This window comes from Dryobates pubescens, chromosome 2 (assembly GCF_014839835.1).
Source record: "Dryobates pubescens isolate bDryPub1 chromosome 2, bDryPub1.pri, whole genome shotgun sequence".
NCBI classification, from domain to species: domain Eukaryota; kingdom Metazoa; phylum Chordata; class Aves; order Piciformes; family Picidae; genus Dryobates; species Dryobates pubescens.
Window position 1 is genome coordinate 57,926,643 of NC_071613.1, and position 68,218 is coordinate 57,994,860.

A 68,218-nucleotide genomic window follows, 5' to 3' on the forward strand; every position below is an offset into this window, starting at 1 on the left:
ACACACAAGAAATGAAGGCTCAGCCTCGCATGAGCAAGAAGGGAATCGTGGTGCCTCCAGCTAACAGCGGAGCTCACAACATCTGATCTGGACAGTTCCAAATGGTTAGGTTAGTTGGCACCTAAATGCAGTTAGAAAACAACAGATCAGGATTTGTGAGGAGCCACATTCTCACTCCCTGCCCTCAGGAAGCAAAACCAAGAGTCTAGAAAGTAGAAATTTCCAGAGAGCTGTGTGCATACAGGCAATCTGGACACTTCGCTTTGGACATGCTCGTCTGGGTGTGTAACTCCCAGGGTTTGCCTCCAGCTTTTCCAGCCTCCCACACGTACCATTTGTCCTGACTGATTCAGTCTGCTGGATTTAGTCTAGTCTTGGCTGCTCCTCTGGGACAAAATGCTCTCTGGCAGCCTGCTCTGTCCATATCTCCCAGTCTGCCTTCAGAGCCTCAGCAGAAGCAGCACTACCTACTACATAAGTTACCTGGGATCCCTCTCAGACCAGCTGGTATTTTGTTGGGACTCTTTACCCGAGAGAGAGGAGCTGACTGCTCACTTGGAAGCATCCTTTAGCTCCACTGTCCTTACAATTTGTCTCAGTTAATAACCCACACTGGGTACCACAGTTTCAGGGAGCTGCCACAGCTGTCCCAAAAGCCATCAGCAGAAGCTGATGGCAATGAAGAAAATTTCAGGTCAGCAGTCTCAGTAGCTGATTCAGTAGCTGGTTCTGTTCTGATGCAACCTCTGCTACATAACCAGAAGTTAAGTACACACCAGGTAAAAGTACAAACCCAGTCATTACTGTCCAGTACACAAGAACCATTGAGGGGATTAATGAGCTCAGTTGAATGGCTGGGAAGTTCACTGCTCCAGAGATGACATCCAACAAGCATCTGCCAGCTGAGAAGGCTTTTCCTCTATTTGTCCTTGGGGCAGGCTGATCCTCAGTGCTGCAGTTGCCATCCTCCATCTACTTACATCCTCCTTAGGATGGTGAGCTGCCAGCTACACCCCTCTCACCAACCTTGCCTCTGCAGTTTTACCTTCCTTGTTCTGCAGGGCTCTCTTCTGTGCAGGCTTTCACAGCTGCTGCTCTCCATTTAGCAGGGTTCTCAGAAGCCTGCGCTGGGGTTACACAAGCATGCTGTTGGGGTTACACAAGCATACTGTGTGCAAGCTCACAGGCTGTTGAACTGCTGGGAGGAGGGTTGCAGGTGTGATCAGCTACTCGGGAAAAACTATTGGCATTACCCTATGAAGAGTCATCCCCTTTATTATCAGCTCAGGGTTCTCCAAGGGAGCAGAGAGCAACAACACACTTAATAGCATAAAAGAACCTCTTTGCATTTCATTCGGCTCTGCCACAGCAGCCAGAGCAGCAGAGGGTTCATTGTTTAGGAGCACTGACCACACAAAAGCAGATAAAAGGATACAACAGACCTCTTCATCTGCACTGAGAAGTTAAGCAACAATAAGCCTACTTGTGCCTGCAGATGGCTCAGTGCCTGTAATGTTTGGCTTGGGGTTTAGTGCAGAAATATCAAAAGCTGTTAGTGGATGCTGAATGACCTCCTGCCTGCAGGCAGGGAGTTGCCTTGATACTGAGCACACACTGCAGAGTGACTGGTCATATTTTGAGCCTCATTAGGCAGCCACAAGTGGCAGGCAAAGAGACACTACCTAACTGTCTCTGCACTGAAAGCAATTGCAGGATAAACTACTGTCAGCCCTCCTGGGTAAGAACCTGCACCAGCACAGGAAAGGCTGCTGCGTGCAACCGGCCTGTGCAATCTATGCCAGATGTAACACTGCAGGAGAAGCACAGGAAGAAAGACAAAGGCCTCATGGCTGTAACAGCCTTACAGGTGGCACTGTATCTCTTGTGAGATGAACAAATTTCCCTCTCACACCTGACTGCACAACCCCTGCTTCATCAAGCCAAACAGTTAGGTCAGGGTTTGCCGTCTTATCTCCGGTGGCAGACCCTTCCAAGGTCCAGCACTGCAAAACTCCAAGCCTAGACATGCAAGCCAACTAATAATGAACACGTTTTTCCCAGTTATTCTCCCTGACTCCTGAAAAGAAATGTATTAGGCTCAGGCCAGCAGGTCAGAAGCCACTACACAGGACCACTCAGCATAAGCACAGAGCTGCACTTGAACCCTCCCCATTCACAGAGGGCTGCTAGAAGCAGCTTGCAGAAAGGAGTTCAGCAATTTCAACACCCCCAGCTGCTGTGAAAGAAGAAGAAATGACCAGCACATAATACATAGGAATGGAATGGAATGGACCAGACCAGGTTGGAAGAGACCTTCGAGATCATCATGTCCAACCTATCACCCAACACCATCTAATCAACTAAAGCATGGCACCAAGGCACCCCATCAAGTCTCCTCCTGAACACCTCCAATGATGGTGACTCCACCACCTCCCTGGGCAGCACATCCCAATGGCCAATCTCTCTTGCTGGGAAGAATTTCTTCCTAACATCCAGTCTGAACCTCCCCTGGCACAGCTTGAGACTGTGTCCTTTTGTTCTGGTGCTGGTTGCCTGGGAGAAGAACCCAACCCCCACCTGGCTACAACCCCCCTTCAGGTAGTTGTAGACAGCAATAAGGTCTCCCCTGAGCCTCCTCTTCTCCAGGCTAAGCAACCCCAGCTCCCTCAGCCTCTCCTCGTAGGGCTTATGTTCCAAGCCCCTCACCAACTTTGTTGCTCTTCTCTGGACTCGTTCCAGCAAGTCAACATCCTTCCTAAACTGAGGGGCCCAGAACTGGACACAGGACTCGAGGTGCGGCCTAACCAGTGCAGTGTACAGGGGCAGAATGACCTCCCTGCTCCTGCTGGCCACACTGTTCCTGATGCAGGCCAGGATGCCATTGACCTTCTTGGCCACCTAGGCACACTGCAGGCTCATATTCAGCCTACCATTGACCAGTACCCCCAGGTCCCTTTCTGCCTGGCTGCCCTCCAGCCACTCTGACCCCAGCCTGTAGCACTGCCTGGGGTTGCTGTGGCCAATGTGCAGAACCCGGCACTTGGATGTGTTCAATCTCATGCCCTTGGACTCTGCCCATCTGCCCAGCCTGTCGAGGTCCCTCTGCAGAGCCTCTCTACCCTCCAGCAGATCAACTCCTGCGCCCAGCTTGGTGTCGTCAGCAAATTTACTGATGATGGACTCGATGTCCTCATCCAGATCATCAATAAAGATGTTAAAGAGCATGGGGCCCAGCACTGATCCCTGGGGGACACCACTGGTGCCTGGCTGCCAGCTGGATGTGGCACCATTCACCACCACTCTCTGGGCTCGGCCCTCCAGCCAGTTCCTAACCCATCGCAGTGTGCTCCCATCCAAGCCATGGGCTGACAGCTTGGCCAGGAGTTTGCTGTGGGGAACGGTGTCAAAGGCCTTGCTGAGGTCCAGGTAGACTACATCCACAGCCTCCCCACATCCACTAGGCAGTCACCTGGGCATAGAAGATCAGGTTGGCCAGGCAGGACCTGCCCTTCCTAAACCCATGCTGGCTGGGCCTGATCCCTTGGCCATCCTCTAAGTGTTGTGTGATTGCACTCAGGATGACCTGTTCCATAATCTTTCCTGGCACTGAGGTCAGGCTGACAGGCCTGGAATTCCCTGGCTCATCCAACCAGCCCTTCTTGTGGATGGGCATCACCTTGGCAGCTTCCAGTCTTCTGGGACCTCTCCAGTGAGCCAGGACTGCTGAAAAATGATGGAGAGCAGCTTGGCCAGCTCATCTGCCAGCCCCCTGTTCTTTTCTTAATGTCCCAGCCTCTTTCCACTCCTCACAGTAAGGTTTGTCTTGCCAGACACAATGCATTAGGCAGCAGCATCAGTAGGTTTCACCTCGATTGTGGTGCTGCTAGACATTAACTGTGGTGTCTCTGGAAAACTCCTGCAAATGCTGCAAGCTTGTGGAAATTGCAATGCACAGGCAAAAATTCCTGGCAACTTGAAAGCTTTCTGAAGCAGCTTTGAAGGAGTCTGCTTATGTCAGATCCCACCTGCCTCAGCTTAGGACCTCTACTGCTCTGACCTGACTGGAAGCATCACTGCTGGCAAAACAGGGAGCAGGATCTGTGTCACCAGTGGGCTTGACTCCTCACCTGGGCTTGGAGCTGCAGGCCTCTCAATAGTGAACGCAGCACTGAAGGTTTCTGCCTGCTCCACTGAGCTATTTGCAGTCTGGCTACAATGTGCCTTATGAGAGCTGAGAAGAAGCAGGCAGCTGCACAACTGCACAGAATCCCAGCCTATCTTTCATGGCTTGATTAACCCTACAAAGCATCTCTCCCTCCATCCAGCACCAGTGACTGAGAAGTCCCAGCAGTACTTGCTTCCACCCATCACCAGGGCAGGGAAGGCTCTTAGGGCTCTAATTTTGGTGAAGTTTTAGAAGAATGTCTCCTGGTTTTTAAACCCTCACTTTTCCCATCCCTCCTCCCTCCTGATCCCACTCTCAAAACAAACATTAATCTGTCAAATCTTTCTTTCTCCACTTCTGAGTCTCACAAAGATGGCTGAGGCTTTTGTGGGCTTTTGCAACTCAGTCTTACAGCCACAAAAACCTGACAGAACTCTGCCAGCAAGAAAAATGAGGGCGAGACAGATTTGTCCAAGACTCAGTGGATACAAATGAGTGTGACAGGGCATGTCTGTGCTCTTGCTGCTGTGAGTGAGAGCAAACCCCTGCAGAACACCTGCTCCTCATCTCCCAGCCACAGCAGCGTCATGGTCTTGTCTCCCTGTCAGCAGACAGATGGTGTCTGCTGTGCGCTCCAGCAGCATCAGACCTGATGATATTGGTGAGTCCTGATGATGCAGTTTCAGACTCCTGTAACCTCAAGGCCATTGTAGACTAATTGCTATCACACTTGCAGAGCTCTCACAGGTAACATTCTCTGACAGGAGATCTACCCCCTGAGCTGTTCAGTAGAGTAAAACCTGAGGTCATCACAGAGCAACCTGCACAGAAACTGTGAGCAGGTCCCTCATAAACGACTGCTGCTCTCCTTGGATGAGCCTCCAAGGTTCTCAAGCTTGGATCTCAAGCTACCCTACTGAGACACACAGGCCTTTCAGAGCAAGAGGCAGAGCTAAACAGCATTGTGTGGAATATGTGGGAAACCACCACAAACCCATGGCTGTGCCCCCAAGCTCCTGCTCCAACAAGTAATTTCTCCCAGCCAGACCTCATTTCCCCCACATTTGTTTGCATTTGTTTGGTCTCCAGAGGTCACAGGTTTTTTACACCAAACCCCAGCAAATGAAAGCCCAAAAGAACAAAATAAACTGCCTTCTTCTGGGGAAGGCTTCTCAGGCCCTCTGATGAACTCCAATGCTGAGCAAACCCAGCACCTTCACAGCAGGCTTTGTCAGTTCTCCAAAGTAACTGCTGGAACCTACTCACCCTTGCTTGCTTCATCCACAGAAAGCTGCTTCTCCAGACATTCAAAGCATAGCTTCATGCAGAGTTCCTCACTGCTTCTGGTCTGGATTACAACCAAAAATAAGAAGCTTCTGTTGGTTTCCTCAGTTCTGAACTACCCCTCCACCAGCAGCTACAAACCCAGCTGGGGACTGTAGAAGGTTGATGCTTGCTCCAGGGGCTACACCTGTACCACGTTTAGCAGCGGGGCTTGCACTACTGCTATTCTTTGATCTGGTGACTGTGGCACTGAGGACAGGAAAGCAGTGGAAGGAATTGTGCCTCCTCTCCACCTCAGCTGCCTAATCACCCGTTTACAGGCTGGTAATGGTCAGTTGATGGTGAGACCTGATGATCTTAGAGGTCTTTCCCAACCTTAATGATTCTAGGATCTGGGAAACACAACCTCTTTCATGAGGAAAGCTCAAGACATTCCTGGTTTCCCCGGGATATGAAAATGTCTTGTGAATAACTGTTTGGGCATTGTGGAAGATGATAAAAGAAACAAAGAACCTGTGCTCATTCTCAAAACCATTTTGTGCTCAGCCTCAGCTTTCATTATTTGCCAGGCTGCTAAATTGTTCTGATAACAACACATATTCTGGTGCTCTGTGAAGAACTTTATCTGCTGGGCTCCCAAAGGCCACTGGGATAAGTGCTGTGGTCTAGCCTGAGCAGGCTCAGAACAATACAAACCAGAGCAACAGAGTGTGACAGCTGCTGACAAACAGGCACAGAGCACGATGCCTGAACCAGTGAGTCAAGTACCTGCTCACCTTGGGAAGGACATCACTGAAGAGGTTCTCACCTTGGTTAACTTGCCCAGAAAAGTGATCTGGGCCTCTTTACAGAAGAAAAAGTCACAATGTCCCCTACCCTTGAGAAAGCTCAGGTGGGCACAGGATAATCTCTCTGGCTTGCTAAAAACAGCAGAGTTCAGCTGACAGCCAGTACCTGTGCATCTTCTGTATTGGTTTGTTCTTGCCACTCCTCTCATGAAAGCTGCAGAAAAACACCTGTACCTTTTTGTGTAAGAGATTACCACTTAGAAGTGCAATGCACGTGAAAGGGAAGTGGATTTGGAAGCATTCACTGAGCATTATTTTTCCAGTCCCAAAGGAATGCAATGGCAAATCCTAATCTCACAGGTCCCAGCTGTCACTGTGGCAGCTCCCTGGCTTCTTTCTTTTATCACCCCACCCCCCCACCCCCCCCCCACCCCCCCCTACAATATTCAGTTAGAATTATGGGGTTATTTTTTCTTGCTGTGCTCTGCACTGGTGAGACCACACCTGGAGTACCGGGCTCAGTATTGGGCCCCTCACTATAAGACATGGAGGTGCTGAAGTGTGTCGAGAGAAGGACAACAAATCTGCTGAAGGGTCTAGAGGACAAGTCTTATAAGCAGTGGCTGAGGGAGCTGGGGGCTGGGGTTGTTCAGTATGCAGAAGAGGAGGCTGAGGGGAGACCTCCCTGCTCTCTACCTGCAAGGAGGCTGAAGCCAGGTGGGTGTCAGTCTCTTCTCTCAAGCAATAGGACAATCAAAAACCACCTCAGGTTGCACCAGGGGAGGTTTAGGTTGGACATTAAGAAAATCTATTTCACTGAAAGGCTATTTCACTGACAGGCTGCCCAGGGAATTGGTGGTGTCACCATCCCTGGTGGCATTTGAAAGATACGGTGCCAAAGGGCTGTGGCTTCGCAGTGGACTTGGTAGTGTTAGCAGCTGGACTTGGTGACCTACTCCAGCCTAAATGGTTCTATAATTCCATGAATGACACAAGTGTGCTTGTTTTGTGTCCTGGATGGAACACCAAGCACATGGTGCAGATGTGCTGATAGAGTTTGTCATACTGTGTGGGAACAGCACTTCCTTGCAAGGAATGAGCTGATGAAATAGCATGGCCAGCTAGGGTACGGAAAGCCTCTGAGAAATGCTGAGGATGGGGAAAAAACAAGCTGAGAGCATTAAAGCAGGGACACTCTGCCCTCAAATGCTGTGATTGCTCTCTGCAACGATTCACTATTGCAATAACTCTTGCTATTGTGGCTTCTAAAGCCAACTTCATTTACTAGCTCTTCTTGCCCAGTTACAGAGAACTCATTTCCCTTTAAAGGAGAATTTCCATCATGTCTTTTCTCATTAGTGTATCTTCCAAAATGTTTCCCACATTCCTGTTTTGACATGCCCAGGTGTACTTTCCAAACTTTGGAAGTTCAGCTGTGTTAGCAAATTGCAACAGATTCAGGGGGGTTAAAATTAAAAAGTGTGGGTAATCTGAGCAATCAGCTTCCCACCAAGTGGAAAGCACCATCTCAAATCAGAACTGGTCTGTGCAGAACTGAACTCCTGCAATGTGATACAGGAACACAAATACTGTGGGGGATACAGTAGATCAAATGGAGAACTTGTTTGACCTGACACAGTTACTCATGGCTCCAGTTCAAGACAGTTTCACTGATGAATCACAGAATGGTTTGGGTTGGAAGAGGCTTTGAAGATCATCCAGTACCAACCCCTGCCATAGGCAGGGACACCCCCACTAGACCAGGCTGCTCAAGGTCCATCCACCTTGGCTTTGAACACTTCAAGGATTGGAGCCTCCACAACTTCTCTGGGCAGGATGTTCTTCCTCAGATAATAAAACATTATTAATAATGGAAACAGATGTAATCAGAAAACAATCCAGAAAAGTGAGATGTGAACTTCGGTGTAGCCTTTGCAAAAGCAGGAAGATCAGGCACCAGTTTCTCTCCTGGGCCCTGTTGTATCAATGCCTTTAATGCTTGCTCAGGTATCTTGCCCAGCATTAGAGTCTGACGTGCTTAGTGATTTCCAGATCTGCCTGTTTATTAATCCATTCATGCTCACAAATAGGATCACAGAATCATCTGGGTTGGAAAAGACCTTTAAGATCACAAGGTCCAACCATTCTCTAACGCTACCAAGTCTGACCATCAGCGCCACATTTCTGCATCTTTTCAACACCTCCAGGGCTGGTGATCCAGCCTCCACCTAAGGAAGCCTGCACCAGTGCTTGACAACCCTCTTGGTGAAGAACTTTCTTCTAACATCCAACCTAAACCTCCCCTGGGGCAACTTGAGGCCATTTCCTCTCATTCTAAAACAGGTTTAAAATGTGTTGGTTACCACTACTGCATACCTCTGTTCTAGTTCATGACCTGCTTTCATCAGTCCTCTTCCAGTGTCACCAGCATGTCTGCTGAGAGTTGGGCTTGGTCAGAAGGTTGTATCAGAGCTGGATGCGTCTTTGTGCTTGCTCACAGGCCTGTGCTCATTGGTAAACTGCATTATACTTCACTCGCCAGGCTTTCAAAATTCCTTGAATATGTGCAAAGTCTGGGTGCTCAGAAGGAGTCAGTAAGGGCTGGTGACTTATCTCTCCTTCCCTCAAATGGTTTTCAAGATCAAAACATCAGTTAAAGGGTACAGAAGAAAAACAGCTCAACAGAGCTTTCTAAACCCAAGCTTTAAATCTAAACGTACTCCTTTGAGGATCTCAACCAGAGTTTGTCAGTGCCACAGCACAGCTCCATCACCTGGGTCAGAGCAGGAGCAGTAAATGGCAGGAGCAGACCGTTCCTCTCTATTCAGACCAGCACACACTAGATGCACTGAGAGTGCCCACACTAACCAAGGTGATAGAACACTGCAGTGGAGAGCCATCTCTGCTTTAGCCAAGCTTACAGAGCTGAGCACAGCAGACAAAACAGGGAGCAAGGAAGAGAGGAAAACAAGACCACAAAAGGTTGGATAGCAGAGACAGAAAGTGTTGCTGCTAGTGCTTCTCTAGAGAGCTTTGGGGTTTAAAGTGCTATCAAAGCCCTTGTGTGCAGCAAGAGAACACAGTGAACCATTCCAGCAGCAGTGTGTGGATTCTGGAGAACTGAGCACCCAGCACTACTGCTGCAGGAGCTGTCAGCTTGCACTGTGGCTGCTAACACTCCTGCATGGGCCAAAGGGAAACAAATAGGTACTGGCATAAAAAAGCCCCAGGGAGGCTGGAACAGGCCTGTTTGTTGTGTGTGTGCAGCTGGGATATTACAGAAACCAATCACAGAAAACCAGCTCCTGCATGGGCTGCCCAGAGGGCAGCTGTGTGCCAGCTGCAGCCAGAGCAGGGAGAGCAGCAGCGCGGGGAGGAGATTCTGCCCCTCTGCTCTGCTGAGACCCCATCTGCAACACTTCTGGGGTACCCAGCACAAGAAGGACCTGGAGGTGCTGGAGAGGGTCCAGATGAGGCCACCAGGATGATCAGAGGCTGCAGAACCTCTCCTGTAGGGACAGGCTGGGAGAGTTGGGGCTGTTTGGCATGAAGAAGCCTCCAGGGAAACCTCAGAGCAGCCTTCCAGTACCTGAAGGGGCTGCAGGAGAGCTGAGGAGGGACTTTTGACAAGGGCTGGGAGTGCCAGGACAAGGGGCAATGGCTTTGAGCTGGAAGACTGGAGATGAGGAAGAAATTCTTGACAGTGAGGGTGGTGAGACACTGGCACAGGTTGCCCAGGGAGGCTGTGGATGTTCTCTCCCTGGAGGTGTTCAAGGCCAGGTTGGATGAGGCCTTGGGCAACCTGGGCTGGTGGGAGGTGTCCCTGCCCATGGCAGGGGGTTCAAACTGGAAGATCTTTAAGGTCCCTTCCAACCCAAACCATGCTAGGACTCTATGAACTTGCAATGATTTTCTGAAAACTTCACATAGTTCAAACTGAATTAATGGACAAATGAAAAAATTATTCTTGCTGCTTGCAACTCAATTTCTTAATGTCTCAGTGTCAGCTGTGCTAAGGACTAATCACATAAACATTAACTTAATATTAAAGACCACAAAAATAGCAAAATATTGATAACCAAAGCTAATGTGCTTATTAGAGATCAGAAAGTATAAATCATAAGTACTCGTGTGAAAAAGTAGCCAAGTTTCTTCAGCCTCGTGAAAAAGCCTATGGAAAGGAAAAGCAAACCAAGGCTCTGTCTCTTTGGGATGAGTAAAGAACCAAAGTTAGTCTACATGTGCCCTGAAATGAATCTCCTGCCTTAGTTTTCACCACAAATGAAGATTCTGAGTATTAGGGCAAATGAAGCTAATAAAAAGAGCAGCAGAAACCAGAAGTGGAAGTTATCACACACATGGCCAGCCCAAAGTCCAAGAGCTGGTGCATTCAGAGACACACAGATGTGGAAGCCACAGCAGGCAATCTTCAGTCCAGAACGCTGGAATAGCCAGCCCAGGAAATGGCAAGCCAGGGGGAAGAGATCTGGAACGAAGCTGTAGAACCAGAACAGTCTAGATGCAGAACAGCAAATGCAGTCCTCATCCCTGGGGATATGGAAAGAAAGAGAAACCCAGGATCAGCCAACATGAACTTGAGAAACATGCAAAGTGCTGAAAGCAATCTGAAGGAGGAATAAAAAGGCTTGGAAACATAAAGAGAAAATGGGATAAATTTGGGGGTGGTTGTAGTTTGTTGGGTTTTTTGCTTTCAGAAAGGCAGATTATTCTAGGATGATGAATATTTCATTATCTGCCTTTGATTAGGTTACTAATTTTCTAGACAAATGAAATAGAATCATCTATCAGGTCTTCAATCAAAATGTGATTAGGTGTCATGTGGGAAAAATTAGATAGGCTGGAGAAGGTGATTAGGAAAAAGCTGTGAAGAGGGTAAGGTATGGTTTAACAGGTTGTGTTCAGGGTCTGGAAGGAAATAACTCACAGAGTTCATGAAAGATTGATCTTGGGACTGCTACCATTCAATACATTAGCTAGCAATTCCAGCACAAAATTTAGGACCCTGCTATTGAATTATGCTGCTGCCACAGAGCTGGAGGGAGGGCAGCAGTGTGCAGCATCTGGGCAAACCATGCAAAGCATCATTATGACCTGCTCCTGAAAAGGAAGTACAGTAACAGCAGATAGCAGCGTGCTGGGTTTGAGCAGCCAGGTTGTGCTAGGGGTGGAGAGATTCTGTGAGAATCTGCTAGAAGCTTCCTCCGTGTCTGGTACAGCCAAAGCCAGACAGCTCCAAGATGGACCTGCCACTGGCTGAGGCTGAGCCCACCAGTGAGAGTTGTAGTGCCTCTGGGATAACATATTTAAGAAGGGGGTAAAACCCAAACCATCAACTGCTGCAGGAAAGAGGAGTGAGAATATGTGAGAGAAATAACTCTTCAGACACAAAGCTCAGTAAAGAAAGAGAGGGAGGAGGTGCTCCAGGTGCCAGAGCAGGGGAAGAGGATGCGAGGAGTCCTCCCATCGAGAAGGAAGGAGCAGCAAAGACCATGTATGAAGAACTGACCACAACTCCCATTGCTCATCCCCCTGTGCCACTGAGGGGGTGGAGGCAGAGAAAATCAGGACAAAGCTGAGCCCAGGAAGCAGGGAGGGGTGAGGGGAAGGGTTTTTTGAAGATTTGATTTTATTTGTTGTTATCCTACTTTTATTTCATTGGTAAGAAATTAAACTAGTTTCACCAAGCCGAGTCTGTTTTGCCCCTGGCAGTAATTGCTGAGTCACCTCTCCCTTGAAACTTTCACTCTATCCTTCTCTACCCTTGTCCAGCTGAGGAGGAGAGGCTTTGATGGGCACCTGGCATCCAGCCAGGGTCAAGCCACCCTGATCAAGCAATTTTTAGCCTGGAAAAGAGGAGGCTCAGGGGTGACCTCATTGCTCTCTACAACTACCTGAAAGGTGGTTGTAGCCAGGAAGGGGTTGGTCTCTTCTCTCTAGCAGCCAGCACCAGAACAAGAGGACACAGTCTCAAGCTGTGCCAGGGGAAGTTTAGGCTCGAGGTGAGGAGAAAGTTCTTCACAGAGAGTCGTTCGTCATTGGGATGTGCTGCCCAGGGAGGTGGTGGAGTCACCGTCCCTGGAGGTGTTCAAGAGGGGATTGGATGTGGCACTTGGTGCCATGGTCTAGTCATGAGGTCTGTGGTGACAGGTTGGACTCGATGATCTTTGAGGTCTCTTCCAACATTGGTGATACTGTGATACTGTGATATACTTTCCAACAGAGACAGATTAGGTATCAATGATGTTCCACAAGACTACTAACATCTAAATTTGGATCACAGAACCACAGAGCCATTCAGGTTGGAAAAGAGCCTCAGGATCACCAAGTCCAACCCAGAACCTTACTCTGCAAGGCTCACCCTTAAACCATAGCCCCAAGCACCACATCCAACCCACTTTAAAACACATCCAGGGTTGGTGACTCCACCACCTCCCTGGGCAGCACATTCCAATCCCTGACCACTCTTGCCATGAAAAATGTTTCCCAATGTGCAGTCCAGTGGCAGCTTGAGGCCATTCCCTCTTGTTCTATCACTAATTCCAATGGGAACAGTCAAAAGAAAAGCTTTTCTGGACTGGCACAGGAAATGGGCTGCTATTTCCTGAGAGAGACTGGTTCACTAATTAATAAAATCTGAAAAGGAACCCGTACCTTATACATTTTTTCAGCTACACATTTGTCCAAAGGAGGAAGAAGAGTGCCCTAAGATAAGTTGGTGCAAAAGACAAGCATGTACAAAATCAGATATCAAATACATTCAACAGGTTCTTCACACAGCGTGGGACCTGCCTCACTCCTAATGAGCTAATGATGGAGCCTGAAGAGTGCACAAAAAGAACCTGCACTTCACTGTCTCCAGTAGAGAGGATGGCCTGAATGGCACAGGCAGCTGCCTCCAGTCCACTCTTCCCAGTACTCTGAAACAGAGCGAGGAGCCCCAGGACTAAGAAGAGCACAGGCTGGCGTCACTGTTTAACTCAGAGGAATGAGACTGAGAGTTGAGGTGGAATGGCAGATGGGGTTGGTGCTAACGACAGGTTTTACTTGTTTGTGCTTATAAATTACATGATAAAGGAACGACAATTACTATTGACTTTGTGCGCAAGTATTGGTGATCACGTGTCAATCCAGCATTTTTCACTGGCTTGTAGCACCCAAGCCAGTTAAGTGGGGACCCTGAGCTCTTAGTTTAGTCTTCCCTCATCACTCCATTTGTAGAGAGATTAGGATTGCTTTCTGTAGTATACAACCATTATTTCCTGAGATGAACCAACTATTTGTTATTGCACCTTAAAATGAGACCAGAAAATTTTCTCTTCTCCATTTAATGAGGTTTGGAGATCATGCTAACATGCCAGAGCAAGGGAGTGCAAAGCTCATGCCTTACATTCTATTCTTAACCAACACTGCCGTGACTTTTCTGGGAAGTAACACAAATAATAATCACCCTCTGTGCAGGGTGCTTTTCATCTTCAAAGTGCTTTACAAATATTTACTGCTAGTTAATGTGGGGGGGGAAAAAAGAGTATGATTTAAGGCCAGCTTCTGATAGCTCGTGTGACAAAATTAATGTCATTTAAATCGAGCCTGTTTGTGTTTAATAGGATAGAATTCCAGTACTTTAAACACTATTGTTCCATTAAAAGCCAATTACAGAAATTCAGCTTTCCTTGAATTTCTAGAGCACAGCTTTTCCTTTTCAAAAAGATCTATCTAAATACTTCATCCGAATTTAGTCTCCATAATTCTAACTAATTGTGTAAGAGCCCTTTCAGCCAGACGCTTAATGCAATTCGTCACGAGCAAGCCCAGCCCCGGCCCCACGGCAGTACCGCCCGCGGGCAGCAGATGGCGCGCAAGACGTGTCCATGCCGTGCAATGCCCGGGCCGGGAGCGCTGTGCCCTGCCTGCCGGGCCCAGCGCTCTGCAGGGAGCTCCCCTCCAGGACCCTGCGCAGCTCCGCAGCGATTAGCAGAGCTCAGCAGCGCAACTCAGCTCAACCGAGCGTTTCCTTACTCTGAAACCAGTAGGGGGGTAATTTACAGGTGCAAAAATATAGTGTCAGTACCATGGCAAGTATATTTTTTGTGTACTAAACACAGAATCACAGAATGGTTTGGGTCGGAAGGGGCCTTTAAAGGTCATCTAGTGCAGCCCCCCTGCAGGGACATCTTTATCTAGGTCAGGTTGCTCAAATATGCAGAGCAGCATTTAAGTATTTTCCATTCAGGATGCGAAAATAACTTTTGGGTTTGAATTTTCGCAGGTAAACCCTAACAGGTCCTATGCTGATCATTCTGTAGTTAAAATAAAATCAGGAGCACAACAGGTTGAAGACCACCAAAATAAACACTTTTAAAAGAACTTTTAAATACTGCCACAAAAAGTAATCACGTGAATTACCTTACAATATATTGGCTCAGAGACCATCACTGCTGCAGGGTTTTTTCTCTGAATCTTTGAATCTGCTGCAAATGAATCCATTTCACAGGTGTTCAGTTTATGTGCAGTTTCCTTTGCTAGAGATCAAGCATCTTTTCTGAACCCAAGTGGGAGAACACAGTTCGTGGCGCGACTGCATGCATCCACATGAGAAACCAGCAGCAGTCAGGGAAGGAAGCAGTGGGATGTGGTAACTAAATAACCACAGCCACTAGCTGGTAAGATCATGGCTGCTCTCAAGGGTTTGCAAAGCCATTCCCACTGGCACTGATTTGAGCAGTTGAAAATACAAAATGTGTAGCCTGCCCCTCAGCCCAAGCACTCAGCTCTATCACATCACAGTGGAATTTGGAGCAGCCACAGAGAGGTCATGGCTGCAGGCTGGCTGCAGGCTTACCCCTCACAGGTAATGGTGCGAGAGGCTCATGTGCCCAGGGCCTCCCTCCAACCCCAGCCTTCTTCACTCAAAACTTCCTCTTCCCAGGCTGCCACATTATGAGGTTATAAATACAACCTTGCAAGGCTGGTTCGCAGCTTGAAAGCACAGGAACAAGAGTTCCAGGCAGCTCATGCCTATCACAAAAAAGGGTCTAAACAGCATTCACTAACTTACATTCTGAAATTACTCAGAGTGGCTTCTTCGGAGGTGTATCCTGCAGCCCTCTGAGCTTCCAGCATGCTCAGGCCCCATTGCTCAGGCCCTGCCTGCAGCTGGGCTCTTCCCTGCTCTTCTGTCAGCTCAAGCCACACACAAGGAGCCCACTTGAACATGACCCAATCCCTACACCCACTCAAGGGGACACCATCTTCATCTGACAGACGTGCAGTGTCCCCGGGCAGGACAAAAGGTGCCAGACACAGGCTTGGGCATCCCTCCGTGTCTCCTCATGCTGTGTTTCCTCGCTAGGACCATGGCTGCCCACCCGCGTGTGGGTGCCAGACCCACCCGGGAACAACGGAGCTGTGACAGTGGTTTCCTATGCAAACGGGACCGCAGAGTGAAAGCTAAACCAAACTCCAGCCGCTCTCTTCCCCCCTCGGCGAAGCCAGCCTCTAGCCCCGCGAACCGCCGACACCTTCCGGGCAGCGCGGCGGGAGGCGGCTGCGAGCGGAGGAGGGGCCGCCGCCTCTTGCACCTTGCCGGGGCGGGCCGGGCCGCCGAGCCCGGAGCTGGGGGGGGTCCGCTCGTCGCCCAGCGGGGACGCACGGCTACCCCCTCCCTCCATGGCTCTCTTCAACTTCAGCCCGGCCGGGCGGCTCCTCCGCACCATGGCATGTAGCGGGGCGGCAGGCTCCGGCAACCGGCATGCCGCCGGTCGGCGGGTCCGCAGCGGGCTGTGAGGGGGTCCCCGCTCCGCCTCGCGGGGGGTGCCGCTGTCGCCGCCGCCTCCTGCCTTCCCGCCTTCCTCTTCCTACCTTCCCCCCCTCCCGCCTCCCGCCCGCCATGGCCGCCCGCGGAGCGGAGCGGAGGGGCGCGGAGCGGCGCGGCAGTGCCGGGGTCTCGCTGTTGCCTGCCGGCGCCCCGTGAGGGGCGACAAGCGGGGCGGTGTGTCCCTGCGCTCGGTCCTGCCCCCGTCCTCCTCTTCCTCGGAGCGGAGATGTGCGAGACCCGTGCGAGGGGAGTCGCCTCCTAGACCAGCAGCCAGGATGGTGCACCTGCAGCCCCTGCCCCTCGTCGTGGTCCAGGGCGTCCTCCAGCTCGTAAGTCTCCTTTCTGGTGCCCCCAGCCCCTGCTGCAAGACTTCGGGGGGAACCGGCGCCCTTCCCTCCCGGGAGGGCGGCGGGCGCGGTCTCCGCTGGAGGCAGAAGCGGAGCTGGCCCCGAGCAGCTGCACCACACCAGCGGGCAGCCTCCCGCCGCCCGGCACCCGTTTTTGTCTATTTTTCTGTAAGAGGAATTGTGCTTTTTTTGGCGCGTTGGCTGGCCGGCGGGATCGCGGGGCGCTCAGGTGCCCGAGCAAAGAGCCGCTCCGGAGCGCGGGGGGGTGCGCTGGGAACTGGGCATGCCCGGCGGCGGGAGCCGCCGCGAAGCCGGGCACCGCGGGACCAGGGGCGGCTGCCGAGCACCACCCAAAACTGTCCTCTCCAGGAAAGTTTTCTGCAGTCTTCAAGTGCCTCTTTTGGTGTGCAGGACAAAGCGACGGGATGTGGGTAGAGTCACCAACGCTTGCAAAGCTTCCCCGTAACTTGGGGCTTGCTGCAGCGCATGGGAGGGGGGTTGTTAATTTTTACCATAAACATGTGGCACACACCAGGTTTATGCCACATATTCCGTGGCATGCGGTGGGGGGGATTTGAGGACTGACATGGTGACAAGGTGAAATGCGGAATTGGAAACACAAAGCGATGCAGGGAGGAAGCAAAACGAGGTGCGCGGCTGCGGACGGGTACGCGGGGAGCAAACTTCTCTCAGAGCCACCAAACTGCCCCGATTGTGGGGCGTTTATGGTGGAAAACAAACGTCCATAATGCCCGTATTTATACACCAGAAGAGGTTGAAGAGAGGAAAAACGTATTTCCAGAAGAGTTCGGCAATCTTCACTTCAACGAGTATTATTAAAATGTAATTTCGGAATTATTGGGGGGACTTTTGTTTTCACACCCTTAATTACCTCTGATTCGTGCTGTAAAAGTTGTGCCTCTCATCCTCAGCTGCTTTGTATCTCAAAGTTTGTCACCGTAGTCGACAGGGAGTGTGTAATAAACCTTGAAGGGATTAAACGCCCTCCTTAAGAACTGGAGTCTAATATTACAGCGTGAGTTGATTGATTAGTTTTTGAGGAAGCTTATGTCAAATTCTAATCCGGTTTTGGATTGTGCTTGTCCTGTAATGTTTTTCGCTCCAGCACTTTATCATAGCAGTGAAGTAGCGAGCTGCAGTCCTGCGATAAGGCGCACATTTCTTTCACACTCCCATCCTTTTGGACAATAAAAGACTGTTTACATTCTTCACATTCTTACAGCCCAGTTTCCAGCTAAACAACGCGCAGGGCTGAAGGATGGGAAAGGAAAGCAGAAAATGGATTACAAAGTTGCTGAGCAGAGGGGAACTAAATAAAAGACTCTTCTTCCTCACACCTACAACCTCTCCCAGGCACTCACACCCAACTTTTCATTTTTTCAAACAGATATCAAAGGGACTGATTGACGCCTGTACAAACAGGGACTGGGTTTGTCACACAGTGTTTTACGGATGGTGCTGGGAAGTTGCTTGCTGCGGTTTTACATACCTTGGGTGAAGGCTGACTGAAGAAGCAAAGTTGCTGTCTTGAGCAAAGATCATGCACGGTCAGTGCAGGTTTTCAGGGGGATGTGGCACTCGGCTCAGACAGGAGTATTCATTTTTTTTCTGCTTTCTTTATAGACAGTTTTTGGGATCAGTTAGTGTTATGACTTACATCAATTACCTGAAATAATAAAGCCAAACAAGAATGTGTGTGGGGTTTGAGGCATTTTAGATATACCATTTAATGCTAATCCACGACTAAAAATTGTGTAAATACATTGTGGGATGGTATTAACGGAACACCTGGTTAACATCTGGTTAAGGTCACAGTTTATTGTAGGCTGAGTTTGGTAATAATACTTGGTAATGCAGGTCTCTGCTATTCTGTGTTCTCTGGCCACTGCATGGAGGGACTGGTGGCTTCCTGGAATCTAATTAGAAGTTTTAGCAGGCAGGCATTTGCGGTAGTGTTTCTTGACTTGTTTTCTTTCTAACAGAAGCTCAGCTTGGTTAATGCAGCACTAAAGGCTCAGCTTCTCAGCCAGGAAAGGAAAAAAATTTGTAAGTTTTAGTGTTGCATTACAGTAGCATTCTACTAACCCAGAAATGCTACTATCGACCCCTGCCTGACAGTGCAATCTTATCTTTGATGAAATCAGAAATGTTAGAATGCAAAATATTTTGGCACTCTGTTTTAATGAAGGTAGAAGTACTTCTTTTTCATTAAACTCCAAACACTTGCTTGGCTTTCAAATACCAAAGTGCGGTATTACCTCCTCATTAAAGATGCAGAAATGTAGAATAAAGCCCATGTAAAACCTCACAGATTTGAGGAGATGCTGGGGACTCTGACAGGCAGTCACCGAGTTTCTGAAAGCAGCCTTAGATGAATGTTTATGCACCGTATCTAATACTGTTCAATCAGGAGTTTAATACTTCCTCAGTCGAGTGTGGATGCATTTTTGGAGCAAGTCCTTGGGTGGTTACTATAGCTGATGGATGGTGTGGCAGGATGCATGCAGCATAAGCACACCTATATTTCCTAAACTGCTTTGCATATTTGGGAACGTTAAGGCTGCCTGCTATTGTGTCAGGGCAAGGTGCTGGCTTGCTTCGGTATAAACACATTCATTTTAACAGTCATGTTTGCTTTATCCTTTCAATATAGATCAGAACAGCCCTTTGCGGTGCACACTCAGTACGAGTCTGGGCTGTTACTGATAAGAAGCCCCAAACCTGTTGTGTTGTACTGCATGGTCATTAGCAGGTACTCTTGCTTAACTCTTAATTGTTACTAGTCTTTTTTCACTTGTCACATCAGTGCTGAATGCCCTGGTAGCAACCTCTTTAGAATGGAGTTCCACACGTTGGAAATGGAAAAGGCTGGAGTATTGGCATTACATGGTTTGTAGTATGCCTGATAGTGTTTTGTTAAGTTAGTTTGGGGGGGGTGGGGGGTGCTTCTGCTAATTGCCTGGGAATATATTTGCCATTTTAAAGAAAACTTGGTTTAAAAAAACCCACAACACAAAATAAATGTTGTCGGTAGCCAGTATCGTCTGTTCATGTTATTAATTTATGCCTTTACAATAGCCTGTTTCATAGGATTGTTTAAAATAGCTCATATGGGGTCTTTGAAATGTGTGAGATTTCCCCTTTCCTTTAAGGAAGGGGGAGAGAAAAAAGGCTGTGTCTAGGTTTTGAATCAAGAAGCAGGGGTTGCTTTAGCTATGGACAGCTTGTGTAGTCACTACTCCCCCTTTGTCTTGGCAAGGCATAGCTACAGGCAGACACAGACAGGACCTGTGGATCTGCTGGGTGAGCCAGCACCATAACTCTGGGTTTATTCCCCCATCTTTGCAATCCAAAATGAAGAAAGGATTACAGCAGCATTTTCTGGTGCTTACAGTTGCACCAGCTTCCCTGTCAAGAAACTCTCTTCCAACATGATCACTGGGCGGACCTTTCACCGTGTTAGAAAACTAGGAATTACTTACTTTACAAACCTTTACAAGCAGTTAGTTATGTACCAGCAGTGTTTGTATAGATGATAAATAATCAGATAAAAAAAAGACAAAGTAGCTTACTGTTCTTTTTTCTCCACCAAGACTGAAGTACCGCATTTGATATGAGCAAAATTCAGGGGCAGATGAGGTTTGTTTGGACTCCTCAGGGGCTGGAATGTTTGCCTATGATGAAAACAATGTGTCAGAGAATGAAGCCAAACATTGTCACAGAGGTTTTTAAAAGGAATCTTAACAGCTTGAGCGGAAGAGGATAGTTACAGATTGCTATAGTACAAGACATTGCTTCACACACAGAAAGAGCTTGGAAACTGAGAGCTGCATTCCCTTTGGAAAGACGTGTGCATTCACCACGGCAGGTGTAGAATCGGGGGCTGTTCCTTCTGGCTGCTTTAATTTTGCCTTGCAAACGTGCCTCTGTTACATGCCCTTGGAGTGAGCGTCAGAAACGGGCACCACGCAGAACTCTGAACTCCTGCGTCGCAAAGGTAAATGCTTCCCTCCGGTCGTCTTGAAGCACACAGGTGCAGTTCCATCCCTCCTAATTTCAGGGAGATCTTTCTTAGGAAATGCACTGGGCCAAACATTTCATTTGGTGCATTTTGGCATTTTTCTTGATGCTGTAGGCATTGTAAGCCTACATCTCATCCTTGTCTAGTAAAAGCAGCTCAGGGAATGCAGGCGGTTTGAAGTTGCAGACAGCTCAACAAAGGCTGGTTTCAGTGTGTTGAGAATGGATTCTGCTGACTGAGGAAGCGGGTCTTAGGGTGGATGGGGCTAGGTAACACAGCAGGTTAATATGCAACACTAAACTCAACTTGTCCTTACATCACATCTTTTGACCCAGTTCTTGGAGTTGGTGGATGACATTTTTCAGTTCATTGGTAGGCTGACTGGGGCACAGAAAGGTTATGGACCCTGGCTAAGAGCTGTATTGCAAGTCTCTTTGGTGTCCATAGGCTGCAAGGTACCCCAGGCTCCCCAGCACAAAGTGCGTAAAGTCCAAGCCTCGATCTTTCCATCTGCTCCACAGAAAGGGTTTTTCTGCCATTGCACAGCACTTGGAGAGCTGCATGTCAGAGATGTGCTCTAAGCGCATCTTAGTGCAATGTAACCCACAGGGAAGTCAACAGAAAGATCAGTGGAGCCCAAACATTAATTTGGGAAGCACTTTCTGCTTTGCTTCCTGAGCCTTGGTTTCTGCAGGAGAGGAATTTGAGCATGGGGGTCAAAAGGGAGCAGCAGAAGCTCACTGGGCTGGAGATTCAGGGCACTGAAAAGGTGCAGCTCTGCTCTAGGTGTACCAAATTCCTCTTGTGCTGTTGAGCTTTCACCCTTAATCAACTCTTCACAAACAAAAATGTGTGAGAAGGAGGAGCTGCTTGGCGTGGCACTTGCTGGGGTGATCTGCAGGGAGGTGTTCACCTCAGGTACTGAGTAAGACAAGGTCATCCTTGGGCATTTTGGCTAGCAGGTGCAGTAAGGAAAGGTCAGTGCTAGCTTGTGCTGAGTGGTTTTGAGACAAAAGCTGCCATTGCATAGGTGTGGGCTGCATCTGTATCAGAAAGAGATGGAGCTGTTCTGCTGCTCAAGGGAGACTCACTTTGAGTCTTCTACCTGTGCTTGTCAGTGCATGGAAGCCAAACTCAGTCAGGAAAAAGCATGAATTTGTTGCCTTTACTACAAAACTGCTGTGGTAGGTGACTATTTAAAAGCATGTGTACTGCACAGGACATGTGGTGTGTTAATGTCTTCTGGTCCTGATTCTTCCTAGCTCTTTAACCCCCCACCCATTATAAAACAAAAATGCTGACCTTGGAATCCTTATGAGATCAAATCCTGCAAAACTGGTGAAGAGGGAACTGGAAGTTCCCATTCACATGAGTTATAAATTCATTCTGAATTTGATCTCCAGACACTGTTTTGGGGTGTATTTCCCCAGCCCCATTCATCATTCCCATTCCATTTTCCTCCTCAGTTTCCCACCAAGTAACTGTCACTGATGTAGTTTGTTTAGGTAATTAAAGGGTCAATTAGAGAAAAAAAATGGGTGCAGCTGTTAGGGAGGTTCTGCTTTCAGCGGACCCTCTCTTCTGCAGAGTCCACGAGAGTCATGTATCACCCACTTAGGAGTCCCTTTCCCCAGTTTAGCACTTGCACACTTGCAGGCTTTCCCTGGTGCTCTCTCTGTATTCACCCCGTGCATCAGCAGCTTCCCCGTGGCTCATGCTTCAGAAACTCTCCCTGTGCCGTTGTAGCACTCAGAAGCGCTGGCATCTGTGCAGAGCCATGGCACACGGCCCTGCCTGCGCGTCGAGTCACGCACTTGGGGCTCACCCTGCAGTCAATGAAGCAATGGAGGAGTCTGCACATGGGGCTGCAGCCCACTGGGCTGCACTTCGCAGCAGGACTCCGTGCAGCGTCCACCACAGGCTGGAGCCCCAGCCTTTGCCTAATCCCAGACTGCATTCACCGGGCTGGAAAAGCTGCAGGTCCTGTGCAAAAATCTTGTTTCAGCACTCTGTCAGGTGAGCAGGAGATGGGATGGGCAGCAGGTGGATAAGGACTCCCACAAAAGCCATACGGTTTGCAGTTCAGGACTGGCAAAACAAGGTTAATCCCTGTCCTGTGGGGAACCTCCTCCCGCGTTCAGTCGCAGTTAACAAAGGCGTTATTCCGGGATTGGAAAGACAAGGAAACAACAGCAAGGAGGAAATAAAGGGCTGTGAAAATGAGTCCACACTAAAGACTAAGTAGTTTTGTCCATGCTGCAAAGGTGTTGGTGCTGGTACTGCTCTCCTGGAAGGGCAGCACTGTACTGTAAATGCAGGATGTGAACGACTTGTGTGTTATGCAAGGTGGAATTAAAGAGCCGTAAGCGCTGTCGTTCTGGGGAGAGGTTTGCTCTTTGTTCCAAATGATTGGTAGTAAGAGAAGCTATTGCTAGCAGGGAAGTGAAAAGGAAAGAATAGGGAGAAATAAAAAAGGTAAAACAAAGAATCTAATTCTCTAAAATTGGGGTTTATGTGCACTGGGACCAGTTCTGGTTATTGTCACTGAATGCCCTGATTCTGCTTCTCCAGATCCGGCACATTTGGTTTGTATGATCAGTTACACGTTTTCTGATTTTGCAGTACTTGGGTTTGGTCATGACCAGGTATTTCTAATGCCATCAGTCACCAGCATAAACACTACCTTAATTTCATCTTACTGTATCCATTAGCTTGGAAAATAAAGCACTGTGCATGGAAGTATTTGTTCTGTTACTGTGTGGATTTAAGGGCTTTATATGGTCCTGGTGGAGGAGGAGCTGGCTGTGCTGGAGCCTGACCTGAGGGGAAAAAACCACTGGGACTTTGCTGAGAGAGTAAGAGGTGAATGAGACTCTCTGCTCCACCCGTGGGCAGGTGGAGTGAGCCTGAGCAGTTACTGCAGGAGAGAGGGATGGACAGATGGAGAGGAACAAGGACTGTTCCCCTGCATGTGAGAGGCCGTGGGGGCTCCTTTCTGCTGTTACTCTTCCCACTGGAGAGAATTCAGAAGTGGGGTTCTTCCCAGCAGTTCCTCAGCAGAGGAAAGCAAAGAAGGAAGATTTGATCTCTCTGACTTAACCCAGCTCTTGGAATGAACAATTGCAGGACTGTGGTGATTGCCACGAGTGGTTCCGGGTACAGCTGCTGCTGGGGTGCTGCTGCTGCTGGGTGCTTTTGTCCTGTGAAGGGGCATGGGGAACCACAAAGCTTAGCACTCTAGAAGGGTAGAATATGGGATTTTCAAGTTTTTTCCACCTGCCTGGCTCTTGCCTGTTTGCAGACACCTGCTGATTGCTTCTGCTGCTCATCACATCTGTTTGGAGAGTTGGAACTGCTGTTCCCCATGGTCTTGTGGCCAGTGATTTGTTCTTAAGCCTTCAGCTGTGGCTGCTACTAGTGAGTGTGTTCCTCCACCAGTGGCAGCTTTGACCATGCAAGGTATTCCCAGGTTGAAATTTCTCCTTACTCCAAGCAGTTGAGTGGTTCTTAGAAGAGGAAATCTTAAGAGATTGTGGTAGAGGAATAGGTCTGTGAGAGTAGCTGGGTTGTACCCTGTAGCCAGACTTCATGGTACTTTCTAGGCAAGATGTGTTAGGTGTGTGCCATCATTACTTTCAGAAGCTGAGGGGCAGCTCAGTGAGCCTCAGTGTTTCTCAGCTTCACCTCCAGTAGACCAGAAGATTCTGCACAGCTGACCCTGTTCCTCGCTGGCCCATGGCTATAGGAGGCAAGGGGCAAGGCTTAGCCGCTGGAGTCGAAGCTGGCTTCTTGGATGTGTCTGCATCCATGGGCAACAACCATCTGTGGTCTCAGGTGGATTATTGCTTAGGGTTTGAACCCATTACTTCTGACATGGCACTGCCTGTTTTCCAAGGTGAATGCTTTCCTCAGATCAAATTCTAATACATCTACATCTTTAATGCAGTAACATGATAGTTGAGTGTTTTTTGTCCCCAAAAGACAAGAGAAGGAACAACTCGGAGGACATTTTTAAAGTGCAATAAACCATGTGTGCGTTCTAGTCATCTGAGGACCATGTAGTTGGAAACTGAGGAAATGTGAATGCAAAGAAATAGCTTTATCCCTACCCATAAGTGATATTGAGGTAGAAAACATGAACTATAAAACCCTCTTCTGAATATCATTATAATCTATTTCCTACCATTTCAGGACAAAGTGTAATATATCCCTGGAGGTGTTCAAGGGGAGATTGGACGTGGCACTTGGTGCCATGGTCTAGTTGTGAGGTCTGTTGGAACAGGTTGGACTTGATGATCCTTGGGGTCTCTTCCAACCTTAGTTACTGTGATACTGTGATATTTATTTCATATACTACAGGGCAGAGGTGGCATTATGAGGCACGTGGAAACTCCACTGTACTCCTTGATTCATGGGGCTGAACCCAACTCCAGTCTGCAAGTCAAATGTGGTAGCACAAGTCAGTGCCACTAAATCTTGCTGAGAGACCACACTGGCAAGGTTTAAACCTAGCTATGTCTGAGCAGCCTCCAGGTTGAAATGAAAGAGAAACAGCAGTGCAGCTGCTGGCTGTAGGCCATGAGTATGTGTGTTCCCATGGTTCAAGAAGTTGCTCTGGCATGTGAAAAACCAAATTCCTTATTTTGTAGATTTTAATCTTTAATTTGGGAATAATACAAAACCCTCCTCTTCTGTTGTGGAGCTTCCTTGGTTTAAAAGCAAGTAAAAATCTCATAAGATATTCAGAGACAGTAAAAAAGAAAAGGTCAGGAAGTGCTCTAATTAAAGATGAAGCTTCAATCTTCAAATTCCTTTGTTGTTAAGATTAGAGCACTGTAGCAGCTGAGTTTGATCTTAACTGGCTGGCAAGAGAGACAGTTTTGGAGTGCCATAATGCAGACCAAGGCAAGAGCGAAGCCCAGTCTTTAGTTCCTTGAGCAGCAGTGTCCTGGGGAGGAGGCTGAAGCCTGTGCTGCTCCCCACTCCTCGGGCTAACAAAGTGCTCGCCAGCTCTGTGGAAGCACTTGCAGCAGGCAGTGTTACTGTGGCACGCTGAAGAGTTACTGGTGTGCTGGCCTGGGCCACTTTAAACTAGATGGTTGAAACACTTGCTGTGGCACTCACAAGACTGCAGCTCATTTGCTTTTAAAACAGATTCAGTTTGGCTAATTTAAATCCTGTCACCGTTCCAGACAAGGGAAAGACTGATGTTCACCTCCTGATGGAGTTGGGACAGATCCTGTGGTACAGCTGCCTTTGTATGCCAGAGTCTGCCTCATCCAGCTACTGAGCCACTGTGTAGTTTAGAGCCATTGAATTAGTCTTCCAGTGCTGGAAACATCCATTTCTGAGTTAATTTTGAATCAAACTGCACAGTCTGCTGTGCTGCATGACAAATCCATCAGTCTTCTACGCATTCCCCAGCCTGGTTCTGCTCTCTGCTGTAAGGAAGTCTCTGACCCTCCAGGGAGCTTTTCTAAGCTGCATTCTGCTGTGAGCTGCCTGCTTGCCACCTCTTTTTCTCCTTCCCTCATGCTGCATCCTCCTATTTTTTTTTTTCTTAAGCAGAACATGCTCAGTTTCTGTGAGAGAAGCAGCAGCATCCTCTTTGCTTTTCCTCCTGGAGATGTCTGCTTGATCCAAAGTACCAGGAGCAGATAAAGACTGTCTTGTCTTCATTCCTAGTGCCCAGCTTCACTGTGTTTTGGTTTTTTATTCAAAGCAAAACACACTGTATTTGCACAGGAAATAGAGCCACCTTGCCAGGATCTGTCAGTGGTCATTAGCTTACCCCTGCCAGCTTTGTCCCAGCTCTCATAGTGGATCAATGCAAAGGCTTTAGCAGCTTTGGGTCCTAGGTTCTATAATGTACTTCTAGAGTGTTTCCAACTAAAACTGTGAAATGTTTAAATCTCAGTTGTTCTCAAGTGAAATCTGAGTGGCTATCTGCTATTAAAGCAAAAGACTGCAGCATGGTGAGGAGGCTGTTAGACTTTGTGTTTGCAGAACCACAGAGGCTAGGAACACTGCACTAGTTTTCCCTCCCAAGGTGGAATGGGCTGCCTGGGGAGGTGGTGGAGTCACCATCACTGGAGGTGTTCAGGAGGAGACTTGATAGGGTGCTTGGTTGCATGGTTTAGTTGATTAGGTGGTGTTGGATGATGGGTTGGACTCGATGATCTTGGAGGTCTCTTCCAACCTGGTCTATTCTATGCTATGCTATGCTATGCTATGCTATGCTATGCTATGCTATGCTATGCTATTCTATTCTATTCTAGCTGTGGCAATGAGCTCTGGTGTGTAATATTTTGGTCCTGACCAAAACCCATGCCAAATTGCATTTACACCACGCTAGCATTCTGGAGGCACAGGAGGGGTTTTTCTTTCTGTGTGCTTTCTCTCTTGCCCCTGGCACCCACAGGCCCAGACACTTTTCGTACAGCTGTGCTGGTGAATCACAACTGATGGGGTTTGCTTCCACAAAGCTCTTCCCTTGGAGGAGCCATTCTCATCCATCCCACTCCTCCAGCCTCTTTTATTTTGCTTCTCACGAAACTCAGTATCCACTTTCTGTCACCTGACTGAAGCTAGCTTAAAATAATGCCAAGGTAGCCGAGTGCCTGACAGGAGAATAAATTCGTTGTTGAGTTAGGACCTATTTGATTTAAAATACATGAAGTGCCTCTAACTGCAGGAATGAAGGAATATGACATACCTCATACTCAGATCCATTTTATGGTATTCACCCCATAATCCCTTTATTCAGAAATGCATGGCCTGTGCATTATCTGCAGTGGACAGCCTAACACTGCTGTGATGAGGGAATTTAAACTCCACGTTCTATTTAACAAAACCTTTTTGTGGGTGTTGGATCTGTTGCTCTGCTCGCTCAGACTGAAGGCTCAGTGTTGCTGGGTTTAATACTTAATGTTGAACAATGGAGAAAGAATGAATTAAAAACAGCTAAGTTTGTCTTCCCGAAGACTAAGAATAGCATCCTGCAGGAATTTGCCTTCTGGTGAGTTTGCAATATTCTTTCAGTGAAGAGCACAGTTATGTTTTTGGTGGAATAACAAGATTAATAAGGTGACAAATACAAATACAATAGGCATTGTGTCTGTGCTGGGTTCTGATGGATTGGATTGTTTTGTTCACTTCAGATTAGCTACCAGCTTCATTTTAGATTTCTGCCAATAAGCCAGTAGCTGCGGAGGAGATTCAGCTCTGGGTTCATTTAGATATTAAAGCTGTCGCCCTGATAACACACACCAGTAGTGGCTGAACTGGCTTGTCCCATACCAGTGCTATTAATATCCCTCCATGCATTCAGGGAATATTGAGATAAAGTGGTCTGTGAGCCAGTTTATTAATAAAGCCCGCTCTGCTGTGAGTATGTAGCCTATGCCCTGGTTTCTGGTTTACCCACTACAATTATTTCATAGAAATCTAATTATCCTCGGGCTCAGCAGCTCTGGTGCCTCTAATGGAAGTGCACAGAACAGTTGAACAGCTATCTGAGTGGGACTGAAATACAGCTGATGGGCAACAGCATCATAGGAAGCTTGATTTTCTTAGCAAAGGGACTAAAACTGTGTTTGTAACAAAAATGAGTCTGAAAGCCAAAACACAGCTGTACAGCAGTCACAAGTTCCCCAGGGTTTACTGGGGTGCTGACATTTTGGGGAGTTGGTGCTTATTCTGTAGACACACAGAGGCTCCAAAGGATGTGTTGATCTTTTCTTGGCTGTAGTGACAGTACAGGCTGCTGTGTGATTCCTTTGCTTCAGGCTCCTCTTTGGAATACTCTGCTGGAAAAGAAACAGTACTGGGGTTTAGTGGGGTAACCCCCCCACATAAATACAGTGCATTTCCCCCTCATTCCTTTAGTTTGAGAATAGGACCTGTCAGGAACTTTTCCTGGAAAATTCACCTATTAGGAGATAGTACAGAAGTTACCAACACCAGAGCTTTGACTGCAGTTTGTGCAAGGTGCCTGAGAATGAGACGCTGCCAGCTCCCCACACAGGAGAAAGGGAGATACCTAGCAAGGTGCTGAGCAGAAAGCAGGATCTCAAACTCTGTCCCTTTGAGAAACTTCAGAGCCTTCCTGTGGGTTGCTTCCTTTCACTTAGACTAGCAGGAAGGTGGTTAGACTAAGGTAAAGCAGCTTTTACCGGCTAATGAGTACATAGGTGCTAATATCTGCATTCTCTCTGGGCAGGTAAGCCAGCACTTGTCCTATGGTTAGGGCAGAGGCAGGGAAAGCCAGCCTGGTCTCTCCAGACAGTGTCCTGTTTGTCAAACTGCCCTCACAGCTGCTTGGAGGAAGAAACAAAGTACAAACGTGTCCTTTTGTTCTTGGTAGGAGGCGGGATCTGTGTCTTCAAACTGAGTGAGAGCAGAAGGTGGCTTCTTTGGACACCTACCAGACGCTCCTGCAAGGAGACACTGCAGTGAAGAAACTAAAAACTACACCAAAGTCAGAATTAGTGGAGCCATCACTGCAAGAATTGTTTCCTCTGTGATCTCAGTCACAGGTGTGTGAAAACCACACCCTGGATTGGATCCTTCACTAGAACTGGATGAAAGAATGCCTGGACTTGTATCCCAAGAGGGCTGTTCATGGGCTAGGAGCTCAGGTGCCCAGTGAGGCATGCACCAAAACAAACTGAACAGAATTTGCATTCTTGAAGCATAGTATCAGGAAGGTTGGAAAAGACCTCCAAGATCATCAGGTCTGACCTTTTACCCAACAACTCCATGACCACACTAGACCATGTCATGGAGTGTCACATCTGCCTGTTTTTTGAACACCTCTAGGGACATGAGGACCACTGGGATCATGTATCTCAGTGTGATGTCAGAGGTTCTGGATTTAGGACCTGGGGATCTTTATGAACCTGTGGAAAAGCTGTGACTCTCTCAAGTCCTCCCTTTGCATTTGTTGTTTCTCTAGCAGATGGGTACCAGGAGAAGCTATCCACTATCTCCCTGTGATGTAGGACTGCTCATACCAAATGCTCCTGGTATTATTCCTTAGGTTTTTTTGTTAGGAAATGCCATGAGAACCCCTGGGAGGCTTCACAGCTGATGGTATCATATTGCTTACTAAGTTCTTCTAGTACTCCACACAGCTTGCCTAATTCCTTCCTGTTATGCTTAGATATCTTCTTTTTTTCATCCTCTTGAGACACCTTGCTTTAGGCTGCATTATTTACCTGTTCCTGGGGACCTTTTCCTCAAAGAACTACAGTGTTGGTGTTGTGAGTCACAGCAAGTTTTGCCTCTTTATCAATGCATCTTTGGAGCAACTTGGGTCTCTTTTAAGTTCCCTCTTCCCTGATGATTTTCACCAGAACATCTTAATGGAAAGATCTTTTCAGTGCCAATCCAACTTGCTAGGGTTAAAAGATGCCATCTGAGCACAAAGGGCTCCTGGAGAACCGGGCAGTTGTGCAGAGGAAGCAAGTGGGCTAGATGCAGATGTTACATTCTGAATCATCTTGGACTATTTTTTTACTTTAAACTGCAGTGCTTTTACCACCAGGGTTTTTTTTCATCCAGTTTTGTTTTCTGGCCATCAGCACCTAGCCCATGAGGATGGGACACTCTGTGTGCCACGTTCGTGTTCTGAAGCTGTGAGCTATGTGGCTGTACGAGTGCTGGGCACAAGTTAAGGAGCACAGCACCAAAAGGCAGAAGGAGTGCAGTTAGGTGTTTTGCATCAGCTCAGAGCTCAGGGAGAACATTCTTGTATCTAGCAGGAAACCTCCCTGAGCTCCCTGATGTATTACTTCTATCGCAAGCTCTTCAGTGATGCCTTCTGATTCTTGTGCAGGGCTGGGCACACATCAGTGCTCTGAGTAAATACAGTAGTGGCTGAAAAGAAAAATAACAGCAGGAATTACACATAAACAAAACCTTTAGGTATACAATCTGCTAGGTCTAATGGCTGATTAAAGAAATATTCCACCAGTTCCCAAGGGACAAGTTTCTTTGCAAAAATAATCACATATTCCATTGATACAAACCTGATGGTGCTTCACATTGCTTAAAAGAAATACATTTGGAGGAGTCTGTAAATGGTCCTTTTACCCAGAATCACCACCTGCTTTCCTTACAAGTCATCATCCTTAAGAGAGAAACTCCCCATTAAGCACTGGACAAGGTGCTAGTTTTTCTTGCAGCAGTCAGAAATAAGAACAATGAATGTGTGGGAGAAATGCATCAGTTTGGTTAGAAACATCAAAGTAATGGAATACAGACAAATGGGTTCAGGGAAGGCTCCAAGTACAGAATTATTGACCCTGGAGGAGAAGATGCAGAACAACCTTCCTAGGCTCTCCTTTGTCAATTTTACACAGTGTTTGCCAGGTGAGGAGTTTAACAGCAAAACTCAGAGCTTCTCCTCATTTGTTTTGTCATTTTGTGAATTACCTTGCTGCAAAATGTATTAATGCTGTGTGCAGGTACTGATGGTCTGTAAGGCAGTGCAAAGCAGTGCAGCTCACTGAGGTGGATTACACAGGTACACAGATGTGCCTCATCTTCTGCTTGCTCATTTTCAGACTGTGGTCTCAGTTCTGGCACCAACTGGTTGAGTTTTCTCCAGTGTGTCACAGTCCTGGAAGCGATGCGGCCTGCAGTGCTGCCTCCTCGTGTAGGGTAGAAGAGTAAGTCAGCAGATCACAATGAATAATTTTTTATCTTAGTAAACATAAATACAATTCACCAAAGTTAGATTCTGAGAGAAATTCTTTCTGCTAATTGTATTAATGAATACTGCTTCTAGAGAATACATAGAATACATAGAATAAACCAGGTTGGAAGAGACCTTCAAGATCACCGCGTCCAACCCATCAACCAATCCAACACCGCCCAAGCAACTAACCCACGGCACCAAGCACCCCATCAAGTCTTCTCCTGAACACCTCCAGTGATGGCGACTCCACCACCTCCCCAGGCAGCCCATTCCAATGTGCAATCACTCTCTCTGTATAGAACTTTTTCCTAACATCCAGCCTGAACCTCCCCTGGCGCAGCCTGAGACTGTGTCCTCTTGTTCTGGTACTGGCCGCCTGGGAGAAGAGACCAACATCCGTCTGTCTACAACCTCCCTTCAGGTAGTTGTAGACAGCAATAAGGTCACCCCTGAGTCTCCTCTTCTCCAGGCTAAGCAACCCCAGCTCCCTCAGCCTCTCCTCGTAGGGCTTATGTTCCAAACCCCTCACCAACTTTGTTGCTCTTCTCTGGACTCGTTCCAGCAAGTCAACCTCCTTCCTAAACTGAGGGGCCCAGAACTGGACACAGGACTCGAGGTGCGGCCTAACCAGTGCAGTGTACAGGGGCAGAATGACCTCCCTGCTCCTGCTGGCCACACTGTTCCTGATGCAGGCCAGGATGCCCTTGGCCCTCCTGGCTGCCTGGGCACACTGCAGTATGATTCTCTCTGCCTGGAAGGAGGGTATAGCAAGATGGGTTTTGGGCTGTTCTCCCACGTAGCAAGTGACAGGATGAGAGCAAACAGCCTCGAGTTGCAGCAGGGGAGGCCAGACATATAGAAAAGTTTTTCTCTGGATTGTCAGATCAGTCAGGCTGCTGGGAAATCTGGTTTGGGTTTTTAATGCTCATATCCAGCATTTTGTTGCTGAAGGAAAGGCAACAAAATATGTGCTGGAAGAGGGGGAGGAAGGCTGTGGGAGTGCCTCTTCTGCTAGCCATCTTTGCTTAACCAGTGAAGGAATTCCACCCTACACCATCAGTGTGGGTGTTGAGGGGTCAAAGCCTAATGCTGAGAGGAAGAATCCACCTTAAATACTCAGCACCCATCAGTGTCTTTGGAATGGAAAGTTCTGTTTCATCAACGTGGACATGCTGCGTGCTTGATAACAACTGCCTTTGGATTCTTCAAACCCAACATCAGCAGCTTCCAACAATAAAAATAACTTCATAATGACTTTTGAAGCAAACAAGATTGGGTAAATCATCTTCTTTGGGACGATTAGGGTTTGGGTTTGGTTTTTTTTGGGGGGAGGTTGTTTATATAGTGTTTCCCAACAAACTACGTCAAAACTTTGCAGCAGCCAGAGTGATTAGGGAAATTTAAGCCCATCAAACCCCCTCTGGATTCAGTCTGTAGTCTCACACAAGAATGAGACTCCATTTGTTACTGACCTCCAGTTAGAGCACAACTCACTAAGCACTCCCTTCAGAGCCTGAGTCCAGCTGCTTTTGCACCCAGCAGCAGGTTGCTCATGCTGGCAATAATGTCCCACGCAGGAGGCAGAGGTGCTTGTGAGGCTGTCTCAAAAGCCTCCATAAAGGACAACATTCCACTGCTCCCTCTTCAGCCACAGATCTGGCCTGGTGATCAATATTTGGCAATCAGTTTAGTCAAGCACAGTAAATTTAGTAAATCCACAGTAAATCTACGCTGGCTCTTCGCAGTCCTCGTCTGCCCCTGCATGTGCCCAGCTACGGCTTCAGAAAGGATTTGCTCCATGATTTCCCCAGGGGCAGAAGTGAGTCCTGAGCAGCTGTAATCTCTTGGATATTTTTTAGTCTTTTTGAGAAAATGGTCACTGTATTTGGGGTTCTTCTGGTCCTCAGGGACTTCTCACAATCTCCAGAACCTTTCCAACTTAATAATGAACAGCCACATAATAGCATCAGCCAGCTCTTCCAGCAGGCTGGAATGACACCCATCCTTCCCTGCAGGCTCTGCATGGCTTCAGGTGGCTCAGGGGCTCCCTGACTCAATTCTCCTCTGCACCTGACAGGCTAGGGGTAGAACTCATTGCTCTCTACCTAAAAGGAGGGTGCAGTGAGGTGGGTTGTTCTCTTCTCCCTAGTCTGAGGTGATAGAAAGAGAGAAAATGGCCTGAAATTGTGCTGGGGGAGGGTTAGGTTGGAGATGAGGAAACATTTCTTTGCTGCAGGAATGGTTAGGGACTGGAACAGGCTGCCCAGGGAGCTGGTGGAGTCCCTATGCCTGGTGGTGTTTGAGAAACATGTGGCCATGGCACTTGGAAGTGGTTTGATGGCCAAGGTGGCATTTGGTTGATGGTTGGACTTGACAGCCTCTTTCTAGCAGAACAGTTCTGTGATTCTGTGATTGTAAGGATTTTGTAGAGAACCTAAATAAAACTTCAGAGGACTTGAATTAGTTGCACTTAGTTGTGCAAAAGTCAGAAGCATCCCTTGAGGTTGAACACTGTATCACTGAGACAGACACCACTGGTTTTGTGTAGTGGTGGATGCTATATAACAATTAAGCCAAAATCTAAATAATTGTCTGCAAAGCAATTGTTGTCATTATGATTTTTTTTCTTTCCATCAACTAGAGGAGATGATGGTCCTCTTGAATGGATTTGAGCTGGGAGAGGGCAGATTGAGACTGGAGATGAAGAAGAACTTCTTGGCAGTGAGGGTAGGGAGACACTGGCACAGGTTGCCCAGGGAGGCTGTGGCTGCCTCCTCCCTGGAGGTGTTCAAGGCCAGGCTGGATGAGGCCTTGAGCAACCTGGGCTGGTGGGAGGTGTCCCTGCCCATGGCAAGGGGTTAGAGCTGCATGATGTTTAAGGTCTCTTCCAACCCAAACCATTCTATGATCTATGCTTTACTTACAGGGGTAGGTCTGGAGTTTGGTCTTCCATCTTTGCAGCAGAGAACAGCCTTGCAGAGGCAGGAGGAAATGTGCTTCCAGGGCACTGGAAAATGTTCCTTGTGGATGAGGATGCTCAAGGGGGGAGCAGCAATACACGGTCTCTTGGTGACTCTGGAGCACCAGTCTTGTAAGAACTGCTTCATTCTCCCATCTTCTCTCTCCCTGTGCAGTTTGAACAGGGTATACTGTTCACTGAAGTCTACAGCAGCAGAGAGAGGGCTCAGCAAAACTCTCCAGAGCAGCCTTAGCGTGGGTTAGCCCCACCTTGGAGTGAAAACTCAAGAGCAGTTGCTGAAAGTACCCGTTATTAAATCCTTGGCTCTTACCCACAGATACAGAAATACAGATACCCAGGGCAGGCATGGGAAGATGATTTGTAATCTGAAAACCTTTCTGGATTCAGCCATTGTTTCGTGGAGAGCAAGTGCAGAGGTGACACTGCCAGCCTGTGCCTGCAGCCGGACAGCAACTGGAGCTCTGGAGGAGCGGCTACTTGTCACCAAAACTATCACCTGATAGTTTTGTCTGACACAGTAAAGGCTTGTGGATAAATTATTAACTGGAGAAAATCAGATAGGCAAATGAACCTCCAAGCAATTATAACACCCAGGAATTTATCAAGCGTGGTGATGTTTCAGCTATGGCAAGAAATGGTCATTAACCATTGTCAGGCACTTGTGGTCTTCTACCATGCAGGGACTTCATCCTCTCCTGTTTGTTAACTGCCGTAGTGACAAGCTGCAGAGGGATGACAGATTCAGCTAAGGATCTGGAGTCTGAACACCTGTGCAGTGTCATGCATTTAAAAATAGAGTGTGACAGCACAACACATCAGCCCTCTAACATCCAAACGTAAACCACAGGGGTTTTCCCTTCAGCTTTTATCCAGGGAAAGAGCTTTCAGTCATCACTGACCAAGTGAAAATTCAAAGCAAAAGCTGTGTTGAGGTCCAAAATAAAGAAGACAAATGAGAGTGGTAGGCACAGATGCCCCAAAAGTATTCATCAATCATCTTTTCTTTCCTCTTGATGATGTTTCGGTGGCCTGCATCTTTGGGGGGTGCAGGCCAGTAACATTCAGCAGCAGCTTCTTCAGGAAGGTTAGAAGAGGACTGTTGACTAAAGCTACTTTGCATACCTTGATTTCTGTGTGACTCATCCATCCTCTGCTGAAGCTATTGAAAAAGAAACCAAAACATTTTTTGTTTTGTATTATCTTCTTTGTGGAGAGAAAAAAAAAAAAGGCATAAACCAAGGGCAGCAAAAAATAAAGAGTCTTGTTGATTGCTGGGTGAGGCGTGTGCGTTTCTGCTCTCCTCTGGAGGAGCCTACATCACTGGCAGTGTCTCTGCTTCCCATGTCCTTTAATAGTGCCCTTGAAACGTTAGTCAAAACGAAAGCAGGCAGTCTGGGAAGAGGGAACCAGTCTGCTTGAGACTCTTCAGTCTACTACAGTCCCTGTCAGCTGCCAGCATGCCCTGCTCTGGGCTTGAGCACAACTATGGGGTAGCCCCCCCAGGCTGGCAGTGCACCCAGCCCCTCTCTCCTGGCCCATTGCAGAGAACAAGCTGCCCAGCATGGGCGAAGCTTCGTTTGCAAAGGGTGGCTGTTTGTTCTTCATACTGGGCACAGTAATTCTGGGAAAGGTTTCTGGTCTCTGTTCCTTTGCAGTTTTATCAGTGGTGTTTAAAGGACATTTATTCAGTGTCTAGGGACAAGAGTTTTGTGTGATGGGGAGTTAGGGAAGGCCCACGTTTAGCTCTTCTGTGCTCTCATTTATGTTTGGGAGAGACAGAAACCTACTTTAGATGCAGATGAGGATTAGCATTTTGGATGATAGAAGCTCTCACCCATGAACGGGCCGCTTCTTAAAATCAATGAAACAAATTAGACTCCCTGTTTAGGAGCATCTGGCACCCTCAGAGCCCAGCTCCTGTAATGATGTCTGTTTATTAAAAAGAATTATGTAACAATATGGCTGATTTAGTTCAAGATGATTGGCTTAGCAACTTAATTGGACTCCGCAGTACACCGGAGCAAAAAATAATTGAATTAGCTCATTCGTTTGTGGCTGGCTGGAGGCACCGCACATCATGGCTGCCTTTTTAAAGGTGTGCAGCCATTCCAGGCTGCAAGGAGCTGAACCCTTTCTACGTCCACAGAAACCACCTCTGCACCTGTAAGACCATCAGCACCAAGATGATGTTCAGCATTGGGCCCCAGCTGAAGCCCATAGAAAGCAGCAAGAAGTTTGCTTTGAATCCAGAGAGCACTCAATGACTCCCTGCAGCCAAGGGAATCTTTCTAGAGGAACAGCAAGACACACGGGGAAGAGTCAATCTCGTTTTCCCCCTCTGTGGTCTCTCTTTCCTCCTGAGCTGAACCCCCACCCTCCAGCTCCCAGCTCCTGTTAGCATTCCAGAAGGCCAGCACGCACTGTGCCAGTTTTGTATCCATCCTGCTGCAAAATTGTATTTCCTCTGCTTCCAGGATGAGCACTTAGCCATGGAAAACATGCTCTTGAACTGCCTGCCCTGACAGGATACAGCCTCTCAGCTCAGACACAGCAGGGATTTTTCAGTATTATTGTTGAACCTCTCAGTAACACAAAAGTGGTGGAGTTAATTACCAAACTGTGTTCAGATTACTTAATATCCAGTTAGTATTTTCAGAGTGGCATTTGACAGTGGCTCAAACAACTTTTGAGCTCTTTGTGCTATAGTTCAGTTCCAAATGCAGTTTGCCGTGTCAGCCAAGAGACTGCTGTCTTGGGGGCAAATTGCACTTAAGTGGAGTTAATCACATCAGCACAAGTTGTTTCTATACTCTAGTTTTACACCAATTCAAATAAAATGTGAGGTTAGGATGCTGATGTCTCTCGTGTTGTTAACTGCAGATACTCTGAGTCCCGGATGGTTTCTTTTTCTGTTTCTATAACGGAAAAGCAAACTCCCCGCTTCCCTCCCACCCCCCATAGCACACAGAAAACTGAGACTAAAACCTACATTAAAATCAGAGTGAGGATTTGACTTAAAACATAAAAGAAGAAATAGGGCTGGAACTGCGTACTTATCACACCCTGTTGTACCTAGATGGAGCTGCACATCTGGTGTGTGAGATAATGCTCTGGTTAGAGACCGTCTCACCAGCACAGAAAATTGGAAATGAGTTGCAAGTCTTAACGCTACATTTCTCCACCACTGGGAGCAAGTGAGGCCCTGGGTTGCACTCCTTTTGTAGGCTGTGTGATTTGATTCCCTCTGTCAGCTCTGTAAATAGCGTAGGCATGGAGGAAATCAGAACAGGAATGGTTCTGCAGGAAATACTTTGTGTGGCACAGCTGAGAAGGTTTTATCTCTTCCCACACTGTATAGCCAGGTCTCTCTGTAGTAGTAGCCAGAGGAAAAAGGAAGAGGTGCTTGGCCAAAGCCAGAGGCTGAGCAATAGTAACCACAGGACCTTGTTCATTCATTTCTCGTGTAATATAAATCATTAAAACCCTGGGCAGTGGTTAGCCATTCCTGACCTGCAGCAGAGTCTATTCTCACAGGACTGCCTGGTCTGATAATTCACTCTGTCACGTATCTGCACCAGTCTGGCCCATAGCTATTGGACACGAGAAGTTCAATCTGTAGCCCACATGCTGCCCAGTTACTTCTCACTGAAACTCCTGGGTGGCTGCTTGGTTCTGACCTCTGGTAGGGAAGGTTTTCCTCCTGCAGGCATGCAAAATGCAAGTGTTTTGTTACCAGAAAATGACCCAGGTGTGGTACATTCAGCTTTGGACTTCATGCACAGGAAATCAAGGACATGTCTAAATGCAGAGCATCAGATTTCATCTGACCTTTTCGTATTCCATTCTTCCAAATGAAGTGCTTTCTCTTGGGTCTGTGTGTGCCTGCCCGAATGCCTGTTCAGCAGTAGCAGGGAGGGAGAGGAAGCCATGACAAGCCAGGACACAGAAGACAAGACTGTCTGTCTTTATTGTAAAACCTGGTATTAGTGATGTGCTCCCTGGCATTCAGCAACAGGCAGGATGGCACCAGGGAAGAATGCAATGAGCAGGGAGGCTGTTGGCATGCTGCTGATGCCCTGTTCCTTAAAAGGGGAGCAGTGGCAGGGGCCTCATGGTCTGGTGCTGAGGCCAGGAAAGCAGCATCCCAAACCAGAGAGGTGCAAAGCAGTGGAGTCACAACCTCTCCTCCCTCCAGTCTGTGCTAGATTTATTCTGTGTAGTGGCCATGAAGACAAAAGGAGAAAAAGCAGCTAAGTGAAGCATGGTGTTGGCACCCTGGAGAAAACATCTCCTCCTGAGTATTGAGCAGCAATGAAGTGCACATCAAAATGTTTGGATGTTTTGATCCACTTTCAGCTATCAGAGTTTTGGCTGAAATTCAGCTGAGCCCTAAGCAAAGTAGAGCACAAGTTGCATACAGCCTACCTGCACTAACGAGCTGGTGCCCTGTGCTGGCTGGAAGGAGATGTGCCAAGGTTTTCTTTTCTGGAGCGTGATTTGGGAATACCAACTCTGGCCAGTGATGCCACATGTTCAAGCCTCTTGTTCTCTGGATGTAGGTGATAACAAGCCTTGTTTTTCACTGTGAGTCTGGCCATCCTGCTCTCTGTGATTGGCTTGTGGACAGGAGCAGCTGCTGTGCCCCAAACAGGAGCTGGAAGGTTCCCTGCTTCAGCCCCAGCCAAGATGAACAGGAAAACCAGGTCTATTTACCCTGGAGCACACTACCATGCATATACTTTGCTTAATTTGATGCTTATGCCTGGTCCAGATTAGATTTGTACCTGTGGGTGATCCAGACATGCAGGGAACTGGCAGGAGGCTGTGCTCCCTTCATCTGTACCCCTGTGCAGCACTGCAGGCAGGTAGGACAGACAGACAGAGAAGCTCTTCCTGAGATGGTTCGTCACAAGCCACTGGCCCTTTCCTAGACAGCAGAAGCTGAACTGTTACGTGATGTAATGCAGTTTATTGCAGTGCTGTTTGATACAGCACACTGCATTGGCCTGTTCCTGGGGCCTCAGATTCACAGAATCACATTTTTATTGCGGGTTCAGCCATACACATACATACTTGGAGACTTCAGAAACCCTCTGTAATTGAGGAAGCAGGGCAACACATTCCATTTTCATGCAAGGGCATTCTTCTCCCTGTCAAACTTCCTCCTGCCCGGTGGCAGGCAGCTGAAAACACCAGAGCTGCTCTTTTGTCTCTCATGTGGACACTACCAGCTTTGCTCTAGCCAGCAGTTAGGTTTAGATTTGCTTCCTTCTTTGATCTCCACAATCTGTATGAAAACACACATTAGACACAAGAAGGAATGTGTGAGGTTTGAAGCCTGACTTCACTTACACATCATCAGTCCCTTGTTTTTCTGCTCATCAGCTTGCACCTCCTAGCTCTTACGTTAAAAACTTCTTCCTGACTCCTTTTGTTGTGGTTTGAGATTACTCATGCCACTTGCCAACACTCATTCCCAAAGCCATTCTTAAATCTGTGGTTCTGTTTCTTATACAGAGTTAGGACTTGGCTGTTGAATGAAAACAGCCATCTTTTGGATTAAACCCTCTCTGCCAGCAGGGGAATTAAGCAGCGACCTGCAAGTCTCCTTGGCCATTATGGATTCTTCTGACCTGGCTCCTTCTGCTTTTTAAAAAGCTGTGAGAACTGATCACTGCAGAGTGGCTGTTGTCAGAGTAAACCTTACATTAGCAAGCTCTGTTTTGGAAGCAAAGTCATTATCTGCCAGAGAGCTCAAGACCACAGTCAACTGAAAAAGAAAACTCCCCAAAGAAACTTGAAGAGTGAGGTGCAAAAGGAACACTTGGGGTTTGTTATGGTGCATGCTCAGCCTGGGAGCAGGGAAGAAAGTCAAAGGGCTTGCCAGCAGAAGAATATGGGTAAAGTAGACATCTGAAATTTGGGGAAAGAAAACTGTTGTGAGTGAAGACAAACAAGTCCACAGCCTTGATTCTTCACTGAGTCCTTATCTAACCTGAGTTCCCACTGAGGTTCTGCAGTCAAGTGCCTGGGGTGCAGCTGGCCATTGCAGCTCATGTATCCAGTGGCACCTGCACACCAGCTTGCATCGTCCATACTAACCCAGGAAAGGCATTTTAAGGTTATGCTTTTATACAGCCTTTCCCCTAAACACTCTTTATATGCATCCAAAGAGAATGCTTCCTGCTGCCCTGTTTCTAGGATTGTACATTTTCAGGGCTACACATTTTAGACATGTGCCTTAAAAGCAGTGTGCTGGAGTCCCACTTCCCCATCCCAGCCCTCCTGGGGGGCATTCCTCTGCCTGAAGTGCTCGCTTCACCGACTGCAAGCACCCTGCCAGTGCAGTGCTTTTCATACAACTTCAAAATAGTATTCTTTCTGTGCCAATTGTAATACATCAAGTGCTTCATGGGATGAGACCAAATGAATACTTGGGGTTATGTGCACAGTAATTCAGTCAGAGAGAGACTGGAAGATGTGAAGCTGTGTGGAATGCATTCCCTGTTTGTCTGATCCAGATCTGGCCTATGTGCAGCAAATAGGTTTGAAATCATATTTTATATGTAAATGGCAGCAATTTGTATTAACTCCTCTTGTGCTAGAGTGACATTTTCATCTTCCTCAGATCCTCTCCTGTTCTTAAACTGCTTGTACAAAGACCTTAGGTACTAACCACGGCAGTAAGTTACCGAAAGGGAACAAGCCAGGGATGTGCTGTGACTTTTTTCCAGTCAAACTAGACACCAAACTCATCTCTGCTCCCTTTTACAGACCCAAGCCGTGGATTTATTATAGCAGGGCAGATGATTAACCAGCTTTTAATTAAGACCTTTTAAAGCTTAGATGGTGACTGGACGTCAGATTTGGACCATGTGATTTTTAAAGTGTTTCAAAGCTATCATTTCATTTTAGCACTGACACTTCATGTACCTAACACTGATCTTGAGTGAGAATAATCATGGTTTGTTTGTCTTTTAAAAGCATCCAAAAATCCAAGGTATTATATTGATAAATAGGTGGAAAAGTGCTCAGCAAAATATTTCTGCTTTAGAAAGGTTTTAATTTACTGCCCCGGATCTTCAGCGTGCAAACAAAGCGATGCTGAAAGAAGTTCTGTTTTCCCTTTCCTTGGGGACATAAAAGATGGCTGAATAAATTAAAAGGGATTAAAATTGGCTTTCATTAGGACTTTACAGTATGAAGTCACCGTTACTCTACCATTATGCAGCACACAATGGCTGCAGGCCTGGCTGGCTGCTGCTAGGCAAAGGTTAATATTGTTTCACTTAAAACTTAATAGAAAGGTAGCTTCAGTCAATGATTTCCTCTTCTTTAAGAGAGCAATTCATTTAGGAAAGCAGCATGTATGCATGTGTGTAGGCAGCAGTAAAATAGCTCAGAGTGCCCCAATGTGCTACCTCATGCTAAGTGGTTTGAAAGGGAAGAATATTTTAATTTAATTTAGAAAACTGCCGTGGTCTCCCAAGCACACTGCAGGGAGGAGAGGAGCTGTGAGCCAGCCCCCCACTGCTCCCTGGGCAGCTGTGAGGACAGGCAGCGCTGGGCCCAGCTCCAGCCTTCACACCTGGCTGTGTGGCAGGGAGGAAGACAAGCCTTGGCCCTGCCTGCATCCCAGGTCAGTGTGGTGGAGTCACCTCTGCCAGAGCTGGGGGGCAAAGGCAGAGACAAGGGACTGCTCAGTCCCAGCAAGGGACAGGTGTTGGGAGCAGTCCTGGGAAGGTGCTAGCCAGGCTTTGCCCAAAGGGCCTCCACTTCCTTGAGAAGATGTAAGTGGAGAAGCTTCCTCCTGAAGTGTCACCCCCACAGGAAGCCACCTGGAAGCCAGCTTTGAACTTTGTCAGCCATGCCCCTCCTATCCCTGCCCAGCTGATGGGCTCTGGGATCCAGGCACACAATTCTTCAGTAGTAGGAGGATTCAGGAGGAATCACCAAGAGTCTCTGAGCAGCCCCAGTGAACAGATCCCTTAGCAGAGAAGTGTTGTCCAGGAACCCGGGGTGACCACAGCTTTTCCCAGGATGTCAGCACAGAAGGCACTTATAGCAGCTGGGAGCTTCGTTCTGTGGTGTCCCTAAGCTGTGCTTAAACCATGGTCTGAAGGTCATGGGAGCTGTGCACAGCCAGGGTCATGGCAGCTCTCCATAGGCTTGTCCTGCCATCCCTCCTGCAGGATGCTCACCCAGCCAGGAGTGATGCCAGCAGAACAGCTGATGTTTAGAGTTCTCTGCACCAAGCATTTCCTCCCAAACTCCACAGAATCCTGCACAATCTGACAAGATGCACCTGAGCACTGAAAGTGAGATGAAGTTCAGAAACTTGGGATTTGCTTTAGCTTGCTCTTCCCTCGCTCCCAGGCTTGCAAGCACTCTGAGGCTTCCTGGAGCAGGCTCTTTATCTCTATCAGGGCATGAGAGGTTGTTACGAGAGCAGCCTGCAGCGAAGCACCGCCACAATCTCAGGCCTTATTTAAATAATGCTGCTCATTGCCCATTAAAATGTAACTTCTTGCTCTAAAATGGGATTAATTAAAATGTACAAGAATGCAATTCAGTTACATTTTATGCTTGAGCCCAGCGTGTGCTTCTCATAAGTGATTCCCAGGTGTAACATCCAGGGCAGCGTGGCGTTCTCGCTCCTGCCGTTAGGAGCACAGATGCCTAGAGAACCTGCTCTTTTCAGAACCTTGGCTGGGGCCTCACCACTGGTAGATTTTTCATCACATAGTACTTGGGTCATTACTGGTTTGCCAGATAATTGTATCAGCCATCTAACTTTTGACAGTATCCAAAGTGGCTGAAAGTAGTTTGCTGCAGCACCTTTGTCTTTTAAAGGCCATTTGGGGCTTGTTATTTTAATCCTCGTGCAGCCTGATTTATCACTTCAAACATCTGTCAGCTGTGCTTTGTCTTGAAATTGATAGTGATGGTGTTACCGATTTTTCAACAGCAGCTGTTAGAGGTTCATTAGTTAGGCTCTCAAAGGGAGCAGATAACTGTAATATTTTTCTTTGTTAATCATCTCTCACGCATTGTAATAATACAGAGCTCCAAATCTGCTAGAAATGCACAGCTCCTCTCTGCTCCTGACTTGTCAGAAGCATCCTTTTATTCATTTAATCTGCCTCGATTATTAAAACTCTCTTCTTCATAATGCACTAAAAATTGGCTATAAGGGCACGTGAGCAGGAAGATAAAACCCCAGCCTCTGCTGCGTGGTGCAGGGGGAGGGCACCTGGGGTCCCAGAGTTCACATCCACATATGAACAGGCTCCAAGCAGCACATTAAGGGCTGCTCCATAACCCATCTCTAATTCACAGTTTACAAGGGCACAGAGCCTCCATGACGGCTCCAGGAAAGGCAGGTTCCTTTCTGACAGACACAGCGCTTTTAGTGCATTTTACCCTGTTCCATAAAATAGTCTTAATAGTTAACTCTGAGCCTTAAAGCATTTCCCACACCAAATCCATGCCAGCCTGCCCCCAGATGAGTGCCACAGTGGCTCTTGCTAGGAGCTTGGAAAGACCTGAACGTCTGTGGACTCTCTTGTAGCTGAGAACCTATCAGTGCTGCTGGTGGTTCAACCAGCAGTGCTCACCAACAGATAATTAGTGTTGGAAATTAGTATTTTAATGAACTGGTCTCAGCAAATGTAAAGCAAAACCTCTCAGGCATTGAAGAAATAAGCAGGAGGGAAAATCATTAACTCTGAAGTTTTACAGATGGATGGTCAGCAGGTGCTGCCCTGGGTAAAGGACTCCAGTAATCCTCTCTCAGATCATGCTAAGAGCAGGGCCCTGCAAGCTGTTGCTTTTCTTAGGGCCATGGTTGGGTGGGACATGGTGTACAGCTGGACAGGGCAGGATTAGGTGTGCAGATGGGCAGGGTTAGGTGTGCAGATGGACAGGGCAGGGATAGGTGTGCAATTGGACAGGGCAGGGTTAGGTGTGCAGATGGACAGGGCAGGGATAGGTGTGCAATTGGACAGGGTAGTGTTAGGTGTGCAGATGGACAGGACAGGGTTAGGTGTACAGTTGGACAGTCTGGGAATGGGGCAGCTCAGAAACTTGCCATCTGAACAGGAAATGTCTTCTGGGAATAACCAGAGGCAGATCTTCACCCCAAAGGCAGAGCACAAGTTCCATCCATCCACAGCACCAGGGAAGCTCAGTGCAAAATGGATTGCAAGAGTGCAGCTTGGATTGCAAGGAGCTGTGCACACTGGCTCAAAGGGCACCTGGACACCAGCTCCTCTTTGCTTTCTTCTCAAAGGTGGCCTGGTGTGCATCAGGCACCACAGTCATGCCAGGTCTAGGGAAAGGTTGTGCAGACAGCAAACAGCTAGAGGTACCTGCTTGAAGACCCCTGCCAGAAGAAATGTCCCTGCAGCAGAAGCCTGGCTGTGCACTAGGCCAGCCAGAAGGCACAGGCCATCACCAGACAGGAACCCTCACGCCCAGCTCAGGCTTCATCTTCCTTCTAGTTACCAGGGTTAGAAACTGCTCTTGGAACAAATGCACACTGAGTTTTTGAAGTCAGAGTTTCAGCTTTTAGCCACCTGCTTTCTTCAGAAGTCCCACCTAGCTGGATGAGTCCATTAGTGTGTCACAGACTCTGTGACCTGCCCATTCTGTGTGCTGCAGGACAGCTGGGCTCTAACACAGCTGATGGCATTGTGTAGCCAGCCAGGTGGAGCATGGACGCGCTCCACGACAGCATTCCCTTGGCCGTCCTGCTTGGAACCAAAATCCTGTCTCCAGCTTCACTGATAGATATATTTATAGACACATTTATAGATGTAATGTAAGCTTCCTCATCTGTAGTAACTGAAACAGATGCCTTTGACAGAATGGTTCACATTTATGTCACTTCTCTGCTCCTGCCTCCTGTACAGCATAGTTTCAGACCAGACTTTGCCTTGTCCCACTACAAACAAACACCAAGATGCCTGTTTTTCATTCCAGATATCTCTGGTCTTAGATGTAGGGGGGGAAAGACCAAACCAGTAGAAGGAGGTGAGGTCTTTGGGAGTAGAAGTTTTTTGGCAGGAAGCCTCTCTCAGACAGATTCTCTGTTCTCTCAGCAAGACGGCAGATCAGTGCCATGCATGGAGAGAACTTAAAAGCCCTCTATGCTCTAAGCAATTTATTCAGCTGAGGCTGGAGGGACCACCTCAGAGGCCCTAACACTCCTCATCAGGCCTGTGGGGCAGACAGCACGGATTTCCCACGGATGCGTTTGGAGAAGAAAATATTTGCAGGCTTTGTGTTTAAATTCCACTCTCTTCTTGTGCTGCTGCTGCCAGTTTCTTTACTGAAGTGCTGGCTTAGTAAAGTATTATCTTCCTTTCCCACAGAAATTGGAGCATTTTTAAGTGATTTTTTTTTCTGTTCTGTGAAATATGATACTGGGTTTGAAGCATGTGTGTTGTTCAAACATAGGCAATGAATTCTTACCCTGAACTGAGCCTCCCCCACCGCCCCCTGGGTTTAGATTGGTAGTTTTGTCTGCGAGTTATTTGGATGTCGCCATCCCATATTCTCATTAAAGCTGTCTACCTTTTACCTTCCCTGGCTTCTAGGTGTAGACAGATGTAGACAGAGCTCTTTTGAGGAGGAAAGGCAGAGCCCCGTTCAGCGGTGCGCTGTGAACCACACCTCATTAGCTGCCCGCACGCCTGCCGCGGGAGCAGCAGCACAACTCTGCCACCCTGCAGGCTGGGAACAGTGCCGAGGCACACACTGGCTTTCACGTCTCCAGTTTGTGTGCTCTGCCTTACCCTCTGTGCCAGTCTCGAGCTGCTGAAAGGGAAGAGGCTGAACGTGAGCAAAAGCTTCAGGCTTACCCTTACCGTTGTGTGTCTTCCAGGGGAAGAGGAGGCTGGAGCCAGGTGGGCATCAGGCTCCCCTCCCAAGTAACAAGTGATAGGATGAGATAAAACAGCCTGAAGTTGTGCCAAGGGAGGCTTAGATTGGATGTTAGGAGAAGTTTATTCACCTAAAGGGTTGTCAGGAACTGGAACAGGCTGCCCAGAGCAGTGGTGGAGTCATGATTCCTGGGGAGGGGGGGATTTAAACGATGTGTAGATGTGACACTTAGGGACATGGCTTAGTGATGGCCTTGGCAGTGCTGGGTTTGTGGTGGGACTCGATGGCCCCAAAGGGCTTTCTAACCAAGCACTTCTGTGGGTCTGTGGTCCTCTTGAAGTGTGCCCTTGTGACCAGCAGTGTTCTGTGACTTTCAGACAATAGTATGTCAGAAAGTATTCACATTCACAGTATTGAGACCTAGTTTCAGGCTGCCATTCCTTATCTTCTCTCTGTCCCTTGCCCACTGTGCCTCTCAGATGCCTTCCAGACATGCTGCAGAGCAATGGCTCTGGTGGGAGCCCCGCTGCCAGCCCCTGACAGGAGGCTGGTGTGCAGCTCTGGCTGCCCCTGTCAGCAGGGTGCCAGTGCAGCAGGCTGCTGTGGGGAGGAACTGCTTTGTAGCATTCATTTACAAGCAGAAAATTTAATGGGCTGTGAGGCTGGATCATGGGGGCCTTTTTTTGCTGCTGAAGCAGCTTGTCATTTTAGTTTTAACTGCAGGAGACAGGACAGAATTGTTAAAGCAAGCCAATTATATTAGCTATTGAACAGGGGATTTCTGTCCACCCTTCCCAGTGACAGAAAGCAGCAGCATGTCTGTGACCTGCTTCCCAAATGACAAGCTGCTAACATGACTGGGGATTTTGGGAAGTCTGGGTCTTGTGTCACCATCCAGCTCAAGATCAGCACAACTGACAAGCCACTCCCTGCTCTGCAGTTCCCCCTCCTAAAGGGTATCTTCGCTGCCATCAGCATGCTGAACCCCATAGACCCTCCTTCTGATCTGTTTTCAAATGAGATGGAAAGCAAGCTGGTGAACTCTGAGTTTCTGGCTTTCTTCTTTGCACCGGAGCATGTCAGAGTCTGTCACTTCCCACCGGAGCCAGCAAGGCAGTTACAACCACTGGCTGCTGTTTGTAGTTTAGCAAGGGAGAGGGTGTTCACGTGTAGGAAAGTGTTTCAGTGCCCGGAGAGCCAGGCCTGTCTCAGTTAGGAGGTTCAGCCTCTCTTGTGAATGCTCACATCCCACCACCCCCATCAGCATGGGTAAATGGTGATGACAATTTCTGTGGAGCCTCTTCATTCACATGGAGAAATAATGAATTCCCAGCTTTTGACAAACTGGAGTTGCTCAGTTAATCAAGCTAAAAGGCAGGACCTTTAGGAACATTCAGGTCCTGCTTTGCTGGTGTGCTGCTCGCACCTCTCTTTTCTTCCGGGCTGCAAACTGCCAGGGCTACTTCCAGAGCTGCACAGGACACAAAGACCCTGCTCTAAACTTCCATCTGAGAGGTCTTTTGTCATTTCTTTTGGGTTTTGAAGTTTGACGCTAGCAAATCCCTGCTCACTCTGTTCCTTCCCACCAGCTCAGTGATCAGAGCATTATACGCCACACAGATGGCTTGTGAGCTCCTTATGGGTCAGGCAGGGCTACCAGGTAGGTAGTTGTCATCACCAGGACCTGGGCTGTACCTTCGGCAGCGTGAAGCCTCCTGGGCTGGCTGCTTCTCAGCCACCTGTCATGACAGGGAGAGTCACCATGAGAGTCCCTCGTCAGCTGCACCATAACAACAGCAGAAGCATTTGGCTCAGGAAAAAAACAAGCAGCCAGACAGGTGGTCATGTTTTAGCAGCCCCTTCATCTCAACTGCCCCAAGTAATCTTTGCACTCTCTTCACAAACGAAATACATTTCAGAAGTCAGTTATATTTCTTTGGAGCTCTCCTGTTATTTTGCCAGAGTGAGAGCCACCCCCCCTGCTGTCAGGCCCTCAGGTATTCAAATGCACCTTTTTAACTTACAAAAGTAACTCCTAACAAGTGGCTTGTCTTGAATCCTAATTTCAAGTACACCTTCTGAGAGAAAACACAAACTGCAGGCTGTGGCAGGATGTTAACCTGCTTGCCTACAGAGCACTCTACACTCAGTTTTCACTTGCTGCAGCTGCTGTTGTCTAATTCACACTGGCATAGGTGCTGGCCTGGAGCTGCAGCTGATGGCAGTCGGGAGGAGAATCAGTGCAAATTTCAGGATCTCTGCGACAAGCAGATTTTGATTCAGCACAGAGCAGGACCTTGTTTCTCGGGGCAGGCTGACCGGCACAACTTTGTTTTCTCGAGGGAAACCCAAAAGCTTTGCAGCAGAATTTTTTGGGAGGAGGGGTTGAAAATCAAAAATTTCCAATCCAAAATCTGAATATGCCTTTGGGCAGCTAAAGATGGAGGCATCCTTAAGGATTTTCCTGCCTCTGTTAATTCACAGCTTTCATTGCCAGCAAAAACTGCAGCAGTAAATGAAAGTTAATCCACCTGGCAATTATGAAAGCACACAGGCTTATATCATCCTGAAAAACAAGGCTGGGACTAGGTGGAGCAGCCATGGCTCTCTCATACACTCCTACTGAAAGATGCTGCTGCTTAATTCCTGAATTCCTTGAAGCATTCCTGGCAGCAATCACATCTGCTGCCATAAAACCCATCCCGGCCTCTGCCGCTGGGAAAAGCCTATTTAATAATCAGTAAAGTTCAAGCTCAGCTTGTTGTGATGAATTATTGGAACCCCTTGTCATTTGCTTGGGGAAAGAAACACAACAAGGAAAAAAGGCTGCAGTGGAACACAAGTTGATGTTTTCCCATGGAATTGATGATGGGCTGAGTTTTTATTAATCCTGCTGGGCTGCAGTGTAAGATGCTGAAAAAGCTAATCTGAGATGATTGTGTCTGGCTAATGCCTGTGCTCCGAACAATTGATACAGCCTGTCCAGACATAAATTATTTAGCCTTTGATAAATGTGTTGAAGTCATTGACTTCGCACACGGACCCAGCAGGCCTGGTTCTCTGCCCCACCCCGCAGGGAGGGCTCTGTGCAGCCCCGCAGCGATGCTGGCTTGCTGGGGCCGAAATGAGTGCGAGGGAGCCAGAGCAGCAGCGGCGTGGCTGCAGCAGGGGCACCAACAGAACTCCCACGAGGTACAGCCTCGACGATGGAGGCAGTGCAGGGTGAGGAGACCAGCAGAAGCCTCCCCCGCTACGAGTTTGTCACTGGTGAAACGGGGTGGGAGGAGGTTACTGAGTGCCACCTGCCTGCCGCCACCCCTGGGTCTCTACCGGTGGGGGCTACAAAGCTCGCAGCAGGCCAGTGAGCTCTGAGCGGTGCTTGAGAGCCTCTGTCGCCACAGAGCTCTTCATTGCAGCTAAGTGCCGAGAGGTTTAAAACGATTCCTGGCAGAGGTGAGACCATGAAAGCGACTGCTGGTGATTGATGAGCAGCCTGGAAGAAATTCCCGGAGCATCCAGCCGATTAACTCTTGCAGGGGTACACCTGCTTGTATTTAGCGCCTTGCCCACAGAGAAAGGCGTGGGAGCAAGTTCTAGATGCATCCAGATGTATTGAGCATTTCCTGCCAGCAGTGTCTCACCAACAGGCTGCTTTCTCTGAAACTCCTCACAGGGATCATGGAGCAGAAGCACAGAACTACAGAATGGTCCAGGCCAGAAGCGACCTCCAAAGCTCATCCAGTCTGACCTACCCCCACTCAGCAGGGACATCCCCAACTAGATCAGGTTGCTCAGGGCTTTATCAAGCTTCACCTTGAGTATCTCCAGGGAAGGAGCCTCAACCACCAACCTGGGCAACCTGTGCCAGTGTTCCACCACTGCCTGCTCCTGTCCAGCTTCTCCCTCACCAGCACCCCTAAGTCCTTTTCCTCAGGGCTGCTTTCTATCACCTCCTCCCCCAAGCTGTACTGACAGTGAGGATTGTTCCAGCCCAGGTGCAGAACCCTGCACCTGCTCTTGTTGAACCTCATGAGGTTCCCCTGGGCCACCTCTGCAGCTTGTCCAGGTCCCTCTGGATGCCATCCTGCCCCTCTGGTGTATGGACAGCACCACTCAGCTTGGTGTCATCTGCACACTGCTGCTGGTGCATTCAACCTCACTGTGTCATTGATACAAACATTAAACAGCACAGGTTCCAGCATGGACCCCTGAGGGACACCACTGGCACTGCTCTCCACCTGGACTTCAAGCCATTGAGCACCACCCTCTGGATGTTACCACCCAGCCAGTTCCTTACCCACTGATCAGCCACCCAGCAAATCCACATCTCTCCAGCTTGGCCAGCAGGATGTTGTGGGGACTGTGTCCAAGGCCTTGCAGCAGTCCAGCTACATCACATCCAGAGGCTGTCCCTTATCTACAGCCACAGTCACTCTGTCATAAAAAGCCACAAGGCTGGTCAGGCAGGACCTGCCCCTAGTAAAGCCATGCTGGCTGTCCTGAATCACCTCCCTGTCCTCCATGTGCCTCAGCTTGGCAGATATCTAGGAGGGTCTGCACCGGGATCTTCCCAGGCAGGGAGGTGAGGCTGACAGGTTGGCAGTTCCCAGGCTCCTCCGTTCTCCCCTTGTTAACAATGGCTGTGATGTTTCCTTTCCTCCAGTCCCCAGGGACCTCACCTGACTGCCAAGATTTCTCAAATATCATGGAGAGTGGCCTGGCAACCACACCAGACAATTCCCTCAGGACTCTGGGATGCATTTCCTCAGGCCCCATGGACTTGTGTATCTTCAGGGTCCTCAGATGATCACACACCCTGTCTGAGCTCACAGTGGGAGGGACCATGTCACCCTGGGCTCCAGCTTGGCCATCAACATGAAAGCCATGAGCAGAGAGGTTGCCAGTGAAGACTGAGGCAAAAAAAGAGGGTTCCTGTGGTGAGTGATCTGCATGCAGGCTGCTGCTGCTTACATCCACGCTGCATTTGGATTGGGGAGCATAAACCAAGCCCCATCAAGAGCTGGAGGAAGGGAAGGTCATTAATGACATGCCCTTTTCCAGCTGCCTGCAGCTGTTGCTTTGGTTCCAACCCACCTTAAAGGCCTAGAAGGGGGGTCAAGGGGCTATGAACCCTGACTGAAAGGAGATAGCAAATCTTGGGTTGAGCACTTTGAGCATGGTGTGTGTCAAGGCACCATGGAACAGATTCATGGAAGCACTGGCTGTCTGGAGAGACTGGGGGCTGTGAAGAAAGCAGGGCTGAGGGCACTACCTGAGCAAGTTGAAGATGTCCCTGCACACTGCAGCAGGGTTGGACTGGATGACCTGATGTAGTGTAGCTGGGCATGGCCCTGCTTACTGCAAGGGGTTGGACCAGATGACCTCTGGAGATTCCTTCCAACCCAGCGCATACTATGATTTCACCTTGTGCTGCTCTGCTGTGGGCAAGGTCAGTCGAGGGCGTGAAGAGCAGTCAGCATTTCAGAGCAGCACCCAGGAAGACCCACTGGTTTGAAGTTTAACACTCCACAAACACGAAGCACAGCTTGGTTTGAGCTGCTCTGCTGGTTAAGGCAACAAAAGCAACCCCTGAGGCATGCTGTGGATACTGTGCTGCTCAGTGGGGCCAAGATTGTTTCTTATTAGAAAATATCTACCATCTAGTGAGAATTTTAGAGTAACTGGGTGACATTATACAGCCCCTGCAATATGGAAAAAGCTTAGATGATTTCTTCTGTTTGGAAATTGATGGTTTGGAGGGGATGGGAAAATGCAGGTGCAGCAGAGGAGAACTGCAGCCATAGCCATCTATTTAAATGTAGACCTCCTTAAGCCAGTAATTTTCAAATACCCTACTAGCAATATTTTCCACTGCAGAGAAGCATTATAGTGAAATGGGAAGATGCTGAGGCAATCATTTTTCCCCAGCATGTGCTGCATTCTTTAAACACTTCTTTATTGCCCGGACGTTGCCAGCCAAGGTGAATCAAGAGCTGAACAAAGAGCATTGCCCAGCCTGGCCAGCAGCTCGGAGCTGGCGGCAGGCAAGCGGCCATGCTGCTGTACAGAGCCAAAGGAAGCCTTGCTTTGGTTCTCTTATACTGTAGAAAGCTGCACTCAAAATAGAAAACCAACAGCACATGCACAGGGAAAGGGTTTCTCTTTGAAAAAGCACGGATGTCAGTCACAGCTGCGAGCGGCGTCTCCTCACTCCTGCTCGGAGCAGAGCCAGGCGCTGCTTTGCTCCACACCTCTTCACTGAACATCTGTAACACACAACAAAGGTGCTGCCCAGAGCCTGCAGAGCTCACCACTCTGCACCCAGCCCAGCTCACCACTCTGCCAGCCTCTGCTGAAACCAGGGACTTGAGAGCAGTCAGGGACTAAGGCTGTGTGAGATTGGCCAATGCCGCAGTTTGCTTCAGGAGGAGGTTAAGTGTAAGGTACAGCCTTGAGCAGTGGGCAGTGATGGCTATCTAGGCCTCAAACAGGGATATTCCAGCTTCTAAGGGAGCACACTGATGGTTTAGTATTGCTGCATGATCAAAGCTGTTGTGTTGCCACAGGAAATACAGCACTAGCTCCAGGGACATGGGTCAGTATCTTGGAGAACACCTCACGCTGTAGCACAGAGATAATTAAAAGTAGCAGCAGTAGTTAGCATGATTCCACCATGGTGGTTTTGAGGCAGTTGTGCTCCAATCCCTCACCAATGTGACCATCCCAGCTGGCTTGAGCTTCCTACCTTTCAGCCATCCCAAACCTCACACCCACATATTTCTCCTTTTTATAGCAGACCCTTCTGAGCAAAGCAGTTAGAAAGCAATGCTCTGCCATCTTATTTGGAGTGAGAGCCCCCTGAAGAGACAGATGTTGAGCATTACCAGGAACACATGACTCCATGCCCTCTAGATCCCTCCACGAGAGGCAAGGGGAGGAAAGCCAACGAGCCCTTGCGCAGGTTCCAGCAAACACTGCGAAAGCAAAGCAGCCCAGGGCAGTTGTGTACATCCCTGTGCCCTTGCCAGAGAACAGCCAGAGCTAGAAGCAGGCGCAAGCGAAGGAAGATCCTCCTGCAGCTTTGTCCCCATGCACTTCTCCCTCAAATTTGTGGCTGTAGCTTGCAGCAGCTGCCTCCAGCTCCGCTGCTAACAGCAGTGCCAGTGTTGGGTGCCCACAGTTCAGACCAGGCGTTCACATTTTCATAGCAGATCATTTAGCCGTGCAAACACAGCGGAAGCTTTCTGATATCTCAGCACTGCCAGGGCCTCTTTGTTTGTGCTTGCAAAGGCCTGAGGTGAGTTTTGGGGTGAAGGCTGGGTGAATGTATGCATCAGTTCTTGTTCCATCTGCGCAGAGCTGCTCCTTTCTGCAGCAGGGCTGTTACTGCCCTGGCAGTGGTGATGGCCAGCTGTGCCCAGCATCACCCAGCTGGGTGAGAGCTTTCAGCAAGTGGCTGCAGAGCCATGCATGAGCGTGGCACTGCTTCAGCAGGAGCTTTCCAGCACAGCAGAAGCCACACTTCCTCCAGCAGTGTTCTGCAGCGCTATTTGTGCCGCTACAGCATCTGTCCCTGTGCCCAGCAGAATCTCCTGGTTCAGCGCTCAGCCACAGAAATGCTGCCACACGAAGTCTGAGACTGAAGGCTGTTGTCTTGTTCTCCCCTCCTCTTTCTAACCTCGAGAAGAAAACAAAGTCTTCCTGCAGAGACACCTGGCCATATGCTTTAACCCCGCCGTAGATTTGGTCAGCAACCGTGTCGGCTGCCTGGCTGCAGCCAGGCTGTGCATGGTGTCCTGGGGGCCAGCCTGCAACACCCATCCCAGTTACTGCACTAGGGGTGCTCAGCAAGAACAGGTGGTAGGTGGGTTTGGAGCCTGGTGCCCCAGTGAAGACCCAAGGGCTCGGGAGTTTCTGATCTTTGCCAGAGGCTGAAATGAAGAATTGCAGATGATAAAGTAACGACTGAGGATAGTAGAAACTGAGTGCTAGGGGGAACTAAGGCGTAGAGGACCCCCTTGGGATCAGTAAGCCCAGCACTGCAGGGTCCCTAGTGACAGGCAGCACAAAATCCCACCCCACGAATTCAGCATCAGACTGAGTGAGCAGGATGGCAGGCACTCCGTGCTTCATCTGCTTTAAGCAAACTTCCACCCCACAATCTTGCTGTGGGTGCCTGCTGGATAGTGAAAACCCCATCCTGTGCTGGGAGCCCACCATGACACTGCAAGATTGATGATGAAAGGAGGGCAGCATTTTGCCATCAGAAAGAGGCAGCAGCCATTTCTCACTGGAGCCGAGGACAGCATGAGACCATTTGTTCTTTCCATTTTAAGAGCCTTTTCCCCCTGCTCACACATGGAAGCTGGAAAACTTTGTAGATTAAGTGCAACAGTCTTGAAGAGAAGAACCCCTGAGAACACATTCTCCCAAACTTTAAAGGCCCTGAAAAGAAAATTTAGGTGATCCTTTCTAGCCTGTTGAAACACAGACTCTGGTTCTGCCATCCTGAGCACAGGACCTCAGAGTGTACAGGAGGAATGTGCCTGGGCCCTGCATCTGCATGTTGGAAATCAGCTACTTACTGAGCTGCCTGTTTGACTGAACCCTAACACCACTCTTGCACTACCAGCACTAGTTAATGGCTTTCCAACAACTTTTCCAACAGATCTGAGGAAAAACGACTCTCCTGTGAGGGTGCTGGAGCCCTGAAGCAGGTGGCCCAGAGAGGCTGTGGAGTCTCCTTTTCTGGAGAGATTCCAAACCCATATTACACCACCAGAAAGGGCTGAGCAAGACAGGCTTTTAAGCCTAAACAAGTTGGGAGGTTAAGTGGTGATGGGGTGAGGGGTAGGGAAGAGGGAATGGAAAATGTGGTGGGTTTATTTCACATCATCTTGTAGCAGAGGTGCTGCCTTGCCGTTCAGCTTCTCCAGCATCCTTAGGCATATTTTTGTCTAATAAATCTATGAGCAAAGGGAGGCTGCCTGCGCTTGCTGATCTCAGGCCGTGCAGGGAGGCATCCATTTGTCCCAGTGGAAGGCTCCTACTGAGCTGCATGCATCTCCTGTAGGCTGTTCTGAGTGAAATCTCTGAGTTTTCCTGGGCCAGCAGCTGTGACTTGTTACAGTGGCTCAGCTGCCTGGGCCAGTCCAGCCACTATTGGTGTAAAATAGCTATTACTGGCTCCTTCTGGATCTTGGCATCTCTGTTTCCACACTCACAGTTCTTCCTTTCCGTTGTGAACAGGTGCTCTGTGACGCTAGTCAGGCTGCACAAGGCACAGAGGTGCTGGACTGGGAAGAGAAGGATGCTGCGGAGACGCTGGTTGAGAGCGTGGTGCACCCCAGGATCCTCAACCCCCTGCGCCTCTTTGTGAAGCCATCCCCAGTGCTGAAGCACGGCCAGGTGTCCTACTCGGACAGCACAGACAACTTCTGGGACTGGCTGTCCAACATCACGGAGGTTCAGGAGTCTCTTGCACGAATTAAGCGCAGGCCTATAGTAAAAACTGGGAAATTCAAGAAGATGTTTGGCTGGGGAGACTTCCACTCCAACATCAAAACCGTGAAGCTGAACCTGCTGATCACCGGCAAGATCGTCGACCACGGCAACGGGACCTTCAGTGTGTACTTCCGACACAACTCCACGGGCCTGGGGAACGTCTCGGTCAGCCTGGTGCCACCTTCCAAGGTGGTGGAGTTTGAATCTTCTCCACAGTCAACACTGGAGACCAAGGAATCCAAGTCCTTCAACTGCCGAATCGAGTACGAGAAAACAGACCGCGCTAAAAAAACTGCCTTGTGCAACTTCGACCCGTCCAAGATCTGCTACCAAGAGCAGACGCAAAGCCACGTCTCCTGGCTGTGCTCCAAACCGTTTAAGGTGATCTGCATTTACATCGCTTTCTACAGTGTAGATTACAAACTGGTGCAGAAGGTCTGTCCCGACTACAACTACCACAGCGAGACGCCGTACTTGTCCTCTGGCTGACGCAGCCGTGGGCAGCCGCAGAGCTACAGCATCGGCCGCCAAAGCAAGCGTCTCCAGTGCCCTTTTGGAGAAGAATTTGTTTTCCTATCAGGTCAAAAGTCTTTAAAAACTGTAGCTGTGTTTGTGCTGTACAGTAAATACCAAACTACTCCTGTAACGACCCTCGCCCCGTGAGACCGCTGCCTCTGAGCTCTGTCACGGCTCCAGAGGGAACAAGCAGGCAGCACATGACAAAAGTGAAACAAAGCTGTGGCTGTAGTGAAAACTGATCCTGAAAATCTGTTACCTGGATTTTACACTAGCCATGATGGCAGAGAAGGGGCTGGTACTTGGGCAGCACTTAGCAGCACCCTCTTTGTCACTAGGAACTGTAAATGGTAATCTAAAGAGCAAAGGATGAAGCAGCCTCCCAGCCGCTTCCACACAGAATGCTCTCCCACCCATTTCATGGAGAATGTTACACACACAGGGCTCAAGGAATCAACTCCAAACACCAAGAGCAAGGAATCTGCATTTCTTTGAGTTGTAGTGGTTGTGTGTATTCACTGAAGTGAGGAGTAAGTAGTGCTCCCTTCAGCCCTCCCACCCTGCATGATGTCATTAGACATCATGAGTGCTGGTTTCTTAGCCCCACCAGGTGTTCAGCTTTGCTGTACACCCATTCCTTCCTTTCTTCTGTGGTCACTGCTGGGTTTGATTCTTCTCCCATGCCCACTGTACCCCAGTACCAGGCCTGCAGGGAGAGAAAACATGCAGACCTTGGAGAAAAAGAGGATCTCTGTCCAACACTGGGGCATGTGAAGAAAACCATTGCCTTGTTGTCCCACCCTCCTGGCACTGTCCTGCAGCAGGGACAACACACCACAGAGTAAGGACAAGCCACACATAACAGAAGCTTCCTGCCCCATGCCACCCAGGTGTCCTCCTCAGCCCCGTGCCACCTGCCCCAGGCCACAGCACGAGCATGAAGAGGACAACAGAGCTCCATGTGTCCTCACCTCACAGGGCAGACGGCATGGAGCTCCTGCCAATACACAGGCACTCACCCAGGCTTCCCCCAGTGCAGAGCAGCAGCACTCCAGCACAGCTATGAGCACAAGGGCCTGGCTGTGCTGTAGCTGCTCAGGGCAGCTGGGGCTGCTCAGCAGCAGTGAGCTCCAGCAATGCAGCTTCAAGCACCAGGCCCCGGTGCTTTCCTCGGGTATTGGTCTTGCTGCTGATGCCAATTTGCTGTCCCAGTTCTACGTCACAGCTCCTGTGGAAGAAGCTGGCTGAGGACGTGCTTTTATTATTGCCTCCAAACTTACACACGGGGTCCAAGTAGTCAGGCACAGCTTAAATAAAGTACTACTAAAATACTCCAAGTGACGTGCACCCAGACAGGTGGCTGGGGCAGCTCAGACTCACTCCTGAGATGACTTCAGAGCTCCCTGGTAAAGTCTCCTACCAAACAAGTGTTCTGTTTCTCACACACTGCCAGGAACTGGCTCATTTGTTATCCTCTTTAGGTGACAAATTTAAATGTGCTGTTTAGTTTGATCAATACTCTAAATGTTCTCCTTCATCTTACTTCATCCAGAGTCCCTCCTGGTCTAAAGGATGTTTGTCTGTTGCTGCTGATTCCTACAAGATGGTCTACCTGGTATTCAGCATAGTGTGTCCTCATCCTGGCTGTACATAGAGCTGAGTTCAGTGGGCGGTGCTTTGTACCTTAGCTGTAAGCCATGATCTTACTGCCATGTATTTTCACTCAGCACTAAAAGAACCCCCTACATGCTGTTTCTTGTAGAGTATGTGGCAATCATGTCTGTAGAGACACTGCAGTATGTGTTCATGTACAGGATACCTGCCTCCCTCTCCAGGGTCCCTGTCTCCCTGCCTAGGGTCCCTGACTCCCTGTATTTGTATGTAAATAAAGAGAGTTTGCTAAAGCTGGCCCTTGCTCGTGGCACCATGGCTTCTGTTTAGAGATGCTACCTTGTGTCTCCATACACAAAACTGAGGCCTCAAGCAGCACCCAGCACCGGTGCCCAGCTGGAGTGGCCTCTAGGAATGTGCACCACAGCAAGCTGTGCTGCAGTGCCAGGCAGCCCAAGCTCAACTGCTCAGCAAGCGTTCAAGGTACACCAAGAGTAGAGGGGTTAGCCCAAAGTAGAAAACATTTCAGCTCCTCCAGGCAGGAGCATGCTGAGGATGTACCAGCTGGTTGCTGAATCACAGAATGATCATTGCTGGAAACAACCTTTAAGATCATCAAGCCCAAGCACCATCTAACTCCACCAGGGCCACTGCTACACCAAATCCAGATGGCTTTTAAATACATCCAGGGATGGAAACATAACCACTTCCCTGGGCAGCCCGTTCCACTCTGAGAGCCCTTTTGGTATAGAAGTTTTTCCTAATGTCCAGCCTAAACTGCCCCTGGTGTAACTTGAGGCCATTTCCTCTCATCCTATCAGCTGTGACATGTGAGAAGCACCCAGCACGCACCTCTCTACAACCTCCTTTCATGTTCAAAAGAGAAGTGGGCTCTCCCCCAGCACAGCCAGCCTCTCAGTGCAGCATAGCCATGTCCCACGTTGAGTTTTCCAGATCTCAGGAAGACAAAGCAGGGCCTTGAGCAAACAAACATGGCTCTGGCAACAGCCAGAGCACCTGGGGATTCACAGGGAAAGGCTACTGCCAACCAGGGCATGAGCTAACACCCGAGCTTCTTCGGCACTGAGAAGACGGGCACCAGCCAGCAGCTCTGGACCTAAACCAGCTTGCAGGCTCTTCAAAGCAAGGCCCAGACTGGTGTCGTGCCAGCTTTGGTGCTGGGGCAATGGGAGAAGCTTGCACTGCTCTCCTCCAACCAAGCCTCAGCACAAGAAGGCAGCCTGGCAGCTGGAGCAGGAGGAAGGAAGGAGCCCCAAAGCTCATCACGCCAGAGACCTGCCCACCACAGTAACTGTGAAAAACAGCTTTAAAGCATTTGGGGGATGTGTTGGGGGTTTGGCTGTTTGTTGTTTTGGGGGTCTTGTTTGTTTGGGTTTGTGGGTTTAGATTTTTTGGGGTTTCTTCAGGTTTTTGTTTGGGTCTTTTCCAGATCAGTTTTGAGAAAGTCACCGAAAGAAAGCACTTACAGATGAAAACCAGGCTCAGGAGAAACCACTTATAGCTAGCAGGGTCAGCAAAACACAACCCACTGGTCTGAAGGAAGGGACAAACTTCACAGAATGCCAGGTTGGAAGGGACTCCAAGGCTCCTCTGGTCCAACCGCTCTGGGTGATGGTGTGGTTGAAATGTCAAGCTGGGTCTTCAAACTGACCAGTGCAGGGGACTCCGCTGCTTGCCCTGGGAGATGATTCCAATGTCCAGCCGTGCTCATGGGGAAACATTTCTTCTGGAGTCCAATGGGAACCTCCAAGCTCTCCCCTCCTCTTCTCCAGGCTGAACAACCCCAGCTCTCTCAGCCTCTCCTCCCATAGCAGAGCTTCCAGTCCCCTGGTTGTTCCCCTGGCCCTTCTCTGGACACTTTCCAGGCCATTTGGTACAGCAGGGGCCAAAACTGTAGGCAGTGCTCTGGGGAGGTCTGAGCAGCACGGGATGATTTCTTTACCTCTGCTGCTGATGCCCTTGCTGACGTAGCCCAGCACCCTGTTGGCTTTCTTTGCCCCTGCAGCTCACTGTTCACTCACACTGAGCTGCTTGGCCACCAAGGCCGCCCCTTGCTGCCCATGTAAGCAGAGCCAAATTTGATTTAAGCTCACAGAGAACAGGGCAGTTTATGAAACTTTCCTGTGTAACAAGTGATTCTTTTAGATAACTTTCTGCTTTTAATGGTTGTTCCTCTCATGACTCTTATTTAAAAGGCTTTAAAATAAACATTTGGAAGGCTTTAAATAACATTCTCTGAAAGTGTCCCCCATGGGCAATCATCACTTCTGACTGCAGCAGCTTCACCCAAAAGTTTTCAGTATGCATAATTTAATTGAATCCAATCTCAGCAGTCTCGTTTTGCAGGCATTCATACAAACACAAGCATTATTTGAACTCCTCACTAAACACTTCCTCTTGTTCACCCACCCCAACCAAAAGATAATGCACAGCATCACAGAATGATTTGGGTTGAAAGGGACTTTAAAGCTCATCCAGTCCAATGCCCTGCAGTCAGCAGGGACAGCTGCAACTAAGTCAGGTTGCTCAGAGCCCCAAGCAACCCTGGAGAGGTTGTTTCTAGGGACAGGGCATCTCCCACCTCTCTGGGCAATGTGGGCCAGGATCTCAGCACCCTCAGTGTAAAAGGTCTCCAGCCCCTTCCCCCCAGTTCCTGGCATGTACAGAGGCATCACTTGTTGTCTTCAGAGCCCCATGCTGTGGGAACACACCTTCCATGGCTCCTGTAATCACTACAACTTCAGCAAGGAAGTCACTTGATTTGTTTTTCTCTCAAGAGTTCATCCTCTGAACCCTCGGCCTTTTCATCTCCTCCTAACCCTTGCTGCTGGTCACATCCTGCTACAAGCTCCTCAGCCTCTTGCCCGCAGCAGTGATGCTGCACTGGCACCAGGGCCTGCCTCGCTGCCTGCCAGCTCCCGAGTTCTACACCAGGCAGTCAGGCTGCACTACAGCACTGAGCAAGACAAAAAAGAGGCAAAAGCTGAGCACTGTTGGCTGTGAGCTCCCTGGGGTTGCCACATTTTCTTTGTGGGGTGAATTTAGCAGGCAGTGCCAGAAGAGCAAACCTCTGAATTATCCTGATGCCACTGGAGAAACTCACAGCAGCCAGGGCAAAGGTGCTCAATGCAGATCAGCACCCTATGCTGCCTTTCTTGATTGCAATTCAAGGGCATTAGAATTTGCTGCTTGTTTTATGCTCTGCTGACCAGCATCATCTGGATAATGTTTTATTTATAGTATAATAATGAGTCGTCATTACCACTGCCCCTGCTCAAACCTGCACCGTCAAAAAGACAGAACGGCTCGCAATCTACTAAGTAGCTCAATGGAGCCCACATCAATCAAGTGGATTTTTAGCTGTGGGGAGTCTCATTTGAAAAACCAGACTCTGCCATCCCCATCTGTCTCTTTTGAACACCTCTCTCACACATCCATCAGAAGCAGCTTCATTCTTTGTTTTAGAAGCAGCACAGAAAGTGACATTTCTCAGGTGTGGCAGGTAGCAGCGAAGTGTTCACAGAGGACAGTGCTGCCTGTGCTGTAGCTGCCTCTGACCAAGAGCTAGGAATGAATGCAATCCACTTGCAGCTTTACAAAACTCAATTCACAGATTCACATAGCAGCTGTGGTAGATTTGGGTCTCTGGAGACAGTGTACAGAAGCTAAACCACATCTCACTTGGCAGCTCCCGGTTGCCCATGTAGCCCAGCTTGCTGCACGTGCAGGAACACACCAGCCCCGTGAAAGAGGGACCCGAGGGACTGGTTTTGCAGAAGACTGTCATGAAGTGTTCCAGTTCAGTCAAACCACACCTCACCTGGAGGGTCAGTGAGCATGGGTCTGCAAAACCTGCTCAGATCTGCAGTCAGAGGTGATGGGAACTGGATGGAGTCTGCTGGATGCTGCCAGCAGCACAGCAGCATCTCCCTGCTGTGACCAATCATATCTCAGTGTTCCAGCCCAAAGTCCCTCTGGGTTCTCAGTCGGAAACCAGCCTTCAGTTGGTCTCTCAAGCAAAAGCCCCAGACACCCAGACTAAATTCTGAAGGCAAGAGAAATGAATCACAGCAAATGTTTTTGCAAAGATGGAAGTCAGTCTCCAACTCAGCACAAAGCCAGCAGCAGCTGCAGCCCAATTAAAAAGCAATTATGTTCATGGGAAAAGGCTTTACCCAGGGAGGGGAAGAATTCTACCCACACTGACAGGGGTAGGGCTCTAAAACCAGGCTCCCAAAGAAGTATCAGAACCTTCCTGCTCAGCAGTGAGCATACAGCCAAGCAGCTCAGGCAATTTACATACATACATAGAATACATACATAGAATAAACCAGGTTGGAAGAGACCTTCAAGATCACCGCGTCCAACCCATCAACCAATCCAACACCACCCAAACAACCAACCCAATGCACCAAGCACCCCATCAAGTCTCCTGAAAACCTCCAGTGATAATTTCTTGCACTGCTCTCGGGTTCTGGCCTTAAGTCATACACAGCATCACAGTATCGCCAAGGTTGGAAGAGACCCCAAGGATCATCAAGTCCAACCTGTCTCCACAGACCTCACAACTAGACCATGGCACCAAGTGCCACGTCCAATCTCCCCTTGAACACCTCCAGGGACGGCGACTCCACCACCTCCCTGGGCAGCACATCCAAATGACGAATGACTCGCTCAGTGAAGAACTTTCTCCTCACCTCGAGTCTAAACCTCCCCTGACACAACTTGAGACTGTGTCCCCTTGTTCTGGTGCTGGTTGCCTGGGAGAAGAGACCAACCCCCACCTGGCTACAACCACCTTTCAGGTAGTTGTAGAGGGCAATGAGGTCACCCCTGATCCTTCTCTTCTCCAGGCTAAACAATCCCAGCTCCCTCAGCCTCTCCTCATAGGGCTTGTGCTCAAGGCCTCTCCCCAGCCTTGTTGCCCTTCTCTGGACACCTTCAAGTCTCTCAATGTCCTTCTTAAACTGAGGGGCCCAGAACTGGACACAGTACTCAAGGTGTGGCCTAACCAATGCAGAGTCCAGGGGCACAATGACCTCCCTGCTCCTGCTGGCCACACTGTTCCTAATACAGGCCAGGATGCCCTTGGCCCTCTTGGCCACCTGGGCACACTGCTGGCTCATGTTTAGGCGGGTGTCAATCAGCACCCCCAGGTCCCTCTCTGTTTGGCAGCTCTCCAGCCACTCTGACCCCAGCCTGTAGCTCTGCATGGGGTTGCCGTGGCCAAAGTGCAGCACCTGGCACTTGGACTTGTTAAATGCCATCCCACTGGACTCTGCCCATCTGTCCAGTCGGTCAAGGTCCCCCTGCAATCACGGATTAGGAGCTGGAAGGGACCTCAAAAGCTCATCCAGTCCAACCCTCCTGCTACAGCAGGGTCACTTAGAGTAGGTCACACAGGAACACATCCAGGAGGAAAAAAAATTCTGCTTTTTTGGGGACCATCCTAAAGTATTTTCTTCATCTGATCTGTGATGGAGAAGAGAAGGCTCTGGGGAGGCCTTATAGAGGTTTTCCAGTACCTGAAGCAGGCAGGGACTTTTTATAAGGGCTTGTGGTGACAGGAAGAAGGGGAATGGATTGAAGCTTGAGAAGAGCAGATTAAGACTGGAGATGAGGAAGAACTTCTTGACAGTGAGGGTGGGGAGACACTGGAACAGGTTGCCCAGGGAGGCTGTGGCTGCCTCCTCCCTGGAAGTGTTCAGGGCCAGGCTGGATGAGGCCTTGAGCAACCTGGGCTGGTGGGAGGTGTCCCTGCCCATGGCAGGGGGGTTGGAGATGGATGATCTTTAAGGGCCCTCCCTTCTCATTTTGGAGTACTTTCCAGTATGATTTTCCATCCTGAGAAGATACAGAACCTTCTCCTTTAATAGAATCAACCCAACCCATTCTGTGATTTCTCACCCAGACATGGGAAGCTGAGTTAAACTGAGGATGAGCATTGCCCTGCTCCAGTCAAAAGGCTCAACCACCTTTGCTACCTACAAGGAGCAGAGCATAGTGGGGAGCACAGAGCCAGCACAAGGGTGAGACCATGGTCTCTTGTGGCTTGTCAGCAGGAGGACTCAAAGGTCTCACCCAGAGAGCAGCATGGGACAGGACACCATGGGACACAGCCTGGCTGCAGCAGCCTCTGTCAGACTCTGCCACTCACCTGCCCCTCACCTCTGCTATCAAAATAGGCAGTGCTGGTATGAGCCTGACCACAGAGCAGCTCCTCATGCTTCAGTCATCGTGCTGCACAGCTGCCCTTGGCAGCTCTACACTTGAGCCCCCTAAGATGCAAATCCCATTTCTCTATTCTCCTGCCTCATTCCCAGACAGTCCATGGCTCTTTCATCATCATGCAGTCAATTAAGCTTTGGCTACCTTATCTGCACAGTTCCAGCTAAGCTGGTGATCTCTCTGAAAGGTGATACTTTATAATTGGTTCCAGACTGGCAAGCAGGAGAACAGTGACACAGACTGTGAGGTTCTGTGAATTAGCCCTGAGGTTCAGAACGGCCCAGAAAAGCAGCTGAAGTTATCAGGGTGTTTGCTTGGATCCTCTAGTACTGCTCAAGTTTGCATCATCCTTTACAACCCATGGCACCCTCCAAGAAAAAGGAATTGGGACCCTTTGCTCTAGAGATGCCACAGACAGCAGTGGTGCTGCTAGTTCCAAATGCAGGTGATGACCTAGCCCTACCATACCCCACAGGTGCTGAAGCCTGGCACAGGGCACACTGCAGGTGCCCAGACACTTACAGGTGTTCCTGCTGTACACACCTCAAATGCTCTGTGGCAGCTACAGCTCAGTCCTAGACAAGCTCAGAGGCAGAAACTCTGGAATCTCACAAGAGATTTCTTACATGGCTGTGGCCCTCATTTCCAGCCCTGGGATGAAAGTGCTGAACACCTAAGCAGAATGTCCTGGTTGTGAGATGGGTGGGCAGGGTTTGCACCTCCTTCTGTTCTTTAGACACAGTCTCAAGCTGTGCCAGGGGAGGTTTAAGCTGGAGGTGAGGAGAAAGTTCTTCACAAAGTTGTTAGCCATTGGAATGTGCTGTCCAGGGAGGTGGTGGAGTCACTGTCCCTGGAGGTGTTCAAGAGGGGATTGGATGTGGCACTTGGTGCCATGGTGCAGTTATGAGGTGTTGGGTGACAGGCTGGACTTGATGATCCTTGAGGTCTCTTCCAACCTTATTGATTCTATGATTTTATGATAAGAGCCTCTGATGAAATGCAGCTCAGTTTCACCTCTTCTGAGGCTGCCTCCTCCTTACAGGAAAATATTTAGGGCTCTCCACTCCAGACACAAGGTCTCTGCTCACACGTGGGTGCTGCATACTGACTCCCACAGGTGTGGGGAGCAGGGGATGGTGCAGGTCAGGAGGCCCCACAGCTCCCACCACTGGATACCAGCACCCTCTAGCAGTGCCAGCCCCAGAGGGTCAAGCCCAGAGCATTACCACAGGGACACAGCAGTGTCACCTATGGCAGTCACTAGCTTAACAATTCTGCTGTTTTCTTCTGGTCTGTCCCGATAGTATTTTTTCAAACAGCTCAGTTCAGGAGTTCAAAGTGTGCCAAGCAGCTGCACCTGGGACACGAGCACATGTGCCTCAATTTAGAGCTGACCAGTGAGCAGCCTTCAGCCTAAGCCAACACCACTCACACTCTCCCACCACCATGTCTGTTAAGGAGCACCTGAAGGCCACAGCACAGTGGCAGGTGATGCTGAACAGACTGGCACTGCTAACCTGGGATGCCAGCACAGAATATTTCACACAGCAGGTAAACCAAAGAATAGAATAGAATAGACCAGACCAGACCAGGTTGGAAGAGACCTTCAAGATCATCGTGTCCAACCTATCATCCAACACCACCTAAACAACTGACCCATAGCACCAAGCACCCTGTCAAGTCTCCTCCTGAACACCTCCAGTGATGGTGACTCCACCACCTCCCTGGGCAGCCCATTCCAATAGGCAATCACTCTCTCTGTGTAGAACTTCCTAACCGCCAGCCTAAACCTCCCCTGGCACAGCCTGAGACTGTGTCCTCTTGTTCTGGTGCTGGTTGCCTGGGAGAGGAGACCAACCTCCACCTGTCAAGCCAACCTCCTTCCTAAACTGAGGGGCCCAGAACTGGACACAGGACTCGAGGTGCGGCCTAACCAGTGCAGTGTACAGGGGCAGAATGACCTCCCTGCTCCTGCTGGCCACACTGTTCCTGATGCAGGCCAGGATGCCATTGGCCCTCTTGGCCTCCTGGGCACACTGCAGGCTCATGTTCAGCCTACTATCAACCACTACCCCCAGGTCCCTCTCTGCCTGGATTAAAAATATTTCAAGTTGCCATACTGAAGATGAAAAGCAAACCTATTTATTAGGTAGGACTTAAGACTGCTTAATTCCAATCCACTTCTCCTGTCAGATGTATTTAACAGAAGCATTGCTGACTTCAGTCATTGAAGATTTGGATTAGCCGGTGGGCCCTGGGAAAATAAGATGCCTGCTCACCCGAGCCTCCTGGAGGCAGTGCCACACTGAGACTGAAAAATAGACACCAAGGTGCTGCAGGGCAATGAAGAAGGGCAACCAAGCTGGTGAAGGGAGCAGAGCACACACTCACCAGCAGCAGCTGAGGGAGCTGGGGTTGTTTAGCCTGGAGAAGAGGCTCAGGGGAGTGCTTCACACTTGTGTAGGGAGGTGGGCATAGGGCTCTTCTCCCAGGGAACAAGCAGCAGGACAAGATGCCTCTGGTTGCATCAGGGGAGCTTTAGGTTGCATATTAGGAAAAAATCTCTTCCCAGAAAGGGGAAGAAAAAGAGGAAGCCCTGGAACAGGTTTTCTGGGGAGGAAGAGGAGTGCCTATTCCTGGAGGGATTTCAATAACACACAGATGTGGTGCTGAGGGATATGGTTGAGCGGTGCACTTGGCAGTGCCAGGATAATGGCTGGCCTTGATATTAGGTCTTTTCCAACCTAAAGGATTCTATTATTCTGTGATTTCTTTCTTCCACTTTCTTCTCCACAAACTAGACCTCCAGAGTTTTGCCACAATCAAGCAGAACCTGGCTGCTCAAAGTAGAAATGGCACCACAGGTGAAGAGCATGTGAGGCAGTCCAGACCCGTTAGGTCAGCCAAGCTCATCGGTGTCAAGATACCCAGGGACACTTATTTTGTTTGGCCACAGGAGTGGAGAGAGGAGCACATTTGGATTCACCACACTACTGTCCTTGTTTGAAATACAAGTGTTGAGCTGTGTTGCCAGAAGCAGATTAATTGCAGCTCCCAGGAAAAACTCTGAGCTTATTTCACATTGACTTTGATTCCCTCCTGAATTAAGTTCCTTGTGTTGCACTGTCTCATTTGAATTTTCTGAATTGGTTTTGCACAGTATCATTTACTGATGTACTATCTTTAATTACATAACACACATACACTCTCCAGCTGCATTATTAATGAAAGGGATTTTAATTAAATGGCTCTCAGCATAATATTCAGTCATTAATTTCCCATGCTCAGGATGTGAAGAGATTGCATTGCGATGGTCTGGGGAAACTTTGTGCTTTAGATGAGGGACACTTCCAAGGCCATAGCTTTAAAGTGAAGCTGAATTCATTCTGAGGACTGAATTACCCTCCCAGCAGCTGGTGCCACAGCTCTGTTCTTCAGCTCAAGTGCTCTTTCGCTCTGCCATGGCAATTCTGTGTGTATATCCCATGGGGAGTAACACTGGAGCTGCCTTTTAGGAACAGTTTATGCTTAGAGCATGACACCAGGGCTGCACCCTCTACAAGGAAAAGCTCTGCACCCTCCTTTCTAGTTACAGGTTGCCCACCTGCCTCCACTCTTAAACTTGTAGTGCTCTTTGAAGTAAGGAAGAGCTTTCAGGCTCTTGAGGATGGGGCTTTTTCCCCATCCATCCACCAAACAGAGGCACGGACACACACCAGTGCACCATGCAGGCATTGCCTGAAGCATCCTTACCATTCACCTGCTGGGAAGATCACCAATTAAGGCCAACAGACAAAAGGATATAAAAATCATAGTATCATAGTATCAGTCAGAGTTGGAAGGGACCACAAGGATCATCTAGTTCCAACCCCCCTGCCACGAGCAGGGACACCCCACACTAGATCAGCCTGGCCAGAGCCTCATCCAGCCTGGGCTTAAACACCTCCCGGGACGGGGCCCCAACCACCTCCCCAGACAACCCATTCCAGGGCTTCACCACTCTCATGGGGAAGAACTTCCTCCTCACCTCCAGCCTGAATCTCCCCACCTCCAGCTTCATTCTATTCCCCCTAGTCCTATCACTACCTGAGATCCTGAGCAGTCCCTCCCCAGCCTTCAGATACTGGAAGGCCACAATGAGGTCACCTCGGAGCCTTCTCTTCTCCAGACTGCACAGCCCCAACTCCTTCAGTCTGTCCTCACAGGAGAGGTGCTCCAGCCCTCTGCTCATCCTTGTGGCCCTTCTCTGGACACCTTCCAGCACCTCCAGATCCCTCTTGTAATAGTGGCTGCAGAACTGGAGGCAGTA

General features: G+C 48.9%; 1 protein-coding gene across 1 annotated transcript; it reads left to right on the forward strand.

Moving 5' to 3' along the window:
- The first annotated feature begins 15,762 nt into the window (after positions 1 to 15,762).
- NXPH2 (neurexophilin 2) lies at positions 15,763 to 56,055 on the forward strand. Its single transcript, XM_054177862.1, has 2 exons — positions 15,763 to 16,401; positions 55,279 to 56,055. The coding sequence occupies exons 1-2, from the start codon at positions 16,348 to 16,350 to the stop codon at positions 56,020 to 56,022; spliced, it is 798 nt and encodes a 265-aa protein (XP_054033837.1). The 5' UTR covers positions 15,763 to 16,347; the 3' UTR covers positions 56,023 to 56,055.
- Positions 56,056 to 68,218: the final 12,163 nt, after the last annotated feature.

Bases quoted from the DNA above. Each gene is read 5' to 3' on its own strand.
- NXPH2 (XM_054177862.1), top strand. From the start codon at position 16,348: ATGGTGCACCTGCAGCCCCTGCCCCTCGTCGTGGTCCAGGGCGTCCTC. The intron at 16,402-55,278 runs GTAAGTCTCCTT...CGTTGTGAACAG, and splicing joins TCCAGGGCGTCCTCCAGCTC to GTGCTCTGTGACGCTAGTCA.